This window comes from Podarcis raffonei, chromosome 13 (assembly GCF_027172205.1).
Source record: "Podarcis raffonei isolate rPodRaf1 chromosome 13, rPodRaf1.pri, whole genome shotgun sequence".
Taxonomy (NCBI): Eukaryota; Metazoa; Chordata; class Lepidosauria; order Squamata; family Lacertidae; genus Podarcis; species Podarcis raffonei.
The window spans coordinates 25,624,902-25,681,917 of record NC_070614.1 but is presented as its reverse complement, the minus strand read 5'-3'; the positions used below and the strand labels follow the sequence as shown (position 1 = coordinate 25,681,917).

The 57,016-nt window shown below is 44.9% G+C and overlaps 3 protein-coding genes across 3 annotated transcripts; all 3 read right to left on the bottom strand.

Annotated features, from left to right (window-relative positions):
• Positions 1 to 4,701: 4,701 nt before the first annotated feature.
• LOC128399503 (keratin, type I cytoskeletal 19-like) lies at positions 4,702 to 13,004 on the bottom strand. The gene is made up of 8 exons (XM_053361036.1): positions 12,452 to 13,004; positions 11,046 to 11,128; positions 10,692 to 10,848; positions 10,381 to 10,542; positions 8,513 to 8,638; positions 7,669 to 7,895; positions 5,893 to 6,017; positions 4,702 to 4,994 (listed from the first exon to the last, which is right to left on the bottom strand). Exons 1-8 carry the CDS (start codon positions 12,941 to 12,943, stop codon positions 4,981 to 4,983), a joined length of 1,386 nt encoding a protein of 461 aa, XP_053217011.1. The 5' UTR covers positions 12,944 to 13,004; the 3' UTR covers positions 4,702 to 4,980.
• Positions 13,005 to 25,677: 12,673 nt separating this feature from the next.
• Positions 25,678 to 33,058, bottom strand: LOC128399675 (keratin, type I cytoskeletal 17-like). The gene is made up of 6 exons (XM_053361334.1): positions 32,882 to 33,058; positions 31,599 to 31,681; positions 28,771 to 28,927; positions 28,113 to 28,274; positions 27,411 to 27,536; positions 25,678 to 26,334 (listed from the first exon to the last, which is right to left on the bottom strand). The coding sequence occupies exons 1-6, from the start codon at positions 33,053 to 33,055 to the stop codon at positions 26,095 to 26,097; spliced, it is 942 nt and encodes a 313-aa protein (XP_053217309.1). The 5' UTR covers positions 33,056 to 33,058; the 3' UTR covers positions 25,678 to 26,094.
• An 8,076-nt stretch (positions 33,059 to 41,134) lies between these two features.
• LOC128400070 (keratin, type I cytoskeletal 19-like) lies at positions 41,135 to 51,774 on the bottom strand. Its single transcript, XM_053362049.1, has 8 exons — positions 50,972 to 51,774; positions 49,727 to 49,809; positions 48,904 to 49,060; positions 48,073 to 48,234; positions 47,182 to 47,307; positions 44,931 to 45,157; positions 42,508 to 42,660; positions 41,135 to 41,413 (listed from the first exon to the last, which is right to left on the bottom strand). Exons 1-7 carry the CDS (start codon positions 51,710 to 51,712, stop codon positions 42,531 to 42,533), a joined length of 1,626 nt encoding a protein of 541 aa, XP_053218024.1. The 5' UTR covers positions 51,713 to 51,774; the 3' UTR covers positions 41,135 to 41,413; positions 42,508 to 42,530.
• Positions 51,775 to 57,016: the final 5,242 nt, after the last annotated feature.

Genomic DNA, 57,016 nt, shown 5'->3' with positions numbered 1-57,016 from the left:
ACCAAAAGCCTAAATCAGGGACGTCTCACTCCCAATCTGAGGGCCTGATCTTTACCCCCAAGTAATTTTTTTGTGGACCCCCAAAACGTTGGAGGAGGCAGCACAGAGGCAGGGAGAAATAAAGTGCACATGGTGCTGTGGTTGTTGGAGGCACTTGAATACCTTTGCCCAGGACAGAGCCCTGAGGGGGATGTGAATTCTGCACTTCCTGCTCATCAGATCTGCACAGATCAGCTGTGGGGGGCTCTGTCTGTGCAGGTGGGTGCACATGGGAGAGTGTTGGGTGATCAGTAGCATTGAGGGAGAAGTTCAGATTTGTTGCTGTTGTTTAGTCGTTTAGTCGTGTCCGACTCTTCGTGACCCCATGGACCAGAGCACGCCAGGCACTCCTGTCTTCCACTGCCTCCACAGTTTGGTCAAACTCATGTTCGTAGCTTCAAGAACACTATCCAACCATCTCATCCTCTGTCGTCCTCTTCTCTTTGTGCCCTCCATCTTTCCCAACATCAGGGTCTTTTCCAGGGAGTCTTCTCTTCTCATGAGGTGGCCAAAGTATTGGAGCCTCAGCTTCAGGATCTGTCCTTCCAGTGAGCACTCAGGGCTGATTTCCTTCAGAATGGAGAGGTTTGATCTTCTTGCAGTCCATGGGACTCTCAAGAGTCTCCTCCAGCACCATAATTCAAAGGCATCAATTCTTCGGCGATCTGGGAAAACCATAGCTTTTACTATACAGACCTTTGTTGGCAATGTGATGTCTCTACTTTTTAAGATGCTGTCTAGGTTTGTCATCGCCTTTCTCCCAAGGAGCAGGCGTCTTTTAATTTCGTGACTGCTGTCACCATCTGCAGTGATCATGGAGCCCAAGAATGTAAAATCTCTCACTGCCTCCATTTCTTCCCCTTCTATTTGCCAGGAGGTGATGGTTCAGATTAGTTCACACTTAAAGCTGAACCTGCTTCGTTTGCACTTTCTGAAACAATACATGATCCAAAACACAGCCACCTTTCAAAACTCAAACTTCCCTGAATTTTGCAATGCAGTTGTCTGAGCCAAAAAAATTGCTTTAAATAAGTCAGAAATTAAATCATTTTAACAAATGGGAAAAACCACCATTGAAAATCACAAAGAACTTTTTTTTTTGCTCTCCAGCACCATCTGGTGTTGCATGTTTAAAAAGCATTCAAAACGATGTTTTTTTGACTAATGTAGCTGAGTCCCAAATAATGTTTACAAAATTTCATGTGCCATGCTGAACTTGCATATAAAGTAAATATGAGTGAAAATAGCATACTAAAATGCATTATATCAGAGGAAGATGCTTTTAAAAAAAATTACTGTATTTATTCAGATCTAATGTGCACCTTTTTCGGCCAAATCACATTGTGAAAATTAAGGTGCTATTAAGATCTGACGGCACATTTACATTCACCAGCAAATTCTCTTTTTTTGTTTCAAGGTTCTGAAAATTGGGGTGTGCATTAGATTCCATGGTGCATTAGACTTGAGTACATACAATATATTAGGCCAGACTGCATGTCCAAATGTGAAAACTGGGAGAAATTCACACTAAAATGTGTTTATATATTGTGATTTTATGTTGTAACCTCCCTGAGGCCTGTGGGTATAGGGCTATATACTGAATGAATGAGTGAATGAGTGAATGCTCATGGGATTTTTCTTCTTCTTAATTGCAAACTGATTTGGAAATGTGGAGAATGGAACTGGAAAAATGAGAAAGTGATAGAAAATGTATTTGACGGGTTCACTCATCCCTGGTGGCCACACCCACTTTTGGCCACACCCACCACTGGCATCCCAGAGGACTGGGCAAGGGCAAACCAGGTGAAAGGAAGCTTAGCCACTTCTCTTCTATATAAATAACAACAACAACACAAGCAGCAGCAACAGCAATGGAAAGGGTTGCGCATGTCTTTACAACAACCTACGACCAAGGTTAGGGACACGGGTGGCGCTGTGGGTTAAACCACAGAGCCTAGGACTTGCTGATCAGAAGGTCGGCAGTTCGAATCCCTGCAATGGGGTGAGCTCCCATTGCTCAGTCCCTGCTCCTGCCCACCTAGCAGTTCGAAAGCACGTCAAAATGCAAGTAGATAAATAGGTACCGCTCCAGCAGGAAGGTAAACGGCGTTTCCGTGCACTGCTCTGGTTTGCCAGAAGCGGCTTAGTCATGCTGGCCACATGACCCGGAAGCTGTACGCCAGCTCCCTCAGCCAATAAAGTGAGATGAGCACCGCAACCCCAGAGTCGGCCACGACTGGACCTAATGGGCAGGGGTCCCTTTACCTTTACCTTATGACCAAGGTTACAACCACCTCTTTATAGAAATAACCATTTAAGTGAAAAGGTTACAAGAGATGCCCTCCTGCAGTGCTGTAATACTGAACTGGATTCCCTCCACACAAACACACACACACACAAAATAGAGAATGCAAATAATATGCTAAACCCACATTCAGGCATATTTATAATTGAGCACATTTTTGCCAGGCAGCCAAAGATTACTTAATCCCCTAATTAGCAAAGCAAAACACACTAAAAAGCAAACACATGTTTTGGAACATGGCTTGAAGCCTCTAGAAAAATGAAATAAGAGACACCCTTTCAAGGCTGGCAGCAGAGCGCCCTCTAAAGGGGAAACGGAGAATGGCCAGTCAGTGCCAGCGTATGAATCTTGTGTCGTTAAAATAACTTCCTGGAAGATTACATCTTCCACCCTTGTTGCGCATGAAGCCTTCGAGTATAAAGGTGGAAGAAACATCACAAAGTCAGAGGCAGGGAAGAAATGGATCCACTTCTGTGAGGTCTGGCGTATCTGTAAAATGGGGGAACCGTACCTGCATACTTTAAATTATAATTGCAAAGATTGCTGAGATAATACACGTGTGGTACCTTAAATGGTTTAGAGAGAGAGAAATATAATTAGTAAACCTTATTAAAAACTAGGAATTTCTGCCTGGGGTGGAAATAGAAACTATATTTTGCAGGAACCCATGAAAGAAGAGCTACACAGTATAATATTCAGGGAGATGCACAATGGTGTTGCCTAGTGCAATATTTGAAGTATTCTGTAGAACCTCTGCAGAACTTTCTGTAGAAAAGTATTCAGTTATACAGAAGGAAAGGTGTGCACCCAGGGCCATTGCTGACCAGCAGTCTTGTCCAAGCAATGTGGGTTTCAGATGCCTTCATTCATTGGGCTTGCCCATACATCTTTATAAGCAAGGATGCAGTGAGGCTTTAAAGAACAACAGCGGAACAATTAGAACTGAAATATTCTATGTAGCAATATTCCAATTAATGTTCACAGAAATTTAAGGGTGAAATTTGCTTGTTAAACACCCCCTAATTTGATATGGAATATGGAAAATGAGTCACTGGGCTGACTTCTTATGGTTCAGACTGAGACTCTGGCTGATATTTCTCAACTTTGGAAACCTGTCCTCTGAAACCAGCATTGTGTTAAGTGTGCTGCTTTGGCAAGCCTTATCAACATTCACCAGCATTTCTTGCTAAGCCAGTTTGCATATCATTGGTTTAACCACAAAAATCCTAATGATTTAATTCTGTGTTTGCAGTTCTGCTTTCTCTATTAAACTAAATAATCTGCTAAAAATGGAGTTTGTGTGTGTGTGTGCATTGCACCTTCCAAACCATATCATATAATAGATTTTTTAAAAAAGAAATCTATACCATTTAAGTGGCTTGGGGTGTTATCTGATATCAGGGGCTTATGCTTCCAAACAGATTTGGCTCCAGGCTTGAGGGGCTCCTTGTCAAATTGTCCCCTGCTGAATTTGTTCCTTTGTCAGTAGACCGCCTTACCTGGCAGCAGAAGTGGGTGAAGGTTGGTCACCATTTTAAACGCCCCCAATGTAGCATCACTCTGGAGCATTGTGGGAAATTTTAAAATAGTGGCTTATCAGCCCAGCCATCCAGTATAGGCAAGATGTCAGTGCCATCACAGTCAGTAGGTCCTGGCACCTACTCAAAGTTCCTGGGTGCTACTGGGCCAGTAACTATTTGGGATGCATAAATCTGTCAAATCCAGGTTCTCTATGCTTCTTGTTTTCTTAATCTTAAATTCAGTTCATCACATTGCCACAGCAATTTGCAAAAATAGCAATTATAATAAATCTTCAAGAAAATTCCTCACCATTTCAGAGTTAATTTCTCCTAATAAACAGGTTTTTGTATGCAGATTTGACTAACATACACATTTTGGAGAAGCAGTTGCCCCAAATATGACACACATGGTCTGCCATTTTCATCAACATATGCATTTATTTGCACGCTTTACACTAGTTAATGCATTCTAGAATCGAATGTTGAACCGAATTTCTCCAGCCCTGCTTTAATGCCACCTTTCGGCAGGAATAAAACAGATAACTAGTGGCAGTTCTTCCAATGTCTAAGGAGCTCAGGTAATGCTTAATATTTACACATTTGAGTGGGTTTTTTGGATGCCTGTCATTACGGGGTCTGCATCTAAAGGAACAACAGAGATAACTCCAAATAGAATCATAGAATCATAGAGTTGGAAGAGACCACAAGGGCCATCGAGTCCACCCCCCTGCCAAGCAGGAAACACCATCAGAGCACTCCTGACATATGGTTGTCAAGACTCTGCTTAAAGACTCTGCTTAAAAAATGATGACACAGAGACACAAAGTTTTTGTTTGCATCAGGCAGAAGCATAGTTTTATTGAAGTCCCACAATGCCCAAGACCAACCCCACAATGCTGGTTAACATTTAGCCATGGTTAATAATATCCCGAAGCTTATAGAAGTGAGTAATATAATGAGCTTGCTGGTCAGCCCACTGGTGGATGGTTGGTATTTATAGTGTTCAGTAGCTAGCGGGGAAAAGATTCCTCTTGCTTGTCAGTAGGAGCCTAGAAAATTTACAGGATAGAATTGCAATAGCTGCATCTACAGAAGATGCTCTTCTCTTTCCAGTTCTTATCTGCTGTACCCTGGAGAGTGGGGGGAAAAGAGAAAAACTTCAGCTATGACCAAAGAAAGAATATTTCACGCTAATGCATGCAGCCTTTTTCTCCTTAACACTGGAGATGGTGAGGATAGCCTGGCAGAAAGGAAGGAGTCTTCCCGAGGCTCCAGAGGACATTTGCTGGGGATTCATATGGTTTTCATATGGCTTTTAAATTAGACTGGAAGTTACAGATTAATATCTGTAAAGTTTATATATATAAATTTTATTAAATTTTCTGTTTTACAATTTAGAATACTCATTTAAACAACCTTAAAATATCAGTGACTTCCCTTCTTCTCTTCCCATGGTTCGTTTTGCATAGCATAAATCCCTGCATGTTTTATATAAACTAAACCATTCAGTGTTCCATTATTACTTCCATCAAAATTTATTTGCACTGTTGAATTTGTCTCAATGCTGCCAACGTTTTCAGGTGTACACAACCCCCCCCCGCCATATATTGAATAAACATTTTCCAATCTTCTCTAAACTTATGTTCTTCTTGTTCTCTTATTCTATATGTTAAGTCTGCAAGCTGAGCATATTCTGTCAACTTAAGTTGCCATTCTTCTTTAGTTGGGACCTCACTCATTTTCCATTTTGGAGCTAACAAAACACAGGCTGCAGTAGCGGCATACATAAATAACCTTTTTTGACACCTGGGAATTTCCATCTGAATTATCCCCAATAAAAGGACTCTGGGGGTTTCTTTGTGGAAAAGTGCTTTTAAACATTTTTTTCAATTCATTATAATTTATTTCCCAATACTCCTTTAACCTTTTACAGGTCTACCACATATGAAAGAAAGTCTGTTCATTCTTGAATACCTCTAAAGTTTCAACACCTGGTGAATGTAGGAGACCCCATCGTTCCCCACTTACCTTTGACATCAGGCTGGCAAGGCTGGCACTGGGAAGAGGAGGCCGTGTACGTGTGGGAAGTTCTAGTCACACCTCCTCCTGACTGCCTGCAGGCTCCGCCTCCTGAACCACCACTGCTCGAACCCCTGGTGCAGAGAGGGGAAGAGGGCCATTGGATGAGATCAAAAGTAGGTGAACAACATTAGAAGCTAACGATACTTGCAATTTTATGTCATGCACCCAGGGCTGGAGTGGGGGGGGTGAGAGGATGTTTCAAGGAGACAACTACCGTCGTACCTTGGAAGTCGAACAGAACCCATTCCTGAAATCTGTTTGACTTCCGAAACGTTTGAAAACCAAAGCACGGTTTCCAATTGGCTGCAGGAAGCTGCAGAAGCCCCATCAGACGTTCGGCTTCCAAAAAAAATGTTCGAAAACCAGAAAAGTCACTTCCAGTTTTCGATCGCTCAGGAGCCAGAACATTCGACTCCCAAGGCATTTGGGGGCCGAGGTATGACTGTATATCAAATCCATGCATGCTTCACCTCCACTATAAAATCATCTAAAGTGTTATTTGAACAGATTTTGCTGCGTTCCAAGTCAGGATGGAAAGGTTTGTCCATTTCATTTCTCACAGTTTTCACATTTTTCCATTTTCACATCCCGTTCTCTGCACTTTTTTTTAACTGTCATGAAAGTTCTTCAGCTGTTTAGTGTATATTTCTCCCAATAAACTCATTTTTGTCTGCAGTTTTAACTATTGTACACTTTTTTTTACCAGCAGTTTCTTCTAATATAATGGCTCTTGTGTGTGTTTTTCAGGAATATATTCATTGTTACCCAATCTATGCATTTTTGTAAACATTGGTTGGTCGGAAAAGTACGTCATAAGATTCAGAGAAGCGCGAATTTTGAGGGGTGGCTGCGCTTCGGTTCTTGTATCACTTCGGAAAGTACAAATTTGATAGATTTGCCTTTTAACATGAACTGAATCATATTGGTATGGTATGTTTTGTGCTTCCCTAAGCCAAAATGGTGGTTTTTTTTTGTAAGTTATGGATTAGAGGACATAGTCATCCGAGGCTGGACTACTTCTTCTAAGCAGACTCTTTTTTTCTGCCGTCTATGCCAATATAAACAGCATATTTGGCAGTGGGGAAGGAGGGAAACAGCAACTGAGGACAGGGCTGGCAGGATACTGGTGCTGGACCCTGATTTGGATTGGATGCACACTCCAGATCAGAACTTGGGAGACCCGAGTTCAAATCCCTGCTGAGGTTCGCTAGATGACCTTGGGCCAGTCACCTTCTCTTAGCCTAACCTACCTTACAGGGTTGTTGTGAAAATAGAATGGGAAAGGGGAGAACTATGGACACCAGCTTGTGCTTCTTGTGGGAAGGCAGGGTATAAATATAATAAATATATATATGAAAACTAGGGATCAAGAGGCCTTTCATTGCAAAGTAGGGTCATCAATACATCAGCCCCACAGCAGGTGGTTAAGCCACACACTGCTCTGGCCACAATTTCTGGAAATCAGTAATGAGGAGAGTGCTTTTGCACTGAGGTCCTGCTTGTGAGCTTTCCAGTAAACATCTGGTTGGCCACTGTGAGAACAGGATGCTGGTCTGAACAGGCTTTGGTTTCATCCAGCAGGGCTTTTCTTAAGAATTAAAAATTTGCCAGTATTCATTTCAGTCTAAGCAAATCTGTTCCACGGAGTGTCTCCCTAGTCACTCATGAACAATAGGGGAAGCACAGGGGAAGCACAGGCCAAGAACTTGATGGTCTACCTACACAAGGTCATTCTGCCCTCCCTCTAGCAGGCAGCGGTAGGTCTGGATCTCCTGTTCCAGGCGGCATTTGACGTCCAGGAGGTCCCTGTATTCTCGGTTCTGGCATTCCATCTCTGCCCTCAACTCTGCCAGCTGCTGCTCCACGCAAGAGATCTGGTTCTGTATTTCGCACAAGTGGCTGTTATATCGACACTCGGTCTCGGCCAAGGATCCTTGCAGCGTGTCCCTCTGGAGAATTAAAAAACGCAAAGGCAAAACTTTTAGCACAAATAAGTTTGGGGGAGGAGAGGAGAGAGAGAGAGAGAGCCAGTTGCTCATAATGCCTGCACATTTTGGTGTGTGAGGAAGCACTCTCTAAAATATTTTGTGGTACTTTAGTAATAATTACAGGCAATTCCACAGAATATGTCTCCTCCTTCTCCTTCCTGCTTTTGCCACAACTCCTGCCTCACTGTGGATTCTTTTTGGCTCAGCCTCTTTTCTTCCTACAGGTCCCCACTTTCCCTCTTAATTCTGTCAGAAGTCGCCTGCCGGTTACAGTTTGTCCCATGCAAGAGGGACCTGAATGTAGAATTGTCCAGACAGCTGAAAGTATATGGAGCCCCCTGTTTACACTAAGCTGGTGTATGTGTGTGCATGCGCACATCTGCCTCAAAGCTACAACCTTCCAGATTCCCATAGCTGTTGAGCAGCTACTGATACTATTACTTTAGGACAGTAATATATACTGTACCTATTGCACAGGTGGCATTGTTAGCTGGACTAATTCAGACAGTTTTGGGAAGCAGATACAAAGGTAAGGTTCATTGGGTCCGAGGTGGAGGGCTGCCCGCATAGACACTTACCAGGCTAAGCTGAGCCTGCAGATCAATTTCCAAGGTCTGCAGCTGGCGCTTCAGGTCAACAACTTGGTTGTTGCAGTCTTCAACCTCTTTGCTGCTGTTACAGACTTCCTGATTCACTTCCTCCATCTGAAAAGGCAGCAAACACAAAATTGGGGTGGTGAGGTTTAGGGCTTATTGGGGGAATTGTTGAGTTGTTTTCATGATGAGTTTCAGCCAAGCAAAAGGATAAAATAATGACAACAGCAAACGATGAAGGTAAGGATGGTCGGGATGTCAAAAGATCCACTAAAATCAAGGACCAATTGGTTGGATATAGAAAATTTGGGTATAGGTTAAATTTTAAGGAAAAAAACTAAAGATATGCCATGAAGATAAAAAACTCTTTCATGAGGATGATTCCAAAGTTTGTAAATTATTATTATTATTATTAGTAGTAGTAGTAGTAGTAGTAGTAGTAGTAGTAGCCCACCCATCTGGCTGGGTTGTCCCCGACACTCTGGGCGGCTTAATTCTAAGGGTTAACTGCCTTCTTCTGTTTTTCAATCACTCTTCCTTGAAGGATCACTTGTGGCCATTGGTTCATGATATTTACTAAACCAAATACTTCTCTTTCAACTGAGCTACCTCTATTTGTACAGCCCTTTCTCAGCATTCTTCTTTCTTAACCTGATGAAGCCAAGATCTTTTAATCTTGCCCAAAAGACAACATTGCTATATTTGTTCTTCACTTCACCACTTCCACCTTGAATTCATCCTTCCTAAACAAGGTAGATACTGTGTTGTAGATGGGCCTTCACTAGTGCTTCCTACTTGGGTACCAAAATCCAGATGAGGTACCATAGCTCAGAAGAAGAGCTGTTGGCTTGAAGCAAAGCCTTGCCAAACCCATGGCAGTTTCACAGAGAACTCTGAGCTCACCCTGCAAAAAAGCAACAACAACAACCCTACAAATAAATAAGAACTTAAGTAAGCCCTGCTGAATCAGGCCAAAGACTGCCCGAACACTGAGGTCTAGTGCCAAGGGCCTTCTGGCAGTTCCCTCACTGCGGGAAGCCAAGCTACAGGGAACCAGGCAGAGGGCCTTCCCGGTAGTGGCACCCGCCCTGTGGAACACCCTCCCACCAGATGTCAAAGAGAAAAACAACTACCAGACTTTTAGAAGACATCTGAAGGCAGCCCTGTTTAGGGAAGCATTTAATGTTTAATAGGCTATTGTATTTTAACATTCTGTTGGAAGCCGCCCAGAGTGGCTGGGGAAACCCAGCCAGATGGGTGGGGTATAAATAAATATATTATTATTATTATTATTATTATTATTATTATTATTATCACCCTTCAAATTCAGCATCCTGTTCTCAGAGTGGCCAACCAGTTGCCTATGGGAAGCCCACAAGCAAGACTTGAATGCAACAATGTCTTCCCACCTGCAATTCCACGCAACTGGTATTTGGCAACAGCGAAAGGAGAGCAGTCATTGTGGTTAGTAGCTATTGGTAGCTATTGGCAGCCTTAATCTCCATGAATCAAGCATGGGACTTACTATACAAGGTACACTACTTTCTCTCGCCAGTAGACTTAATTTTGCTGAATGAACCTTTTGAGGGGGAGAGTGTTGGGACAAACCAGTGGCTGAGGAGAATCTCAGGAGAAAAGAAGGTGTGTCTTTCCTTGCTTATTCTCCTACCACCAGCCTCTTATCTTTGAAGTAACTTCACTTAACATAGAAGGGAGAGAGGTTTGAAACCAGCTCCCCCTAAAGAGTGAGATCTGGCTCAGAGCTGCCTGCTACTACCCCCGACCAAATATGCATGGATGATTTCAAGCTTCTTTTCTTTCAATACCTGGCTGCGTACAGTATATTAACCTACCTTACATTCATACCACTGTTCAACTTCTCTGCGGTTGTTCTCAATCATAGTTTCATACTGGCATCTCATTTCTTCCAAGACCTTCTTCAGGTCTGGGCCTGGGCAGGAGTTGACTTCCACACTCACGTCCCCAGTTGCTTGGTTCCTCAGACCCTTGATTTCCTGAAAAAGAAATTCCAGTTAATTGGATGTGGCTTTTTTGTTGTTGTTGTGTGTTGTTAAATGTGCTTCCCAGTGCCAGAAGCTGACTGTGGGAGAGGGACACCCTTCCCTCCTTCTCTTTGTAAGGGGCTGGTGGGGTCAAGGTTCACCTCTTCATGGTTTTTCTTGAGGCAACACAGCTCTTCTCGGAGGGCTTCCAGCTGAGCCTCCAAGTCAGACCTGCAAAGGGTCAGTTGATCCAGGACTTGACGTAAGCCATTGATGTCAGCTTCCACATTTTGGCAGAGGGCCAGCTCAGTCTCATACCTACAGAACCAAAAAAGAGAGGAAAGGATGGATTGTTTGTCCCTACAGGGGCCAATAGAGAGAGAAAGTGTGTGTGCACTTGGGTGCTAACTCATTATGGGCACTTTGGGGACCACATATTTAGGATTTAAGGGCAACAAAATAAAGGGTTTGCCCCACCCACCCAGAGCCCCTCGTACAACTTAAGAGGGACTCACTTCAGTCTGAAGTCATCTGCAGTCATCCGGTTATTATCAATATCCAGAACAAGCTTGCTATTGTCCACAGTGGCACAGATAATCTGTGGGTTGGGGAATAAAACAGTTTGAGCTTGTCCATCTGTTTCTTCTTGATGCCCACAGCATCATGCATCAAACTGCAGTTTTTGATTTTTCATTCTACTGTCTCAAAGCCTATGATTCATTTACAGGGTTATCCCGAAACCAGAAGGATTGTATTGGACCAACTGACCTTTGGGCTTCTTCCATCCTGTAACTCTCTGCATCCATGAACAGCCCCATCTGCACTATTACATTAAAGCATTATCACACTTCCCCCAAACAATCTTGGGAAATGTAGCTTGTTAAGGGTGCAGAGATTTGTAAGGAGACCCTTATTTCCCTCACACAGCTACAATTCCCTGAGTTCTCTGGGAAGGAGCATTGACTTTTAAACCACTCTGAAAACTATAACTCTGTGAGTGGAATAGAGGTCTCCTGACAGCTCTGAGCTCCCTTAACAAGCTACAGTTCCCAGGATTCTTTGGGAGGAATCATGACTGTGTGAAGTGCTATGATGCTGCTTTGAATGTGTCACACAGATGGGGTCAATGTCTGGCTAAATCTGGACAACCTATAACCTGACATCGCTGTGCCAGGACATCCCTAAGTCTCATTCCATCCTCACATCCTTTTTTTTCTGTCAGTTTTATCACTACAGCAGGAGAAGCACCACTGAGGGCCATGATACCACTCTTGATTTGTTTTATTGATGTGTTTGTGATCTATACATTTGTAGATATAACCATTCTAACAGCGAATAAGCTGCCACTGTTTCTTCTCCTTTCTTTTGCAGTGGTACCTCGGGTTACAGATGCTTCAGGTTACAGACTCTACTAACCCAGAAATAGTACCTCGGGTTAAGAACTTTGCTTCAGGTTGAAAACAGAAATCGTGCGGTGGCAGCAGCGGGAGGCCCCATTAGCAAAAGTGGTACCTCAGGTTAAGAACAGTTTCAGGTTAAGAACGGACCTCCAGAACGAATTAAGTTCTTAACCAAGGTACCACTATAATTGTTTTAGACCATAGTGTTTTCAAAAAAATACATTAATCTAATGATATGGCCTCTAATCATTCTGGGGTGCTATCTAAAGCATGGTTTTTAAAGCCCAACCAGAAACACCATCATTCATTCAACAATATGAAGTTCTGAACATAAAGGGATTTGACAAGAGTCCTTGGAGAATGAATTTTTTTGGACGTTCTTCGTAAGCCAGATTGGAAAGATCTGTTGCCGTAAATAATAACGAATGAATGCTCTGCTGTCAGAGCAAGGAGCCATTTCTCTAGCTCACTTAGTTTGATGCTACATCTGGTTCTAAGCTGCACAGGAAACATAGTCCTACCTGGTTTTTAAGGTCTTCAATTTGTTGGTAGTAACAGCTGTAGTCCTTGGGGTCACAGAGGGCACCTTGGCGGTCATACCACTCCCTGATTTTGCAGTCGAGCTGAGCGTTCTCCTCCTCCAGGCACCGCACTTTGTCCAAGTAAGAGGCCAAGCGGTCGTTGAGGTTCTGCATGGTCATCTTCTCGTCGCAGGAGATCAAGGGCACATCATTGCAAATGCCAAAGCCACCAAAGCGGGCGCCGCCGCCACCAGGAGCACACATGTACCCGCCACCAAAGCCACCATCGATGCAGCTGCCTCCACTCAGGCCCCCTCCGAAACTCACTCCGCTGCAGAAGCTCCTCCCAGACATATCACATCTAACACTACCTACGGCAGGGGCAGCACACCTCCCGGAGACTCCCGAAGAAACCCGGATTCCACCGCAGCTTCCACTGCTGCTTCTGCCTCTCGTGTACATAGTGGATGCCTGTTTGGTGCTGCAGCTCATCGCGAAAGACCTTCAGAAAGAAGCCCAAAGACTAAGCAGAAGCCCCAAAGACACAAAAGCTCGATACGGAAGACAAGACTGCAGATTCTGGCATCCACACAGGTCTCTATTTATACCTTCCACGGCGTGGGTGTAGCCGTGAGGGTGTTGCTTTGTCTTCCTGCTCTTCTTCTTCTACGGGGCTGGCTCACCTGGCTGCCTCTGCCAAGAAAAAATTGTCCCTGGGGCAAACTTGCTTGTGGAAATCTGAGTTGCATGAGGGAGGCATTTCATGGCGTCAGCACCTTGCTTCCAAAAATATCATCCGCAGCAATGTCCTGTGAATCATCAGGCTTTGCCCCATACTGAACACTTCACCGGAGAGCATCATCAAATAAAACAGCCCTAAAATATGAGTGGAGAACAAATAATTACAGCCCATTGCAACAAAGAAACCTTCTGCTGTCATTAGAGATATTTTATTTTGATTTCATTTTAATTTTACTTTGAATTAATGAGCATTGGGGTTTTCTTTAACTAGCAGCAAAGACACAAAGCTGAATGTGGGGGCTTCCCTCGTCATAGGTAAAGGTAAAGGTACCCCTGCCCGTACGGGCCAGTCGTGTCCGACTCTGGGGTTGTGCGCCCATCTCACTTAAGAGGTCAGGGGCCAGCGCTGTCCGGAGACACTTCCGGGTCACGTGGCCAGCGTGACGAAGCTGCTCTGGCGAGCCAGCACCAGTGCAGCACACGGAAACACCGTTTACCTTCCCGCTATAAAGTGGTACCTATTTATCTACTTGCACTTAGGGGTGCTTTCGAACTGCTAGGTGGGCAGGAGCTGGGACCGAAAGACGGGAGCTCACCCCGCCGCAGGGATTCGAACCGCCAACCATGCGATCGGCAAGTCCTAGGCACTGTGGTTTTACCCCCAGCGCCACCCGCGTCCCTTCCCTTGTCATAGAACCATATAATTGTAGAGTTGGAAAGGACTCTTAAGGGTTATCTAGTCTGACCCCCTGCAATGCACAAATCAAAGCTAAAGAATCCCTCACAGATTCTTTTAAACCTCTAAAAACCTCCAAAGAAGGAGAGTCCACCATCTTCTGTTCCACAGTCAAACAGCTCTTACTGCAAAGAAGTTTTTCCTAATGTTTCGTTGGAATCGCCTTCCTTGTACAGCCGTACCTTGGTTGTCTAACGGAATCTGTTCCGGAAGTCCTTTCAACTTCCGAAAACAATCGAAAACCAAGGCGCTGCTTCTCATTGGCTGCAGGAGCTCCCTGCAGCCAATTGGAAGCCGTATAAGCCATGTTGGACGTTTACATTCCAAAAGAACGTTCTCAAACCAGAACACTCACTTCTGGGTTTGCGGCATTCAGAAGCCAAAATGGACGAGTACCAAGGTGTTCAACAACCAAGATACAACTGTAATTTGGATCTGTTGGTTTGGGTCCTATCCTCTGGAGCAGCAGAAAGCAAGCTTGCATCATCTTCCATGTGACAGCCCTTGGGATATGGGAAGATGGCTGTCATAACACCTCTCAGTCAACCCCACTTTGCTTCACCTTGGAACAAGCAGAGAAGCAAATCAAACCACGGATACAAGGCCAAAATCTTTCAGGTACTTGTCCCTAGAAGGATGGCCAGATCCAAAGCATCCCATGGAAAGGAAGCAGGAAGAGGTTCCTCGCTGGGTGGGGAAGAGTTTTGTAATGAAGCATATTATTGGATGTCACAAAGAAACCTTTCCCCTAACTTCTTCTTCTTCTTTGGCGATCACTCGTAGCTGAGTAAGATTGTCTTCCATAAACACAGTTTTAACAATGAGTCTGTAAGTGACTATGGAGGCCAATTCTGGATCCACACATCCTTCCACAGTGGGGACAGTGGGAAGATGATCACGGTGTGGATTTGCCAAGCGTGCCTTCCTCTTAGCATGTTTCTCCCTTGCGTCCTGAGTTTGAGCATCTCCAAAAACCATGACACCTTTGGTAAAGGCTGTTCTCCAACTAGAGCACTGACAGGCCAGTGTTTCCCAGTTGTCGGTGTTTATACTACATTTTTAAAGATTTGCCTTGAGACAGTCTTTGAACCTCTTTTGTTGACCACCAGCATTACGCTTTCCATTTTGAAGTTCGGAATAGAGTAGTTGCTTTGGAAGATGATCATCAGGCCACCTTTCAAATATTACTGGACTACAGTAATATTTGATCAGCTGTAATGCTGGCTGGATCTGATGGGATCTGGCGCCTGACAACATCTGGAGGACTGCAGATTCTGCACTTCTACATTAGACTATTGCCCTTGCTATGTCCTAGAGTTCATTTTGCCTACCTGCTTGCCAGCTGCCTTGGTGTTTCCTGGACCTAAGCCAGATCTGACCCTGCAAAGACTCCCCATAGCCAAGGCTTACTTTGACAAAAGAATGGGGTGTTCAGAGGCAGCTAGTCATAGCATACCTGCCTTCACATTTATATCCTAGTAGCTGTCGACTTGCACAATCCTAAGACTCTATCCTCCCACAGTGTTTAAAACAGATCTCTTGTCCTCATATTTGCAGAGAAAAAGCTGGAAAACAAGTCATTGGTATTTTTGCTGAATGCTTCTGTACTAGAGACACTTTTGGTGGGGCTTTTTACAAGTCAGGGAGTGGAAGTTATTCATGCAGTGAAGATCTCTGCCATGCTAACTCTCTGAATGCCTACATTTCTTTTACAGTCTGAAGGGAAATGACAGCATGAAACAGAAAATCTGCCTCTTCCTTCCCAAGACTCAAAGATATTGTACAAAAATTATCAATCTTTTAAAATTATTCAAAATTATTATTCAAAATTGGGACATGGGTGGCACTGTGGGTTAAACCACAGAACGTAGGACTTGCCGATCAGAAGGTCGGCGGTTTGAATCCCCATGATGGGATGAGCGCCCGTGGTTCGGTCCCTGCTCCTGCCAACCTAGCAGTTTGAAAGCATGTCAAAGTGCAAGTAGATAAATAGGTACCACTCCGGCGGGAAGGTAAACGCCGTTTCCGTGCACTGCTCTGGTTCGCCAGAATTTGTCATGCTTTGTCATGCTGGCCACATGACCCAGAAGCTGTACGCCGGCTCCCTCGGCCAATAAAGCGAGATGAGCGCCGCAACCCCAGAGTCGGTCACGACTGGACCTAATGGTCAGGGGTCCCTTTACCTTTATTATTCAAAATTAGAAGTGGGGAGAGAGAGAGAGAGAGATTGCAAGAAATTGAAACCAAAATCTATAAGAAATTGAAACAGAAACAATGCATAACTACGGTAACTGTGTTTTCCCCCTTGTAATACGAGTTACTCTCTATAAGCATTATGTGTCCTACATATGTGCAGGAAGGTGAAATTATGGGTATAAAGTTGATACTGGTCAAATCTGTGTAACTGGTTTTTCCCAAATAATGTTGGATTTTTGGTAAAAGATTCTCATTTACTTAAATATTTTCAGTTTCCCTTAATATTAATATAGCCCTGAGGAAAATACTACCCCTTCCATTTTCTGTTAACATTGCTGATTTCCCCCCCTCTGTTTGTCCTGCCTTCTCACTTGACCACCTTTCTCTTTCTGTATCTCATAAGTACTTGCTAAATCACAACATCTCTCTAATCCATTATTCTATTTTCTTTAGAAGCCTCTACTTAAAGGTGTTAGCAAAGTCACTGAAATAGTGCAGATGGAATCCAGCAAGGAAATTAATCCTACTAATGCTTTACTGAGGGAACTTAACAAAAACAATGTATAATTTGATGAGAAAGGACCGGAGAGATTTTTGTCTGTCTTAGCTCAGGTTTTCTACATATCAGGAAAACATACAATCAAACTCACAGGGGAAAACTCCCTCAGAACTACACAACCAATCAGAGCACAGACTACCTCAGCAAACATCGTGCCACTCTGCATGGTTGCTAAGCAACACCTCCACCCATCCCCTCTTGGCTAGTTGACTTTAACACTAACAAGATTAACCCTTAAGTTGCACATGAGACAATCTCTGCTGTTGCAATTCCAGCAACAAGCACTCATAAACATTCTTCTTTCTCCTTCTCTTTCTGTCTATCCTTCTGTCTGTGTCTGCATCCTCCACTTTTAAAAAATAAATAAATCTGACAATCCATAACATATCTTGGATATGTCCCATTCTCTCTGCTCCAGGAGGCTGTATTACATAACCAAGCAATGACAGTATGAAAACATCTGGAACTTCTTGAAAGACACATTAATGTAATGCCGTGGGGCGAAATTCTCATTCATATTCAGTTCTTCAGATGTTCAGATAAAGGAAGCTGAAGTTCAGAATCTACATTTCAATTCGCATTTGAAGCTTTCGGGTTTGGTGCCAGCCAGCGTTCAGTATGAGCGATACTCCAGTTTGTCTCGATGTTCCAGTCTGGCTTGGAAGATGTGAACTTCAGCCTTTTTAAAAGCTCTGATTATGAAATGCTAAATTTAGGAAGCCCTGTGGGTTTCGCAGGAATCCGTGCAAAAAGGCCATTTCAGCCTCGGTTCTCCCCTGTCTCCAACCCACAAAAACAAGCATCCACCATCAAACTTTATGTTTATGTTGTTGCTTCAGTGGCAAAAATGAGCCAAGAAGATATATTCCACTGCTAACTTCTAAATCAGGGGTAGGCAACCTAAGGCTCATGGGCCAAATGCGGCCCAATCGCCTTGTCAATCCAGCCCGTGGACGATCCGGGAATCAGTGTGTTTTTACATGAGTAGAATATGTCCTTTTATTTAAAATGCATCTCTGGGTTATTTGTGGGGCATAGGAATTCATTCATATTTTTTTTCCAAAATATAGTCCGGCCCACCACATGGTCTGAGGGACTGTGGACTGGCCCACGGCTGAAAAAGCTTGCTGACCCCTGTTCTAGATGCTTAGTTTCCTTTGCAATGATGATTATCTGTGCTCATGGTGGTATCGGGGCAGTTATATACAATCCCACTTTCAATGCTGTTTCTGCCTGCAAAAGTTTCAGAGCAGACATACTGCTTCATTTCCATTCTGTGAACGTCCTGTAATGTCCTGCTGGAATCCTGTCACTTTTTATACCACAAATGCTACAGTTTCTTATTCTGTGGCACCACAGTGCAAGAGTCTATATCTCCAAGCAACAATAATGCAATAACAATGGGGAAACACTGCTGAATATCCAATAAAGTGGAATGATGTGTGGACAGTCCAGTATAAATCTACCGCTATTGCACTATGATTGCATCAAGGACGTCTTGCAGAAAACACTCAAAAACCCTCCCATCCAATCCCCACCAAAGTCACTCTGGCTTCCCATGATTGTATAAAAGAAAGTACTTCTCCACTCAGCACATAGTTAAACTATGAAACTCGCTCCCACAGCTACCAATAGCTATGATGGCTATGCTCTACCTCCACAGCTGGAGGCAGAAACTGTGCTGGAAACCACAGAAGGGGACAATGCTCAAATTAAGCTTGTGGGTTTCCCATAGTCATCTGGTTGGCCACTGTGAGAACACGATGCTGGACAAGATGGGCCATTAGCCTGGTCCAGCAGGCTCTGTTTGTGTTTCTGCAACAACAAAAACTTATACAGCGGATTCTCGGGTTGCAGGAGGCACATTCGCAATCTGCAGCGTTCGCAACCAGCAGCACCGCCTCTGCGCATGTGTGGGCCATGATTTGATGCTTTTGCGCATGCGCAAAGCGTGATTTAGTACTTATGCACATGCGCGAGTGCCGAAACCCGGAAGTAACCCGTTCCAGTATTTCTGGTTTCGGCGCAGTGCACAACCCAAAAATGCGCAACCTGAAGCGTCTGTAACCCGAGGTATGACTGTATGTAGATTGCATTCAATCAATTAGCGTGACATCGAATCCTCCCCTCACATGTATTTAGGTGTGCACTTAAAACTTAATAGGTGTCGATCCGGAAAACATAATGTATAAAGCGGGTGTAAGGTTCAGTTGAAAGAAGGAGAATCTGCCTATCCCCATCTCAGCTGGACAGCAATCACCTGAAACATTCATGGAATCTCAGAGATCTGCACCTGCACTCCAGTGACGGCCCAAGGAGGTTTCCAGCACTGAAGGCACGCCCAAAGTGGTGTGAGCTTTGGCTCAAATGTACCCCTTAAAGCATATCTCAGAGCACCTTTTTTCTCCTCCCCAGCACGCAGAAAGGGCACTCTTCCTTTTCCAGTAAGGGCAGAAAGCAGCTATTAACAGTAATTGGCTTTTGAGTTGGGCCTAATGCGCCTACTGAGCCCTTTAGGGGACTTTCTGTTGTACCTCCTTATTACAAACATGGCATCACATGTGGCATCAGGGAAAGGCAAGGGAAAAGCTGTGTTGGCGAAAGAAAACAGGCTGCTGCGAGGCGCTTCTTTCTCATGATGAAGCACCAGCAACTGATCCAGCGGAGGACAAATCCGCAATGCCAGGCAAGAGAATTTAGCAGTTGTCAAGGTGGTATGGGGTCTCCCTTAGGAAGAATGTCCATGGTTGGCAGGAGAAAAGCTTGCCTATCTAGCCAAACTGATAGTCATTCTTGGTTTTGTCATACGGTAGCAGTTCATGAGCCAGTTAATGCGCTCTTTAGATTCAGTGGGGTTTGTCTGAACACTTGAGATATCTGAGAAACCACATTCTCCTGTGTCAACTTGCCCATTCATTCAAGACAGCGGGTGAGGGTCTCCTCTGAATGAGGTGCACAGTGCAAGGCTCCATGGAAGATCCTTTTTGGTGGTGGCTCCACAGCTGTGACTTAGTCTCCCCACTAAAGTGTGCTTTGCCTCTACAACAGAGGCGAGGAACCTGATCACCAGATCCTCCCATCTCCTATTCTTGTAGGCCAAATGTGATAGGTGGGAAATCTGCATGCTGTTTTCAGGAGTGCATTATTTTTTTTAACGTACACTTTCTGCTAATCACCCTTATTGCTCATCTCTATAACCTGGAAAACCATCAAATCCAAGATTGTGTTCTGAGCCCTGATTGCAATCTTGTATAAAGACCAGGCTGTATAAAGACTATGGGCAGCCTCTCTAAGACTCAACACCTTATTCAAAGCAAGACTGGGATAACCCCCAAGGTGAGAAGTGCAAGAGTAGGCAGAGGCAGTGAGGGGAAGATGGGGGACCCTGAACAGAGAGCTCAACCCTCAGTTCGGGAAAGTGTAGTCAGGAGTCATGGCCTCCAGTTGGGTCTGTAACCCAGCACCAGCAAGACCAGCCCGAGACATTTTGGCACCTGAGGCAAACCACAAAATGATTCCCACCCCAGCAGGGAAGAAGAGATGAGTGAAGATCTACATCGGGGGGGAAGGAATATCTACACTTAGTACAATGGGGTGGAATCAAAGCAAACTTAGCCGGCGGTTGACTTGAAAATCAAAGGTCATTGCTGGGGGGAAGAGTCTACTCTGAAACATGCTGGGCAGGTGCAGAACCCAGGAGACCCCACCATTTCCTTCCTAGGGATGGGAGGAGACCAGCAGCTCATTCTATTCCCCACTGTAGAGACAGCATTGTTGAGGACTGCCAAGAAAACAGCAGATCCAGCCTCCAAGCAGTGTGTCACAGCCATTGCTGCCACTATGGCAGTGGCAGTAGCAGTGAGCGATGCTTTCCTTGGAGGCCAGATCGGCTACCCCTGTGAATTCTGCCACCCAAGGCTGTTGCCCCACCTTGCCTCATGGGTGGGCCGGCCCTACTCGACAGGGACAAGTGGTGCAACACAAACCACGTCTGAGCTTGTGGATTTGCTGCCACGAATCCAGCAAAAGGATTAGGTTTCCTCGATTCCTCTTTGACATCTTAGGAGAATACTTAATCCCCATTTAAGTCTTAAGGTTCTTCAACCCCTGTTTTACAAGCTTGGTTGGCAACAGCACCATAAATGATTTGGTGGTTTGAGAGCAGTCCGCCCCGGGGTGTACCGCTGGTCCCTATAGAAACTCAGCTCTGCAGACAGTTCCTCATCCTTCCCCTCAGGACAGCACTCAAGTCAGTCCCCAAGTACAAGCTCAGCAAATATCTCCAAAATTGAAATCATGGGTGAAAACGACCTCTGGGCAAGGAGGGGAGACTCAGGGAATCCTAATTGGTTTAGGGGAGTGGCTTTGCAAGAGGACAGGTGTTAGCATAATGTTTTGTTTTGTTTTGATTGCCCTGTGTTGCATCTGTGATGGAATTGCATAACAAACTGTCTGCAACAAACCACTTCACCTACACAACGCAACCTCTGGGTCCATTTCTGCTCACGCAGTTCTACTCAAGCATCTTCAGTAGAATGAAGTGCCTTCCATCAGCTTCAGTTGGTGGCCCAGTTATGCCCCAATCAGGACAGGGATTGCCCATCTTCTGCTTCTGTGCTCTGGTGACCTCTAGGCAAGATTACTGCAATTCGTTATACATGGGGCTGCCTTTAAAGACAGTTTTGAAGCTGTAACTGGTGCAGAATTCAGTGGCTAGGCTGCTCACCAGGGCAAAACAGCCAGGGCACATAGCACCAATCCTGGCCCAACTGCACTGGCAATAGTGACCAGGCAATCAACACAAGGCTGCTGTAAGAGGTTAGCTTTCTGCATCCATGAACATTTTTGTCTACTTAAGTTGCCAGTCCTCTTTAGTTGGGACCTTGTTCACTTTCCATTTTTGGGCTAACAAAATATGGGCCGCAGTTGTTGCATACATAAATAACCTTCTCTGACACCTGGGAACACATGCCCTTGCATTCTCTGCCATGGACTCACTAACTGTTTTCAGGACTACAGTGGTGCCTCGCAAGACGAAATTAATTCGTTCCGCGAGTCTTTTCGTCTTGCGATGTTTTTCGTCTTGCGAAGCACGGTCCGTCGCAACTGCGCCTCTTCAAGCAGCTTTAGGAAAAAAGCGAACGAACTCACAAGACGTTTTTGTGTTGCGAAGCAAGCCCATAGGCAAAATTGTCTAGTGAAGCAACGCAAAAACCGAAAAACCCTTTCGTCTTGCGCGTTTTTCGTTTTGCGAGGCATTCGTCTTGCGGGGCACCACTGTAATTTCATTCTCAGTGTTCTCTAGCTGCAAAATGGGTTAATGTGTTCTAGAATCTACTAAAGGCTTAATTCCTTAATAATACGCTACACATATACTTATGCCTTGACATGAAATTGCAGCTATGCTCGTCTTGCCTGACTTGTGTTCTGTGTGCACTTTTGATTCCTGCTTTGTGCTTTGACTCTGCTGGTAATTTGTACAGTGGTGCCTCGCAAGACGAAATTAATTTGTTCCGCGAGTCTTTTCGTCTTGCGATGTTTTTCGTCTTGCGATGTTTTTCGTCTTGCGATGTTTTTCGTCTTGCGATGTTTTTCGTCTTGCGAAGCACGGTCCGTCGCAACTGCACCTCTTCAAGCGGCTTTAAGAGAAAACGAAACAAACTCGCAAGACGTTTTCGTCTTGCGAAGCAAGCCCATAGGGAAAATCGTCTTGCGAAGCAACGCAAAAAAGAAAAACCCTTTCGTCTTGCGCGTTTTTCGTCTTGCGAGGCATTCATCTTGGAAGGCACCACTGTATAGGATATGGATTCTGCCTAAGCAAAAAAACACACACCCCACAATCCATGCACAAGAGGGAGATAGCAGCAGATTTGGATGAATCCCAAGGTTTGTGGAAGTTAGAAAAAAGTGGAAAAAGAAACAAGAAGAGGACAAAAGCAGCCTCTGAGAGCTAAGCATGCTCCGTGGCCACAGAAGGCTGGCTAATTGTTGGAGAAAACCAAGGGGGTGTCAAATGGAGTGCAGTCATACCTTGGAAGTCAAACAGAATCCGTTCCGGAAGTCTGTTCGACTTCCAAAATGTTCGAAAACCAAAGCGCAGCTTCTGATTGGCTGCAGGAAGCTCCTGAAGCCAATCAGAAGCCACAGAAGCCCCATCAGACATTTGGCTTCCAAAAGAACGTCCGAAAACTGGAACACACACTTCCAGGTTTCTATCGTTCGGGAGTGAAAACATTCAAGAACTAGGCTGTTCAAAAGCCAAGGTGCAACTGTATCCTAGAAAAGGGCATGCCTGGCTAAACCCCCAGTCCCACCTGGAGAACAGAATATCCAAGAAGTTCTTCCATTCCCTGAGAAATGCTTTGCTTCTACCAGCAACTATGCAAAGCTTTTTTAAAAAAATCTTGTTGCCTGTCATAATGAGCTTGCTCGATTTACATAATGCCTAGCAGGCACCATCTGATGAAGACTTTTCCCGTGTCTTTGATGTACTAGGGAAGTAATGTTGAGGAAGAAATTAACATAGGAAAAATAATGAATGTGGGCTTTTAATTTGTGTTTGCGTGTTAGACACACACAGAGAGGCATTAAATTTTAATTCTATATTACATGTTTACTTAATTCATGTATTCATTACATTTCAGGAGGCGCAGCTACAACCTGGAAAATGTTAGTGCTGCATTTTTTTTCTCTTTTTAATGATGGGGTTGACTTTAATATATATTTGACTGTATTATGTTGGCTGACAGGGTGTCCCTTATTCTAATTCATCCCCTTTTCTTGGTGTCAAAGCGGATTTATTTTTTAAAAATAAAAAAGGCCAGTATCCAAAGGAGACTATCACATGATTAAATTAGTGCTGGATAGACCCAGAACATCTTCATCATCTGAATTATATCCTGACCTTCCTCCTCAAGTAGCAAATGGATACCCAATTTTGAAACAAAAAATCACGGTGAAAACACTCCAAAAGTTTTAAAGCTTTCTAAAAACAGTTACAATGAAAAAATCTAAAAGCAGTTTCAATTTATATATATATTAGCAATTACACCTAAAAGCATTCTTTCATCGGGTTTGTCAGGAATGGTGTTCTTCAGCCACTGAATGTCTGGGTAAATAAGAATGTTTTCACATTCTTCCTGAATGTTAAAGGGGAAAAGTTCCAGAAGAATTTCAAAGGTCTCCTCTCCAGCTGAGAGGCACATTCTGTTATCTCAAAGCATTTGTCTTGGCATTCAAGGCCTCACTCTGCCTGTTCCACAGAGTCCCAGCCCTTCCCCACCTCCTTGAACATTCCACATTCTTCAGTGGACTTTTAAAGGTTAGAATTTTGCAAGTGAAAGAAAGGTAGGTGAGGAGGATAGAAGTCAATATTTCAATCTGTGTGCCTCACTCAATCTGTGACATTTAAATGTGAGTGAAGGGGGTTCGAAATTTAGAGGACCCTGCCCATCCCAGGGAGTGTTTCTGCTTCTTCTCTTTGCTTCCGATTCTCCGTGAGTGAAGCAATATACCTTACCATCTAAAAAGTGTGTGTGTGTGTGTGTAAGGGCTCCTTCCAATGTCCTTTTGAATTGTGTATCAATTATTTGTGGTCATTATGGTATTGAGGTAGACAGTTCTATTTTTCTAAAAAAAGAGGTGCCAGAACTCACCCTTGCTCTCTTATAAAGGTAAAAAGGTAAAGGACCCCTGGACAGTTAAGTGCAGTCAAATGTGACTATCGGGTTGCAGCGCTCATCTCGCTTTCAGGCCAAGGGAGCCGGCATTTGTCCACAGCCAGCTTTCCAGGTCATGCAGCTAGCATGACTAAACCACTTCAGGGACAGCAGAACATCGTGACGGAAACCAGAACGCCGTTTACCTTCCTGCCACAGTGGTACTTATTTATCTACTTGCACAGGAGTGCTTTTGAACTGCTAGGTTGGCAGGAGCTGGGACAGAGCAGTGGGAGCTCACCCTGTTGCATGGATTTGAACCGCTGACCTTCCGATCAGCAAGCCCAAGAGGCTCAGTCATTTAGACCCCAGTGCCACCTGTGTCCCTTGCTCTCTTATAAGGACAATGGCGCCCACATGAGAGGTGCCAGAATGGAGTTCCTGTGAGTTCTGGCTGAAAAATAGCACTGGGGGTAGTTATAAAACAATTCCTAGTTCAATACTGTTTGCATCTGCAGAATAAAGGAAAACACCAGTCTCAGGCAGACGTAAGACCATTAAGTCCAGAGTCTAAGTGTACTTCTGACCCTTTAAGCTATTGACAATATTGTGGGCTGCCTTGTTACTTAATACTTAAAACAAGGAACCAGAAATCATGTGTGTGTGCATGTCTAGTGTGTTGCTGTCAAATAACTAAGATTCCCTTAGACTCACAAGCCTTACCAAACCAAGCTCACGTTTACCCCAGCCATAAATGCTGAATGTATATTACAGAAAAACACTCTTGCTCTCCACCCCTGGAGTGGAAAGTCAAACATCTCCAGAATTGTGATAGTTCTACACTGCTGTGTAGACTTAGCTCAGAGGTGGGGTTGAATGTGGTTGCTGGGGTCTCAAGGCCATCAGCTGCCTGTTAGGTAGTGAAGGGGACTTGGAAGCCATGCCTGCAGGTGGGTCTACCTGGTGCACAGCAGGTCTGTTTGGAAGTACCATGGCATAGAAAGAAGCTGGGATGGTTATGAGTTTAGTGTTGACTTGGTAGTTGATGGAAACTCGCCAAGAACCTGCCTGGCAGATGACAGCAGAGAAGTGAGGCCTAACTCATCTGCACCTGTTGTCCTTCTCAAAGACCATCTGTATTATTATCATCATTAACCGTAATGGTTTGTTATTCATGAGAATGACACGTTGAAACTAGTCTTGTCTAAGGCAGTTTTATAGGGACATCCGAAGTGTAGGGTGAACGCAACCTGTCATTTTGTGATGCCTCTTAAATGTGGTTTCTCATATGACTGTCACCATCACACAGTCAGAATTGACGAAGCTGCTGTTCAGGTTCAGTTGCAACTGGCAAAGCCTTTATTAGCCTTTATTAGAAACAGGTGGGTTGATTCAACAGCAAAATGAGCAAGTTGTGTGGATTAGCAGAATAGGTGCCAGAAGCAAAAAAATGCAGAAAGATGATCACTTCAACAGAAGGCTGACACAGAGCAATGCTTCCTGAACACTTTCTCCCCCTTTCACTGCAGTCCCCTGCAGGTTACCAAAAGGAGTTTTTCCATGTTTGCAAAAATCTCCCTCTCTTTCAGCTCAGCCTTATTCAGAAGTAGAAATGACCAGAAGCCATTAAAAACTGAAACCAAGAATTAAGATGCAGGTATTTCAACATAGTTGGCCTTTGCTGGAAATTAACCTTAGTCCCAATCTAGTCATGCAACGGAAATGGTAGGGGATAAGAAATTAGGCTGTTCCTTCATGGTGTGGCATGTACTTCGCCTGGCACATTTTCTAGCAGGCTGCAGTATGTCTGGATCTCTTGCTCCAACCAGTTCTTAACATCCAGGAGCTCTTTGTATTCCCGCTCCTGGCCCTCCATTTCCAAGCGTTGCTCTGCCAGCTGTTGCTCCATGCAGGAGATGCGATCCTGTATTTCGGCTAGTTGAGCATTGTAGCGATGTTCTCCTTCAGCCAAGGACACTTGCAGTGTGTCTCTCTAAAGGGGTGAGGAGGGAACAAGAGGTAGCATCCTAAGTGCCTTAAATGTGTGGGCATGAGCGAAAAGCTTTTGGAACCAGAAGCTATGCAGAAACCAGAGAGAAAGTACATAGGTGAACATAAATCAAATCAGCCTGTCAATGGCTACTAACCATGATGTCTGTATACTACCCCCAGGATCAAGGTGCTGTTCCTCTGAATGCCAGTTGCTGAGGAACAGACTGCCAATGATACTCAACGTGGCCTACAACATGTGGGGGGTGGCGCTGTGGTCTAAACCACCAAGCCTCTTGGGCTTGCTGATCAGAAGGTCGGCGGTTCGAACCCCTGCAACGGGGTGAGCTCCTGTTGCTCTGTCCAAGCTCCTGCCAACCTAGCAGTTCAAAAACACACCAGTGCAACTAGATAAATAGATACCGTTGTGGCAGAAAGCTAAATGGTGTTTCTGTGCGCTCTGGTTTCCATCACGGTGCTCCATTGCACCAGAAGTGGTTTAGTCATGCTGGCCACACGACCTGGAAAGCTGTCTGTGGACAAACACCGGCTCCTTCAGCCTGAAAGCGAGATGAGCAGCACAACCCCATAGTCGCCTTTGACTGGACTTAACTGTCCAGGGGTCCTTTACCTTTACCCTTTTTCCCCCCTCATGTGACACCTTTGCTGAAGCCTCATCTAGTATCAAGCCAGGTTCAAAGTCTCTTCCATTAATCTACAAAGCCCTGAACAACCTAGGGTAGTTTAGGGACTATCTGAACCCTTATATCCCAGCTCGATCACTGAGATAATTATTTTATGTATTGATTGCAACCGTGTTCCAATGCCACTCTGCTTCATCCTGCCCCACCAACCACTACTGGACCTAAGTTAACTGAGCGCTCTCACCTTGTGCAGCCAAGCATCTGTACCCACTGAATGTCTGAAGAGGACCCCATGGCATGGCATGATTGAAACTAAGGGATTTGTGGACCTGATTAGTCCCAGGATGGAAGACCCACCGTGACTCCACCATGTGAGTTGCTCTGAGCCGCAAAAAGGATAGAGCAATAAGATGCACCCCACACTCGCTCTCCTTACCAGATTGCGCTGGGCTTGGAGATCGAGCTCTAAGGCCTGCAGCTGACGTTTCAGCTCAGTGGCCTTATGGTTGCCATCCTCAGCTTCCTTGCTAGTGGTGCAGATTTCCTGGTTCACTTCCTCCAGCTGAAACACAGATTGACTGAAACATCAGCATTTTCAGAGGTTTTATGTACTATTCGGTATGCGGGGCGGGGGAGCGGAACATTGGCTTTGGCAGAACAAAAGAAAAGAGCACGTTCTTTTCTATTTTAGAGATGCTGAGCCAGGATTGTATATGCTTTGACACACACACCCCTCTTTTTTTAGAGGCTCTAGTTATTGCAACCTGAATAACATTGCACTTTTGGATATACTGCTGCACGGTTCTTTGATTAGCCAAAGGGAAGAGCAGTGGCGAGACCTGGGTTCCAATCTCCATGCAAAGTCATGAAGCTTGCTGGCTTACCTTGAATCAGTCACCATCTCCCAGCCTAACCTACCTTACAGGCTTGTTGTGAGAATGAGATGGAGGAGGTGAGAGGAACCACACTCGCTCTTTGGGGGAAGGTGTGAGTGTAAAAGTAGTGAATAACAAAACAGCGCAGAGCATCGTACCACCAGCATCACCCTGGAGACTCCTGCAGCCCCTGCCCTTTTCCCATCAGGCTTCTTCTTCTTCTTTTAAAGTTTTGCTTCCTTACAGGGGCTGGATTTATTTACCTTGCCTTCATACCACTCTGCAACCTCCTTGCGGTTTGAGTCAATCGTCGCTTCGTACTTGCATCTTATCTCCTCCAGGATTTTCTTCAGATCTCGACTGGGGCAGGCACTGATTTCCATGTTGACATCACTTGAACAAAGTTTTTGCAAAGAGATTAATTCCTGCAAAGAGAACTTTGATGAGAACCATGCCTTATTATATGTCGTATTATATACATGCCGTATTATGAAAGGGCTGGCTGCGCACAGCATCAACTGTTCAACCTTTCCTGCGGAACGACATAAAAAGAGCCTGCCATTGGTCCATCTAGTCCAGCATCCTGTTCTCACAGTGGCCAATCAGATGGCTGGACCAGGGCACAAGAGAATTCTCCTCTCCTGCAGTTTCCAGCAACTGGTATTCAGAAGCATAGCTTCCTACATGGAGAAAGAGAATAGACCTTGTGGCTAGTTACCATGGATAGCCCTTTCCTCTATGAATTTGCCCAATCCTCTTTGAATTTGTGTGCGTGTGTTTGAATTCATGAATGTAATCTGTTTGGGGGCACTTGGTGTCAAAAAGTGGCTTGTGCCAATTTTTTGTATAAAGTACGCAATTCATGCATGCATTGTTTTTATGAAAATGAGGGGCTCTTATTTTGTTGAGCCAACCATGTACCTCTTTGTGGTTCTTTTTGAGACCAGACAGTTCTTCTTGCAGTGACTTCAGTTCAGCTTCCATGTCAGTCTTACAGCTAGCCATTTGATCCAAAACGGGGTATAAGCCATTAATGTCAGCCTCCACGTTCTCACAAAGGCCACACTCAGTATCAAGCCTATGTTGACAAAAAAAGGAAAGGGCTCTGAGACTTAGCTGCAATCTATTTATTTGGTAACCATGCTTATTTCTGCAGGGCCAGTGCAGCCGCTAAAAATTAAACTCAAGACACTTTCCCCATTTTAACACTCCTGAGTATGAGCATGCTCAGATGCTACAACTGAATCAGAGGCTAGACATCAGGTAAAGGTACCCCTGACCATTAGGTCCAGTCGCGGACAACTCTGGGATTGCGGCACTCATCTCGCTCTATAGGCCAAGGGAGCCGGCGTTTGTCCACAGACAGCTTCCAGGTCATGTGGCCAGCATGACTAAGCCGCTTCTGGTGAACCAGAGCAGCGCACGGAAACACCGTTTACCTTCCCGCCAGAGCAGTACCTATTTATCTACTTGCACTTTGACGTGCTTTCAAACTGCCAGGTGGGCAGGAGCAGGGACCAAGCAAAGGGAGCTCACCCCATCGTGGGGATTCAAACCGCCGACCTTCTGATTGGCAAGCCCTAGGCTCTGTGGTTTAAACCATAGCGCCACCCACGTCCCAAGTAGACATCGGGGGGAACAGTAATTTTATAAAAAATGTGTTGGTTTCTTATTTGTTATTTGCATTTCCACCAAACGATGCTCAAGGGGGCTAACAACAATAACAACACAGATGATAAAATATTATGAAAACACAATAAAACACCAAAGTAAGGCCAGTAAAATGACAATTCAACACAAGACCTGGCTGAATAAAAACTCACACGTCTTCTGGTGGAAAATTATGAGAGATGGGGTTAGCTGGGCCTTCTTAGCAAGCTGGGGTTGTTTTTACAGGCCTTCAAAATCTGTGCACCTGACAGAAGTACTTCAGGTAAACTCACAGAAACACTCCACTGCTTTCTGCTGGAGCTATCTGTTTAATGAGACACAGTAAGAACAAAAGAGCTCTTGCTGGATCAGGCCAGTGGCCCATCTAAGTCCAGCATCCTGTTCTCACAGTGGCCCACCAGTTGCCCATGAGGAACCTGTGTGCAGAGCATGGGAGAAACTAAATTCTGAACACAATTGAAAGTGTTCATGCTGACCTTTAACTCCCTAAACAGCCTCAACCCTGTATACCTGAAAGAGCATCTCCACCCCCATCACTCAGCCCGGACACTAAGGTCCCGCTCCGAGGGCCTTCTGGTGGTTCCCTCACTGCAAGAAGTGAGGTTACAGGGAACCAGGCAGAGGGCCTTCTTGGTAGTGGCGCCCACCCTGTGGAACGCTCTCCCATCAGACGTCAAGAAGTAACTATACAGGCTTTAGAAGACATCTGAAGGCAGCCCTGTATAGGAAGGTTTTTAATGTTTGATGTTTTATTATGTTTCTGTATATGCTGGAAGCTGCCCAGAGTGGCTGAGGCAACACAGTCAGATGGGCAGGGTACAAATAAAATTATTATTATTATTATTATTCTTGGGAAAAGATTTCCATCCTAGAATGAACAAATGAGCTTTATGCATTTCATGATAAGCGCATACCTGATTCATTTGTGGCATGCTAAAATTGGTAGGTGTTTGCCATAAACGGAAATGACTAAAGGCTGGCTTTAGTATGATTTGAGCGATAAAAGCAATTTGGGATCCTTATGTTCTGTCCCAGCTAGTGCTCCTCCTCTGAGTTTCTTAACATAAAATTAAATTAAATGAGACATTGCAAAAGAACCGTGGCTACTGACAAAGTTAGCAGGCCAGGGTCTCTTCTTTAGGAAGGGCCAAACTACATGCAACTCTAATTGCATTAATTGAATTTACATGCATTTCTTATTAAATAAATAACAGTGTGGTGGTGGGTGAACCCAAGCAGCCTCGGGACGGGGGGGTGGAGGAGGAGAGGAAGTTCGCATCTTTCTGCCGCTGCCCCAATCCCAATAAAAACCCCTCTCCAGAGCAGGGATGGGAGAGAAGATTAACTCGTTGCTCATTTAAAGCGAGCTTGCACCATCGGCACTTTCTAAAACAAGACAGAGATTCCATTGAGCACATGGATTGATAATATGGACAGATTAGCTACATACTAACAAATTGCATGTCGACGCAAAATAAGAATGGATAAATATGAAGAAATCTGGAACAAATATTTAAGCGGTAAGGCGGATAGTGGTGAGAAGTAGGGGAAGGCGAGAGAGGTGGGAAATTTTTGTTTAAAAAGGTGTAGTCATAGGTATATCAGTGTATTCAAATCTGAATTGTCAAATTGTGTTGTGTTATTATTGTTATTATGGTTTTTGTTGTATGTGTTTTTTGCAGTTGTTGTTTGTATCAAAAATGATTAAATAAATTTAAAAAAAAACAAGACAGGGATTGGAACACAGTGGCCCTTCAAAATTTGCACATTCAGAAGCAATACATGAACCAAAACACAGCAATCCTTCAAAGGTCACACTTCTCTTAATTTTGCAGCACAGTTCTCCAACCGAGGAGGTTGTACAAAAATGCATGTGACAGGGTAAAGTGTGCACAGAAGTACATAAATTAGTGTGATGTCTATAGTCTTAGAGACATCTGCACACCTCCCCTGTTTATGTACCCATTCCAGCTGTCTTCCCCAACCTAATCCAAGTTTTCTGCAAATATGAATTTAACAGTGACACAAAGATTTCAGGCTCAAAAGGCAAGAGACGTTCAGAGCGATGCGTAACTCACTTGTGCTTCATGTCTTCAACGTTCAGGTGATTGTTGTCAATCTTGATAATTATGCTGTTGTTCTCCACCGTTGTACATACAATCTGGGGTGGGATGGGAGAAAGAAATGGAATCTGTTAATTTCTCCTGATCTATACAAAGACCAAAGAATGAAGCCCAGAGCTGAATGATAAAAAAGCTGGTTTGGGTAGATGGCTTTCTTTGCCTACAACACAAAAACTACAATGCACACACTGGCCTGGTTCACACAACGGGGTAAGCCAAACAATGGCTCACCGGGATAGCAAGAAGGGGTGGGCTCCCCCAGAGCAGCTAACAACCATTTTGTTCCTCCCCAGTCCTTTTTGCTCTCATGCCATACTGGGCTAAGCCATGGTTTGGCTTAGCCTTCAATCCAGACCAGTATTCATGGTTAAGAACTGTCCTCACCAACCACAAGCTGTAGCCAAGAATAAATCTTTGGGGCAGCAAGTTGATTAGGTTGCCTTTTTAAGCCAAGGCTACCTCATTTCCGCTTTCTGAAACAGCACAAGGACCAAAGCACAGTTGTCCTTCAAAAATTGCAGCTCTCTGAACTTTGCAGTGCAGTTCTCCAGCCAAGTGATGGGTCTTAAAATGCATTCACTGGGGTCAAGTGTCCACAGAAATGCATATATTGCTAAAAATAACATACTGGAATGCATTATTTTCAGAGAAATTGCTTTACATAAATGTGTGTATTTGACAGAATAACATACACAAACGTGTATATTGGGAGAAATTCACGTTAAATGCTGCTCGGTTTTCACAAGGGCATTTTATTTATTTATTTAAATCACAGACTGACATGGAACTGTGAAGAACTGAAATTAAGACTGGGAAAATGAGCAACAGAGAGAAACTGAACTTGACAGATTTGGCCATCCCTGGTGAGGACGGAGCTTAGCCACAAGTCCTTGTTTGTACGACATGCTAAGTCAGGCATAGGCAAACTCCAGCCTTCCAGATGTTTGGGACTACAACTCTCATCATCCCTAGCTAACAGGACCAGTGGTCAGGGATGATGGGAATTTTAGTACCAAACATCTGGAGGGCTGGAGTTAGCCTGTGCCTGTGCTAAGTCAATCCTTGGCTTAGCTCAGCACAGCACAAAAAATGACTGTGGAGAAGCAAAGAGGCTCCAAGTCCCTCTCTAGGCATCCACACATCCACATGACCCTAGCAAACCATCGTTGGGCTTATCATGTCATGTAAACCAGGCCACCAGGAATGCTTTGAGTGTTCCTGAGAGATGACATTCCTACCTGGTTTTGAAGCTCCTCAATCTGCTGGTAATAGAGGCTGTAGTCCTTCGCTTCACCAGCCAACTTGTTCTTGGCATGGAAATCACTGATCTTGGACTGAAGCTCAGCATTTTCAGCCTCCAGGCATCGCACTTGGTCTATATAACTGGCCAAGCGATCATTGAGGTCCTGCATGACCACCTTTCCATCAGTAGAAGAAAAGACAACGCTGCAAGCTTCAGGATCACTGCCCGTCCCGCCAACTCCATTGCCAGCTCCATCGGACCTGACTTCAGCTAGCCCATCCCCATATCCAAATGGAGGATAACCGCCATGGTTACCACTGGGGCAGCTACCTGTGCTCATTCTCCTCCTATGGCCACCCCTGATAAATGCACCACTACAACCGCTTTTCAGAAGGTTGCTGTGGCCAATTCCATAGTCATAGGTGGAACAACCTTCAAAGCGGGAGGAATTGCCTCTGGCACTACCGAGCCCACAAGAGGTGTGATAGCTGGAAGAGACAGAGGAAAACCTGGACCTCCCATTCGAGGCAACACTTGCGCTATTTCTTCCCACGATTACTGGACTGTGCATGGTGCTGCTTCTCATAGCGAGAGCGACTTGGAGATCCAACCCAAAGCAGAAGGCAGCGCTCAAGGTTTGACACTCAGTAAGAGTGTTCCGCGTTTATCCTGCAGGTCTCGATTTATACCTTTTGCTAAGGGTGTCACCATTGGGAAGGAGGGTTGATTTGTCTTCTTGCAGGTTTGCTACTGGCTTCTCCTTCGTCCCACTGGCAATTTGCCTCCAGATACCCCACCAAATAGGCAGTTTCTTCACACATCAACTGCTCGTTTTAAACAAGGTTACCACACCAGATGTTATTAAAGTTGTACAGAATCATCAAATGTTTGCCTTGTTTTTCTTAAGGAGAGGAAACTGCAGTTCCTTGAAGCAACTGGGGGGAAAACCCTTTTGTTGTCCATATTATGAGTCAGAATCGATGCTGGCCAGACATTTCTCTACCTTGGGGGTACTGCTGGATCCATTGCTAGCACTAATAATAAATTATTATTATTATTATTATTATTATTATTATTATTATTATTATTATTATTATTTATTACTTATACCCCGCCCATCTGGCTGGGCCTCCCCAGCTACTCTGGGCGGGTCCCAACAGAATATTAAAAACACGATAAAACATCAAGCATTAAAAACTTCCCTAAACAGAGCTGCCTTCAGATATTTTCTAAAAGTCAGGTAGTTGAGGCTCACATGGTCTGGCTGTTTCAGAGTGCTTTCCATCAGCTTCAGCTGGTGGCACAGCTGTGCCCCTATTTGGTCAGGGACAAAAAAAAATTTCAAATATCTTTAATACGGTCAGTGACCAGAAAGCAATTTATAAAAAATGACATTAAAAGTAGTATTGTGCTACAAATAACAGTAGAAATATGGCCAATTCACAGAATTGGTGCTTATATTTATGACCAGGTTTCGACTTTTAATGTTTTAAAAATTCAATTCAGGTGTCACTACTGTTTATTATCGTTCCTTCGATGTTTACAATTTGAACTCCGTTGTTGACATCATTGCTCGTCTTATTCTTGTTGCAATGTAACAGTACTTTGCCACGGACCTGTTAATTTCGGGCTCTTTGTCAGGGACAGCTTATGTTGTCTATGCTCTGCTAACCTCTAGGCTAGATTACTGCAGTGTGTTATACATGGGGCTACCTTTAAAGATGTTTCAGAAACTTCAGCTAGTGCAAAATTCAGCAGCCAGGTTGCTCACCAGGACAAGATGGTTTGAACAGACAACACCAATCTTGGCTCAACTGCACTGGCTGCCAATCAGTTTCTGGGCCCAATTCAAATGGCTGGTTTTGACCTATAAAGCCTTAAATGGCTCAGGATCACAATACCTCAAGGACCCATCTCTCCCCATATGAACCATTCTGGACCCTGTGACCATAATCAGAGACACTTTTGGTGTGCCCTGTCAACGGAAGGTCCAGAGGGTGGGAACATGAGAACAGGGCCTTTTCTGCAGTGGCTTCCCACTTGTGGAATGCTCTCCCCAGAGAGGCTTGCCTTCATTACTTATCTTTAGGTGCCATGCAAAAACATGCCTCTTCTTCCAGGGCTTTGGCTAATTAAACAATATATGACCTTTTAAACTGGGGGAGGTGTATTGTTTTGCTTGTTATTGTGTGTTTTTATTATTTTTCTATAGTAAACTACCTTGTGATTTTCAAGTGAAAGGCAGTGTAGAAGATAAATAAGTAAAGGCGCTTCCACCAACCTTGCTCAGGCCAAAACCTTAAAATGTCTTGCTTTACCATTAAGGATTGGAAAGTACATTAATTTCAGTTTCTCATTTTCCCAATCTCAAGTTCAGTTCTCCACATTTGGCATGCCAATTTGTAACACAATTATTTAAGCCCTTGTGAAAATTCATCAGGATTTTAGTGCAAATTTCTCCCAATAAGCATGTTTTTGCAAAGCAGTTTTTGCCCAATACAATGCACCTTTGCATATTATTGTCACTGATACAGTGGTACCTCAGGTTACATACGCTTCAGCTTACATATGCTTCAGACTCCGCTAACCCAGAATAATGCTTCAGGTTAAGAACTTTGCTTCAGGATGAGAATAGAAATCATGCTCCGGCGGCATGGCAGCAGCAGGAGGCCCCATTAGCTAAAGTGGTGCTTCAGGTTAAGAACAGTTTCAGGTTAAGTACGGGCCTCCGGAACGAACTAAGTACTTAACCCGAGGTACCACTGTATATGCATTTTGCCACAGTGTGTCTATTTTCATACGCATCACTCGGCTGAGGGATTCACTGCAAAATTCAGAGAAGCGTGAATTTCAAAGGATGACTATGTTTCAGTTTGTGTATTGTTTCAGAAAGTGTGGAACTGGTGAGCTGGTCTTCAGATGCAAACTGAATTACATTTCTCCCACACCCCTATGCACCCTGGGGATTACACCCTGATTATGTGATGAGACGGACAAAAGGGGAAGCAGCAATGTTCTCCAATGGGATTGTGGGTGGGGAGGGAGAGACAGTTCTGGGAACAGACTCAACTCTGTGGGACGGGGAATGTTGCACTGCTCAAGGCCACACACCAGTTCTTCAGTTCTTCTTGCAATTCTTGTTCCTTATTCCATGCTATCTTGAAATACAAATGAGAGAGCCCAGTTCTACCCCCATCTCCTTGCCTTGCCCTACTAAACAACGCAACTTCCCCAACGGGAAAACAGCATCCCAACTTCTCCCTAAATGCAAGTCAGCAAAGACTCAAAGACCCAGTTCAAAAGCCCCTCTGGGCAAGGAGGCAGACCTATTACTTTAATTGCAGCTTATGCGAAATGCTTGTTTTCTTTAAAAAAATAAGATAATATTATTCATCATGGGATTTTACTCACACTTTTCCTTCAGGACACTTGTACAACTTTTATTTCAAGGTAGGGATGGGGGGGGGAGTTCACTTTTAAAGGCAAACCTGACAATTCCACGCTTTCCAAAGCATTATGTGAACCAAAACACAGCCATCCTTTGAAATTCCCACTTCTCTGAATTTTGCAATGCAGTTCTCCAGCGAAGTAATGTGTACAAATGTGCATGTACAGTACTAGGGTAAAGAGGGCATAAAAATGCATATATATTTGTGAAAATATCATTAAAAATTTGTTACATTAGGGCAGGCATAGCCAAACTTGGCCCTCCAGATGTTTTGGGACTACAACTCCCATCATCCCTAGCTAACAGGACCAGTGGTCAGGGATGATGGAGATTGTAGTCCCAAAACATCTGGAAGGCCTGCGTTAGGGGAAATTGTTTGCAAAAATGTGTACCTTGGGCTAAATTGCACAGAAAAATGTGTTCATTCGGAGAAATTTGCACTAAAATGCTGGTGAATTTTCATGGGGATTTTGTTTTAGAAAAATCATAAATGGTTGCAGAAATGTGGAGGACTGAATTTAAGACTGGAAAAAGGAGAAACCAAGAGAACTGAAATTGACAGATCCCTCCCTCCTTACTGAAGGAGGCCTGTGACTTCCAGAAACATCCAGTTGGCCACTACGGCACACAAGACCAAAAGCTCTGATGGACTTTGAGACCAGCCTTTCCCACATTGTGGCAAACGCATCTCCAGCTTGAGATCATATGCTGCAGAGTACAGAAAGAGCAGGCGCAGGGAAATCTTCCAACAAATAAGATGGCTTCATTTGCTGATCACATCGTCTTCACTGGCTTCACTGCCTCAGGAACCATGAGTCACATTCCTTATCCTTGTCACAAAAGTCCGATCTTTGGGGGAAGTGTGTTTGTGGCACAAGACCAACCAATCCACTATGGTTGGGCAACCTGAACTGATCAGTATGTGACTGAATCACACCTGAAAACACCGACCATCTGGCACTGTCCTTTGTCTCTCTCCCACCCACCCCTTTTTACATTCACATATTCACACTTTCCTCCTGTTCATTGACACATTCTTCTGGAGTGCTTAAGAATTCAAAATTGCATGAATCACTTGGCTGTCACAATCGGAATATGTCCCACAAATTGTGTGGTTTGCATCCTTGATTCTGGGCACAAGGTTTTGACAGTCCCTGGTGCAGAATTTGGACAGGGAAGCACATTCTCCTGCATAACCATCAATTGAAGCTTTGCTGTTTCCACATGTGGGGCCATCTCAACTAATGGCTAGAGGATACATTTGTCCTGGAGAGGACAACCAGCTACCCAATGCCTTTGCTTTGGGGCAAAAAGAGAGAGAGAAAGGCAGCCCAGTCATAAGATATGGACCTCATCTCAGGTCCTCTGAAGCCCAAAAATTGTGCTCTCTGCTGAGATCTCCCCCACCTTTCTTTGCCAAGCTGAGGTGGCAGTCATGGTAGGTAAAGGTAAAGGGAACCCTGACCATTAGGTCAAGTCATGGCCGACTCTGGGGTTGCAGCGCTCATCTCGCTTTATTGGCCGAGGGAGCCGGTGTACAGCTTCCGGGTCATGTGGCCAGTATGACTAAGCCGCTTCTGGCGAACCAGAGCTGCACACGGAAACACCGTTTACCTTCCCGCCAGAGCGGTACCTATTTATCTACTTGCACTTTGATGTGCTTTCGAACTGCTAGGTTGGCAGGAGCAGGGATGTTTAGCTATTCTTCCCATTATATATATATATATAAGCAATCAGCCAAGCCCAGCGAAATATCCTTGTTGCACGTGTGAACATCTCCACGTTGTATGTTTGTTAGCATTGCTTTTGACCAAGATGCTAATGAGAACATCTTTGGGGGAAGTGCGCTAATTCTGCACTTATTGGCAACCAAGCTGATTCCTCCAGGAATAGGAGTGATGGTTATCTGATGTAAGCGAACTTGTGGTGAGTGCATCACACAGTGCTGGATTGTAATCCTTTAAGAGTATCAGACATTCTTAGTATAAATACCTGCATCGTCCAACTGGCATTCCTCCAATCCAAGCAGTCACGGCAGACTCACCCTACTGTTATATAATCTCCATGACAGAATAGAAAAGTCTCGTGGTAGCAGAGGGGCGGTAAAGTGGAGGTTCTTTAGAGAAATGCAGGGCTGAGGTATGAGAGGATTCCACAGTTTACAAATGTCTGTTTATAGCAAGGGTGGGTAACTTCAGACCTGGGGGTCAAATGAGGCCTTCTAGGCCTGATCCCAGGCTGCACACCCTTCTCCAGCCCTGCTTCACCAAACCCTCCTTTAGATCTTTCCTCTGCCTGGCCTATGTCCTTCAGCTGTCCTAAGGCCTCTTGCTCGCCTGCATGGAGAGATTCAAGTGTAGAAACCTCTGGCTTCCATGTGGTGGCTGGCTCACGGCCCACTGTACAGAGATAAGGGCTGTGTACACATTATACCTTCAAAGCACATTTCTCCCTTTAAAGAATTCTGGCCACTGTTGTATGTTTTTGGTTCCTGGGAACAGTAACTCTGTGAGTTGTAAACTACAATGCCTAGAATTACTGAGGTTTAAAGATATGGTGCTTATCCCTCAACTGTCCCAGTAAAACCTGGACATCTTGGTTTGTTTTTTCCCTCACAAGAGCATGGCAGCCATTTTGGGCACCATGATCTCGCACGATTTTGTGCCCCTGAAATAAGTGCTTTTCTTCAGGGCTGCTATCTTTGCACGGTACTCCCCAAGTGCCCGTTTTTGGGCACCTTGCCAAAAATGCTTTTTCTGGGGCTGTGGTCTCATCCAGGTCACGTGACTTTCATGGGAGTGGGGTCCTGGAAGAGGGTGTCCATGTTTTTCGTCACAGCTTGTTGGAGGGTATGGTAGTGTGTAAGCAGCCAATAATTAAATGAGCCCACTGCTTGCCTCTGGCCAATGCCATCCCTGGGCAGACAGCCCCTTGAAGACTGTCTCTGACACAATGTGGACCCTGGAGAAGGTTCTCCGTTCTTGGTGTATAAGTATCATAAATGGATATGATGGAGATGTGGCAACAACAAAAAAGAAATCTGGTTACTTGGCATTTCAAGAGATCACTTTTGATGAGCTCTTCCTTAAACGTAACCTGGATGCTAGCAACATGCTTCTCTTAGGGCTACTGAGAGTTAGTCCACATGACAGTATTTATCACATGGTAGGGTGAGGGCTCTTCCAGAGTATTCATAAACTAGCCATTGCTCAGTTATTGTGAAGGATTGAGTATCTTACATCTGAGTAGCGCTGTTGACACATTTTGCAAAGATATCTGAGAGCTCACATGACTAAGACAGAGCTTGAACTATCAATCTGGAAGCCCCTTCTAATCAAATCATTGTTGTGCACATGCTGGACTAGATGTCTGAGATCCAGCCAGGCTCTTCTGGAGAATAAATTGAAGGATTTCCTTGGAAGAAAAGGAACATCTCAATCTGAGTGCCTGATACTTGTATGAGAAGAAGCACTCATGGGAGCTTGGAAAATTCATAAGCTTCTCAGTGAGGAATGAGACAATTAGTCACTATCTCTTAGAAATTCTGAAGTCTGCCTGATCTGTTTTGGGAGGTCTATCTTGCTTCCAGCTGGAAGCCAAACCAGCTAATGTAGGGGTAGCATGTTGTTGTAGCAAACCTAAACTCAGGGACGGACATACACATGCCTGTGCAGTCATACACACATGCTTCCATTAACGCACAAACATGCTTATTTATACACATTCAAAAACACACACTTGACTTTGTACCCTTTGAGACAGCAATAACTTTAGTCCAAGTGATGAATGGTAAGAATATGGTGACTTAATGTGACGGCTGCCTGCATATGTTGTCTAAGAATGTAAGAAGAGCATTGCTGGATCAGACCAAAGGCTATCTCAGGTGTGGAGAACCTTCCCCCCTGATGTTGCTGAACTACAAATCCCAAAAGCCCCAGCCAACAAGGCCAATGGGTAGGGATGATGGGAGTTGTAGTTCAGCAACATCTGAATGACCACAAGTTCACCACACCTTACCTATCTAGTTCAGCATTCTGTTCTTGCAGTGATCAACCAGATGACTCTGGGAAGCCCACAAGGAGGACATGAGCACAGTAGCCTCTCCCCACTCTTTCCCCCAACACTGTATTCAGCAGCACCCTGCCTCCCATAGTGGAAATAACATATACCCATCATGACTCATAGCTAGGCATGGTCTTATCTTCCATGAATTTGTCTAATCCCCATATAAATTCATCCAAGCTGGAGGCCATCAGTAACATTCTGTGGTGGCAACTTCTGAAGCTTTTATGAACTGTGTGAAGAACGTGCTTTTGTGTGTCCTGAATCTCCCACCAGACAGCAATTTCCACATTAGCTGTGCTAGTCTCTTCCCATAATGATTTCGTTGTTTCCCCTACCATTCAGCTTCACCTTTCACTGTCATGAGGAAGAGAGAAAACCTCCCCATCCACTTTCTCCACTCCATGGATAATTTAATACAGTGGTACCTCGGGTTAAGTACTTAATTTGTTCCGGAGGTCCATACTTAACCTGAAACTGTTCTTAACCTGAAGCACCACTTTAGCTAATGGGGCCTCCTGCTGCTGCCGCGCCGCCGGAGCACGATTTCTGTTCTCATCCTGAAGCAAAGTTTTTAACCTGAAGCACTTTTTCTGGGTTAGCGGAGTCTGTAACCTGAAGCATATGTAACCTGAGGTACCACTGTATATTGGCGGGGAGGGCTCAGCATTCTCCATATGATTTTTTAAAACGTTTGGATAAAGAAACAACAACAATTTTGTACGCAGAGGCCTTGGGTGGCATCAAGAGAAAAGCAAGGGGTTTATTTATTTTTTGGGGCTTCTTTTGTTTTCAGTGGTCAGCAGGTTGCCAACCACGGCACTGATGCATGATGGGTGAGAAACAAGAGTCTGGGCAAATGGCATGCTGCAAAATAATGGGGAAGTAGCATGGGAGACAGTGAAGTAGGGCATCTGATCAACTTTGAAAGATACCGCTGGGCAGATGGACCAACAACAGCTTGGATGAACTACTTATTGCGGGTAGCATGCTCTCTGCCCATTCTCTGGCAGTTTTCTAGAAAATATAAGGAAAAGATGGAATTACTATGGCAAAAAATAGCGTCAATGGTGCTGTCCATTACCATTCCATTCAACAGAAAACATTTTAAGTTCATCTACACACAATACAGTTTAGATGACTGCATCATTCAGCAAATCAGAGATCCATTACTATCCAGTTGTAGGTATTGTAAAATAGTTCATAGCATGCTGATCTGTGACCAGGCAGATTACCCATGTGGTCCTTGCTATGCCCCCATCACCACTATCTCTAAGGCACACATAACTATCTCAGAAAATAAAATAACTGCACAGATTTGCAATGAGCTCAAGATGTAGTTGTGCGAGTTCGAATAATTTTCTTCTCCTACTCCCTTATTCTCAAAGACGGCTCTGCTCCATAAAGCCCAGAAACTCAAAAACTCTCGAAACAATGATTGGCCCATTTAGAGATAGTGTCTTTTTATAGCTCTGAATGCAAATGGGAAAAAATGCATATGGAAACTAGATTTTAGAACAGCAGATCCTAGACATTATCCAGTGGACCAGGAATTGTATGTCAGCTCCTAGGTTTCTATAACTGCATATGTGAGATTGGGACTCCAGGGCCCCCTTCACCAGCTTTGTTAAGAGACCAGTGCCTGAATTTGCTTATCTTCCTCTTTCCTTCCCATCCATTTTTCCTTCCTTGACATACTTTTTTAATTGCAAGCCCATAGGCAGGGCTTAAGACATTTTACTTGCCGTAAATAATAATACATACTCAAGACATCATAGCTCTGCTCTTCGGCCTGTTCTTACACCACCATCTGCTTGAGCCTCAGTCAGTATTTCAACTCAATCCAGCCTTGATTCAAGAATCAATGGTATTCCAGATGTTGTTGGACTCCAACCCCCATTGGCCCCCAGCGTGGCCAATAATCAACATCTGGAGGGCCACAGGTTCCCCACTCCTGATTTAAGTGCTCTTGGAGGACCTGGTTCTACCCCAGGCACCACCTTTGTGCCAGCACATGACACAGGGACCTATGCTGCAAGGTTCCCCCACCCCCATTTCCTTATAGGAGTTGGGAATGCAAAGGCTAGAACAGAGTGGGGAACATCTCTTACCTTATGCGTTCCGTTCCTGCGATCTAGTGGTGTAAATGGCCCCCGTGGCAGGCATGACCTGCGGAATGGGTCACGTAAGTGTGGGATGACCGGACTTCGCCAGATCTTCCACCTGATGTGCTGCTGGCTCTAGCCGCTCCTCCCCCTCCACCACTGCAGAAAAAGAAGAAGAGTCTTGATCAGCGAGGCTACAAATCAATTCTGACAAAATACAGCAGCAGGGAGGCCCCAGCCCTGTGCATTGGTCATCAGCTGCTGTTCTATCTAAGCTGAATATTTCCTTATAAGCTGGAGAAGATTGTGTAGATGTAAGAATCACTTGCACCTGCACTTAGTCACAGAATTGTAAAATCGGAAGGGACCCTGAGAGTCATCTAGTCCAACCTCCTGCAATGCCAGAATCACCACTAAAGCATCCATGACAGTTCTCAACATCCACTTCTCAACATCTGATGGGAGATCTGATGCTTAGGGCACAGCTTATTTGTCTTTTTTTATTAACTTGCTTACATGTATTTTCCGCCTTTTCCCCCATTGTGGAATCCAAGGCAGTATGCGTGTATCTCCTCAGGGGTCCCCCATCCAGGCATTGACCAGACTCAGACCTGCTTAGCTTTAGCAAGGAGGTGGCAAAGTGTGCCTTAAGACCACAGGCGACACAGTCCTGAAACTATTATGTAAGTCAACTTCCTGGAAACCTGATGCAAAGCACTCTGAGTTTGTCAAGGGGACAGCAGGCAGCAGGCTATCTATGAAACAAATAAGATATTAAATCTAGCATCTGAAGAGTATCCTGGAGAAGGGGCACTCTTGTGTCCTAAAATGAACTGTGCAGCATATGGACTTAATTGCAGCTTATTACCTCCCATTACGTGGATACGATGCTAAATCCTATATTTGATAATAAGGCAGCAACCCTATTTGATACCATGCTGTGTGGTGAAAAACAAGATCCCTTTTTTACTGCGTGGCATGGAAGCATAGCAAACTGCCCACTGAAAAGTGTGTGATCCTTTAATCCCTTCCTCCAAAGGCAGCATGGCAGCTGGACTTAGTCATATTCCCTCTTCCTCACAGCTGAGCTGTACAGTGGTACCTCGGGGTTACATACGCTTCAGGTTACATACATACGCTTCAGGTTACAGACTCCGCTAACCCAGAAATAGTGCTTCAGGTTAAGAACTTTGCTTCAGGATGAGAACAGAAATCGGGCTCCGGCTGTGCAGCAGCAGCAGGAGGCCCCATTAACTAAAGTGGTGCTTCAGGTTAAGAACAGTTTCAGGTTAAGTACGGACCTCCAGAACGAATTAAGTACTTAACCCGAGGTTCCACTGTAATCTGAAAATAATTGGGCAGTGCAGGGGGAGGATTTCCCCCCATGCTATTCATCTTATTATAGATTAAGCTCAGCAGTGGGGAAAGGAAGCCAAGGAAAGTGGGCAAGGCCTGGGGAAAGATTGATGGGCCAAAAGAGGAGGACCTGTGAACTGTTCCACACCCTAGTATGATCCTTCTCATAGAGGTGACATACATGGCCCAAAACTGATCAGGTGGCGAGGATCAACGCTTAACTCTTTGTTAAGTGCTTGCTGTTCCTTCAAGGAGTTTAGGGCAGTGCTTTTGCCTTCAAAGACACAAAAACCAGTGAGTTGGGTTTGCCTTAAGAAGGAACAGCTCACCCAAGATTACCCAAGCTGCTTCAGAGCAGAGCAAGGATTTGACTCTTGAGTTCCCACATCCCAAAGAGCTAGATGCTTTAATAAAAATATCACTTAGTATTTGGTGCATGTGAGAACACACATTTCTATACATATTACTCAGTATACCTGAAGGAGCGTCTCTACCCCCAAAGTTCAGCCCGGACACTGAGGTCCAGCTCTGAGGGCCTTCTGGTGGTTCCCTCACTGCGAGAAGTGAAGTTACAGGGAACCAGGCAGAGGGCCTTCTCGGTAGTGGCGCCCACCCTGTGGAACGCCCTCCCATCAGAAATAAACAACTATCTGACTTTTAGAAGACATCTGAAAAGCTGCCCTGTTTAGAGAAGTTTTTAATGTTTGATGTTTTATCGTGTTTTTAGTATTCTGTTGGGAGCTGCCCAGAGTGGCTGGGTATAAATAATAAATTGTTGTTGTTGTTGTTGTTATTTGACTGAAGAATTGCACTGCAAAATCAGCAAAGTGCAAATTTCGAAAAATGCCTGTGTTTCAGTTTTGAGAAGTGTGAATTGGGTAGGTTTGCCTTTAAGCGCACGCTGGCCTGAATTACTCCCCCATCCTTTAAAAAGTCCCTTTTGGAAAAGTGCATTTGTTAAGCTGCGTTAATCAGCTTCAACTGCACAAAACTACATTTCCAGTAGGCGCTTGAATCCCACCAGCAAAACATTGATGGTCCGGAGGTGACTGATGTCTCTGCATGCTACTTACACTATATCATGCTGCCCGCCCTCCAGCAAGCAGCGGTATGTAGCGATCTCCTGCTCCAGCCGGCTTTTGACATCGAGGAGCTCCGTGTATTCATGGTTCTGGCACTCCATTTCTGAGCGCAACTCTGCCAGCTGCTGCTCCAGGCAGGAGATGCGCTCCTGAAGCTCGCCCAGGTGGTTGTTGTAGCGGTGCTCCGTTTCAGCCAGAGAGGCTTCCAGGGTGTCCCTCTGGGAAACAAAACAGAACCCACTGTTTCTCTTTTATAACAGGAGTACAGTTGTGGAAGATAAGCATAACCGTTGTGTTAATTAATACAAACTAAAAAGGGTTTAATTTCACTCAGCAAGGTTGCTGTGGAGATTAAATGAGGGGCTAACTGTGTACATCATTTTCAGCTCATTGGGGAGAAAGATATACCGTATTTTTCGCTCTATAACACGCAGCCAACCATAACACGCACATAGTTTTTAGAGGAGGAAAACAAAAAAAAATATTCTAAACGAAACAGTGGATGTATGATTTTTGTGGTTCATACTGTGGCCACAGACATGTGATCTGACAGTGAGTTTGGAGTAGCCCAATGCAAAAATCCTGAGGATCCATGTGGATCCATGCTTTGTAACCACGTTTTTGCACCACTGCGGCTCCAGGCAACAGTGGGTGCGTGATTTTTTTGGTGCAAGATGTAGCCATGGACATGCTATGTGATCTGATGGTGAATTTGGGGTGACCCAGGGCAAAAATCCTGAGGATCCATGTGGATCCGTGCTTTGTAACCACGTTTTAAGTGGGGAGGGAAGGAAAAGCACTCAAGGGACAAGGAACACGCGTGGGGTGGGTGGAGAAGGATGCTGTTAATAATGCAGAAGAGGGGTATAAGGGGAGAAGGCTCCTCTCCTCTCCCGCTTTGCTCCTTTAAAGCAAGCAGGCTCTCTGTCCCTCTCTCCTCCCCACTCAGCGGCTCTTCTCCCGCTTTGCTGTTTCAAAGCAAGCCACGGAGGAGGGAAGGAAAGGGAACCATGGATCCTCTGCTCACGACTGCAGCAGATCCCACCCGCCACCCGTAGGCATTCGCTCCATAACACGCACAGACATTTCCCCTTACTTTCTAGGAGGAAAAAAGTGAGTGTTATGGTGCAAAAAATACGGTAAGTGGAATGAATGAATGAATGAATGAATGAATGAATGAATGAATGTCGCTTCTAAGCCCCATCTGCACTATACATTTAAAGCAATATCATAGCTAAGAATCATGGGAAGTGTAGTTTGTTGTGGGTGCTGAGAGTTTCTAAGAGACCCCTAGTCCCCTCCCAGAGCTGCAGTTGCCACAGTGCTTTAACTATTAACCCATCTTCACAGGAGAGGGGAACTATGGGAGGGGAATGGGGAGGGGTGGTCTCCTAACATTTCTCAGAACTCACAATAAACTACAGCTCCCAGAATCCTTTGGGGGAAGCCATGGCTGTTTAAAGTGGAATCATAGTGCTTTAAATGTATGGCATGAATGGGGCTATAGTTGGCAAAAGGGAGGCAGGAGGGAGGGACACAGACTAACATCAGAAATATTTCCTTGTTTGTTTGTTTTTTCATTGGGTTTACACTGTAAGAAAAAATCCATATGTGAGCTGGGCTGTGAACATGGTTTTCCCCAGGCATGGGAAACTGGCTGCCAACCTGTCAATCACCTGATGTCACAGCTGATCACTGGGGCTTGCAAAGCCACATGCACTGCATGTCCCAATGATTAGCATAGTGTTGGGGCTGCACTTCCTTGCACAGAGCGATGCAAGCTTGCATCGGGTTGCCCTGTTCAATCTCAGCCACTAAAGCACAATGGCAAGGAGAGGGGTGGAGGAAGAGCAGGTGAAGCTGGATTAAAGCCTTCTCCAGGAATTCTGAAACTAGAGTCTAGAGCAGCCTTTCTCAACCTGTGGGTCCCCAGATGTGGGAGCCATCACCCCTAGCTAGCAAGGCCAGAGCTCAGGGATGATGGGAGTTGTAGTCCAACAACATCTGGGGACCCACAGGTTGAGAACCGCTGGTCTGGAGTAAAACCCAAGAGGGGAGAGCAGGGATGAGCACACCAGCTCCCCATCATCATTGTTCTCATTGCCCTTCTCCAGTTGTGGCTTGTGCCAGTTCATTGCATGAAGGCATATTGCTGCCTGCTGTAGTTTATCGCTCTCTGCCACCCCAACAGCATGCAGCCAAGGGAATGCATGCCAAGGGAAGTTCTTGCTCTCTCTTTTACCAGGCTGCACTGGGCGTCATAGTCAATCTCCAGGGCTTGCAGTTGGCGTCTCAGTTCCGTGACCTTGTTGTTGCTTTCTTCAATCTCCTGGCTGCTGGTGCAGACATCACGATTCACTTCCTCGATCTGTAATGTGTGGAATTAGGGAAAGGATGCAGCTCAGCTTTGCACGCAAAAGGTCCCATGTTCGATCCCTGACATCTCAAAGCCCGAAGTCTCAGAAGAGCCATTGTCAGTCAGGCTAGACAGCACTAAGCTAGACAGACAGATGGTCTGACTAAGTGTACAGCAGGTTCCTATGTTTCTCCTCACTGAGGGTATTTCCGGGGCTTCCTTCTAAATATGTGACAATGCAAAGGGGAAAGTGCTCATGAAAGTGTCCCAATGAATGGGATCCTTTTTGGCAGCATCAATTGCAGATGCAGAGGTCCTGATGCAGGTTGGGCCCAGAGTAAGGAGAGGTTTTACAACACCCAAACCCCACCCCTGAATTAGACTCCTGATCTGGACAGAGATTCCCATGCTGGCTATTTGTCCAAAAAGCACCTGCCCTTAAGAGTAGACTTGCTTGGCCAACATGATATGGTGGAGCAATCTATAGAGAATGTATAATATCTGTAGTAATATAAGAGATCATGAAAGAAGAGTGCCTCTGAGCATATTCAGAGTGGTTCCCCCCCCCCAATGTGTAACTAAGTAAGCAGCCCGTATGCAACTAGAAATAGGTGTAAATAGTTTCTCCATGTCTAGGAGTGACATCCAAGCAGGCTTGAAATATTTGGAATTAACCACTCACTGTGTTCATTGCCCTTTTCAATTTTACTTGAACTCTTTACAGTCCCCGTTGTACCTCTGCTTTATGTATGATGGACTTGGAGGTGTACAGCTTACCTTGGATCCATACCATGCTTCGACCTCCTTGCGGTTGCCGTCTATCATTGCCTCATACTTGCACCTCATCTCTTCCAGGATCTTCCTCAGATCCGGTCCAGGGCAAGCATTGACTTCCACATTGACATCGCCGGTTGACTGGTTCTTCAGGCAGGTGACTTCCTGCAAAAAAAAAGATTGCAAGCCAAATGAAACCTCTGCCCACCCCCATGGCAGATTCTCACCTCCCATTTTCTACTATCCATTCTACCCCCAATGAACTGTCTAATGAGAACTATCATGATAATAGAAGTCAATGAAGGCTCAAAGCAAGAGATCTCTCTGAAGGAGGCAAGGTGGATCCTCTCTGGACCAACAGTGAATGGCAGTGCCATTCTGGGGCTCTGCAACTTCAAAATGCAGGTGACTAAATATCCCTTAATATAAAGAGGCTCTCTCATTGTAGTGATATGTTTATGCAAGTGAAAGGAAGAGTCCCTAGGCCAGAGGTGGTCAGGCTGTGGCCCTCCAGTTTCCATTGGACTCCAACTCCCATCAGCCCCTGTCATCATGTCCTGATAGCTGGGGATGATAGGAGTTGTAGTCTAACAACAACTGAAGGGTCATAGCTTGCTCAGTCCTGCTCTAGGCAGTTTTGCTAGTGACTGATGCTCTGCCAGTTAATAGATCAAAGTTTCTTCAGTGGCTGAAAATGCACTCAGCTATCCATGTTTTAGATCCAATCTACTCATTTTATAAAGCTGTGACATGTTCAAAAATGCCCTTGGGATCAAGAAAGCATCATTCCACATGTTCCATTTTGACTTCATTAAAGGAGATGGTGTCCCTCACCTCCTCATGGTTCTTCTTCAGGCAACACAGCTCATCCTGCAAGTTCTCACACTGCACTTCCAGGTCAGACCTGCAGGCAGTCAGCTGATCCAGGATTTGATGCAGGCCATTGATGTCAGCCTCCACATTCTGACGGAGGCAGCATTCCGTCTCATACCTAAGCCACAAGGAGCAGAGCAGGAGAATTCCATTATTCGTTGCTGGATTGTTATTTTGGTCCCTCCACAGGGAAGGCCAATTGTGATCATCTCTCTTACAGCCTAGATCTTCAGGAGGGCTGCTAGCTCTGATAGGCTTTCCCACATTGTGGGAAACACATCTGCAACTTGAGATTGTATGCCACGGAGTATAGAAAGAGGAAACACAGGGAAATATCCAACAAACAAGATGATTTTGTTTGCTGATCACATTGTCAAGACTTTGCTGCCCCAGGAAATGTGTCACAGTCCCCCTCATGTGTCTTATAGATGGAAGGGAGAAACTGTGGACTTCCACAAGTTGACGGACTACAACTCCCATCAGTCCCAGCTAGAATAGCTAATAATAAGTGGTAGGGGACCTGTAGCCCAGAAACTTCTGAAGGGCCAAAGGCTCCCCACCCTAGAGCAGAAATGGCCTTCAGTTCTGAGGAACACCATGTATTCCCACAGAATAGACACTTCCAATCCCTGATGGCTGGAAGGACAAAAAACCCCATCTTCAGACAGTCCCAACAGCAGACAACCTGAGCCACTGAGAATATTCCCTCACTCGAACAATGGGACCCCATCTAATGCACACAGATTTGTTCCATATGCCCCCTTGTTTACTGAGAAGTACTCACTTGGTTCTGAAGTCATCAGCAGTCAGCTTGCTGTTATCAATGCACAGCAGGAGTTTGTTGTTCTCCACACTTGTACAAATGAGCTGGGTACAGAAAAAGTTAACAAGAGACCAGTTAACACCCCTGCATGTGAAGATCTAGTATTAAGATTCAGAGTGCATCAATCCACGCTAGATGTTTATCAGCCTTACTCTATCTTCATGCCAGTCTTCAGCCAGTGTGTGCAACTGGTCCATAATAGTTCCATATCTACACACAGGTGAACCACAAGTCAGCAAGCCACCATGATCACAAGTGGGTAGAAATTAATACCTTGTAGCCATTTTATCTTCAGGAGTTGTGTCAGCACTGGATTCTCCCCTCTCCAGCCTTGCACATGTTAAGCATTCCCAGCACTCCACAACCCTCCCTTCTGCTTCCTTTTGGGCTGGGGTGCCAAGAAGCATGGAGACCACTTAAATTCCTACTTGTAGAAGCCATTTCTACATAGTATGCCATTTACGTGCATGCATGGCAGTAGCAGACAACATGGTGAGACAGCAGTGCACACTTGACCTCCCAACAGATGAGTTACTGCTGATTGACAGGAAGGGGAGGGAAAGGAGAGACACGGTAGGGAGGTCACTGTGATGGAAGCCCATCTACAAAGCCAATCCACACTCCTGACAGTGCATCTGTGTCATGCCAGCCTCCCTGGCACATCATCCCACCTCCACTCCTTCCAAATAAGCAGCAGCGACTCCACTTTCAGGAGGACAGGTAAGCACTGATGCTCCACCACAGTCTGCTACTGCACTGTGGGCAAAACGCCATCCATGCAACCACAAACCACCCAAACTATACACAGGCTCCCACGCAGTTGGAATGATAGCAGTAGAAATTGCAGTGGAACATCATAGGTGGTACACCAATATGAAATGAAGATAATCATCTTGTAGGATTTTTTTTTTTTTAAGTCTTGCTGATCACAGTTCTAGTTTTGTACAGTCCACATCACACATCTGAATAAACCTTTCAACGTTGAAAAATAGCAATACCGAGTTTTAAGGAAACAGAGTATCTACTGAATGAGTTTGGGAATTCCAAGAACAAGCTTAAGAGAATTTCAGTCCTTCGTCTTTCATGAATTGACTTCACACCACTGCCATTTCAGATCTGAGCTTAAGCCAACGCCTGCTGTCTGTAGTCAGTTCAAAGGAAAGCGTGCAAGAATGACTAAAAGTTGGCTGTCAACTGGCACCCTACCTGGTTCTTATAATCTTCAATTTGCTGGTGATAATGGCTGTAGTCCTTGGGTTCGCAGAGCGGGCCTTGCTTGGCATAAAATTCCCGGATCCGACACTCGAGCTCAGCATTCTCCTCCTCCAAGCACCGGACTTTGTCCAGGTAACTAGCTAGACGGTCGTTGAGGTTCTGCATGGTCATTTTCCCATCAAGGTTAGAGAACATGCCTCCGCAGAAAGGTTCGCTGACCATTCCGCCAACTACCGCAGGACCACCCATGCCACCAACCATGCCGGCAGGAACACCTCCAACCACGCCACCCATGGCACCAACCATACCGGGATGGGGGCCTCCAACCACACCACCCATGCCACCAACCATGCCAGCAGGAACACCTCCAACCACGCCACCCATGCCACCAACCATGCCAGCATGCCCACCACCAGCGCCACCAACTGCACCGCTCCTTGCAGCAACGCTCCCAGCATGAGAGCCGGCACTTCCCCCAAGATGTCCGCCACCAACAAAGGCCCCGCTGCAACTTCCGCTTGAGAACTGGCTTCTTCCTGCTCCGTAGGCACAAGTGGAGCCTCCTCCGACATGGCTCCGGCCAGAGAAGTTGGCTCTCCCATTGCCTAGCCCGCAGGAAGTGTACCGTCCAGAGGAGACCGAGGAGACCCCCACCCTCCCTCCACCAAGGTTGCAGCTGCCGCTGCTGCTTCTTCCAGCTGTTAAGACGGTGTGCCTTGCGCTACAGCTCATTGTGATGGTGATGGAGGATCTCTAGTGCTAAGCAGGAAGCAAGAGGCACTGCTGGATGTAAAGTAAGACTGCTAGGCTCCGGGCCCCACCAGGTCTCTATTTATACTTTCTGCAGAGGGTGTCGCCAGTACTGGTTGAGCTTCTTTCTTGCTTTGTGTGTGAGGTGGTTCCCCCCCCCCTTTCTTCTAAACTCATAGCATTGGATACTGTAATTATCTGTGCCACAGATCTCCCAAAGGCAAAGATATAATGGGATCTGAAGAAGATGCTGCACGTGTCAGCAGCTCTCTGGGAGGGGGGAAAAACCCAACGAGAAGCAAAATGTTGTGTTGTTTGTGAGACACACTTGGCAAACTGATTGTGGCACAGCAGTGCATAATAGCCTCTTTTGCCTACAGGATGAAACACGGCTTTCCTGAGCCAGCCTAATTTTGTTCCACAGCTGGAATGCAATCTCGTCAATTTAAGGATGAGACAAAACAACTCAGTTTTCGAACTTTGATTGATTGAGTGTTGAAAAGTGCCTCCTTTTCGCCGACAACGTTGACACTTCTTGAGAAATAGCTGCCTGACTTGATCTTGTTTGAAACGGATTTCGTCTGCCCTCAGTGATGTCATCAAGTTGACAAATTTGATTGACTGTGTGGTATTGGTGGTGTCGCTCTATTCATTCCATGATCCCTGATTGGCTGGGCTCACCTATGTCCCATTGTCCTCATTCTCAGCCTCCCTGATTTGCCCCAGTAACTTTATTCAGTAGTCAGATATGATTTGCATATATCACATTGTTGTGTCATTGTATTCATCAAAGGACTCCTGCTTCGCTAGGGGGGTCACTCTTACGACCCATTTAGGAAGGAGAAAGAAGCTGAGACTGGGAGAGGGCGGCTTGTACCAAAGCTCCTATAGCTAAGAAGGAACAATGTCACTGAATGGGGGGAAGGGAAGTAGCACATTTCTGTTTTCCACCAAAAAATCAAAATCTAAGGATATTCCGCACACAACTCTAGTAGAATTGAAACATGACCCATTTTAAGCGTGAAAACAGTTGTGTTTCCCAATTCAATATATAGCTGAAAATTATCGCTCAAATGCTGAATGAATATTCACAAATAATCAAAGGTTGAATGTGAATTTTTTACTCAAAATTTAAGCCAGTGTGGTGGATTGGTTAGAGCAGCCTTCCCTAAACTGATGCCCTCCAGGGTTCTTTTGACTGTAACATCCATCATCCCTGACCATTATCCATGTTGCTTAGGGCTGCTGGGAGATTTAGTCCAAAACCTCTAAAGGTCACTAGTTTGGCTAATGCTGCTCTAACCAGTCAACAACCCTGGCTTAAATTTAGTGTAATAGCTCTGAATTAAGTTTGGCCATATAACATTACAGAGGCTCTACATTTTACAGCCTGAAATTTAATATTGATGCCTGCTATTATAACTGGGGTGGGGAGGTGGGATCATTGCCTTTTGGCAAATACAAATGTCAGTGGAATTTTGAACAATCTGGTGACTTTTCAGTATATATTAAGCATCAATATGTGCAGCAAATAATTTTATGAAGCAAATTCATTTTGCTGGGTTGGGGGGGTGGTATAATAAGTTGCTATGGCATTACCCGGTGTCCTCTCAAAGAAGCCCCCCACCACAATTTGAGTGGGACTGCATTATTTCCTATTTCAGTCCCAGGCTTAGCTTTAGCCTTGCTGGTTCGCTGCGTTTTTCGGTTCTCCATTTTCTCACTCGACAAAATAATTCCCCAGTCAACATTTTTCTTGTGGTACTTCACGAGAAGGGTGTTGCCTGTCCAACAATGTTTGACTTCAGAAGTGTCTCTTATTTATTTGCTTGCTGGATTTGGGGCTAGCTAATTACTCTGGTTATTAAATCTCATTCTCTCTACTGGCATAATAGCCCAAAGGGGCTGCTGATTATACATCTTCTGAGTCCTTTGTGGTACTGACAAATGTTTGCTCTTAATGAAATTGGAGTGTCTGCCATACAGACTTAAGTTTACCACCCGCTTTCTGCACTTCAGGCCCAACACCACTAAGAGTTTAAATAGTGAAAGTTGAGGGCTCCACCAGTCTCACCACCCTCCTCTCACTGCTGCCCATCCACCTGAAAGGCAAAAGTCAAGGAATAAACAGCTATTCCATTCACTTAGAAATATTTTAGAATGGGAGGAAATTAGGGTTCACTGGCGTGGCCTTTATTTTGAGAACTAGATGAAGTTATACACATGGTTTCCCATAGTCCAATGGTACCAGAGCCTTCTAAGCTGAACTGGACATTTTTACGATTTTTGGTAGTTTGGGGGGGGCATTCTGGTAACATTTTCAGTAGAAATAAAACCTAATTTTTGAACAATCCAGTCTTGAGAGATGCTTTTTCTTAGGAAGACGTTTCGGTCTTTTCTCACTTTTTAATGAAGCTGGACAAATATGAACGGGGACAGATTTGATTCAGCCAACAGCAACAACAACACCCAGGAACTTGCTGTATTGTACAAGAGAAATTGTCAGAGAAAATGTTCCGTCATTACTTTTTCATTATATGTGTTAAGTAACAATAGAAAACCACTACAATATTGCCAAGATATAGTAAAGACACTGTTTACACCCATGTTGAGGACGCTGTTGAAAGACACTCCAGCTGGAAAAGGAACAGGAAAGCCTAGCAAATAGCTTGTTGCTTGGAATCACAGGTGGGGAGAATCAGCAGGGGTTTTTAAAGCAGATTTTCCATCTGCCCAAATTCTCTGCCAGACTTTTTAAAAAGCCAGATTAACACAAAGCGTATTTCGCTCCTTGCTTACACCTTCTACCAGTGGTGGCTTGTCCTGTGCTTAGAAAGCATTGATTCAAGAGGTTTTCCTATTTCCCCAGAGGTCCAAGCAGTTTTCCATTTGCCCCACCACTGTTTGTGGGGGGGGGACCTCTTTACTGCTTAATCAGAGCAAATGAAAACTCAATGGACCTTTGCTCTGATTCAGTGGTAACGAACGGGTTTTTCCCAAGGGGAGGCTATGGGGCAAAGAGAAGTGTGGACAAGCCCTCTGTTTATTAGAACTGAGTTCACACCATTGTTTCAGGTGCAACCAACCAGTTTGTTAACCTTTCTTCATTAGGACAACAGTGTCTGTTGGAAACCCCCAAAGCTAGCACACAGGTACTACCCAGGCAGATGGTTTAGCTGGTTGACTCATCTGAGGCTAAAGCTATAGTAAACTGAGTTAATTACCTCAAGCCTTGCTCATAGAAATGGCCCAGAAGCCTGGGGTTTATTTCCAAGTAATGATAAACTTCCATCCCAAATCCCTTTTAATGTACTCCTACCAAGTCTGTCTATCTCTCTACACTTTCCCCCCAGCCGGTGCAGAAGGAAATTAAAACTTAAATGCCAGCTTCAAAGGAACTGGGTGCCTCAGCGAGAAACCCTCAGGTCACATCCTCAACCGGCTGAAACTCTTAACTTCATGGCATTTCCTGGTTTGCAACACATTCCCAGCTTTGGAGGAGACATTTTGGTTGATGAGATGCTCAAAATGTGGGGTTTGCCTTGGCACAAGGGGGAAATGGACAATTGCCAAGGGAAGAACAGCTTCCTCCTGGTTATGCTCCTCCCAGCTGTCCCACAGCCACTTGGCGCTATATGTCCAAGTGAACCCCGCAGCACCTCTAAACCACCACAGATAAGCCTTCACTTGCTCTCATTTGGAAGAAGCTCAATGTTTTCTTTTAAAAAAAAAAATTATTTTCAATGCAAAATTACAACAAAAATTACAAACATTGAATCCAAAATAAAGCAGTACAAACAAGAAAAAAAGCACAAGAGAAAAAAGAACCAAAAAACCCCACATCTACAAATAAAACCATATCATCTTTCTAATCATTACATACATATACACATACTGACTTCCTTCCTTTGTTCTAAGACCTTGAAATTTTTACTCTTTCTGAATTGTTGTGTCTAATGTAGATTACCTCTACCTTTAAACTTTTTGGCCATTTTTCTCTTTCTTTAACCCTGCAAAGCTTCATTCGTTACATACCGATATACTTATTAAAAGAATGGGGATGTGCTAAAGAGTATATGAAAAAACATTGTTCTGGAGTAAGTAGCTCAACGTTTTCATGGAGGAGAGGGCTTTCAGTGGCTACTAGCCATAAAGGCCATGCCCTGCCTCTACAGTTGGAGGCAGCAACGCTTCTGAAAACCAATTTCTGGAAACCTAGGAGAGAGAGAGTGCTCTTGTGCTTAAATCCTGGTTTCAGGTTTCCCACAGGCATCTGGTTGGCTACTGTGAGAACAGGATGCTGGACTAGATAGGCCACTGGCCTGATCTAATGTTCTCTTTGGTTCTCCAGCTTTCAGCACCCTGACCTTCTGCTCTCTGGGAGCCTCCGTGCAGTGGTGTAGGAAGAGGGGTGCGGTGGCCCCAGGTGTCATCACTGAGGGGAGTGACAAAATGGCAAAAATATGTGTTTTTAAAATATATACAGTGGTACCTCAGGTTAAGAACTTAATTCGTTCTGGAGGTCCATTCTTAACCTGAAACTGTTCTTAACCTGAGGTACCACTTTAGCTAATGGGGCCTCCCGCTGCCACCACGCAATTTCTGTTCTCATCCTGAGGTAAAGTTCTTAACCCGAGGTACTATTTCTGGGTTAGCATAGTCTGTAACCTGAAGTGTCTGTAACCCGAGGTGCCACTGTATTTAAAAATGGGTTCACAACACTTTTTTTGAAAAAATAACTCCGGCACCCCCCCTTCCCTTCCTACACCATTGGTAGCTAGGTGAGGCAGGGGGCATTGGGTGCCACACTGCAGGGACTGCAGCATGCCTGAGCCACACGTCTCTCCTGAGGGGGAGGCAGCAGGCAGACTGCCTTCAATCTCTACGCTGCTTTTTTTAGCAGCGCGGGGCTTGTGTCTGGCTGCAGGATGCGCACGCCACACCAGGCACTTGTGCGGATAGCTAAGCCGCTGCCTCCGTGGTGCTCAACTTAAACCCAGAGCCTTTCCGTGTTCATGACTCTTATTTAAGACTGGTGTAAGACTAAAAATTTTCTCAAGGGGAGTAGTAGGAAATAGAGAATTGTACATCAGAGTGGCAGAGAATGGTTTACAAAAAAGCACAAGACACTTCCAGACAACTTGCTGAGCATTGAACCCGATCCGTTTGCAGGGAGTTTGGATGATGTTGACTGTTTATTGAATATTTGTTCTGATTTGTTTGTGGGGAAGTTAGATGCCATTGCGTCAAACAAGTCTCATCCCCCACTTTCCAGTGCATTTCCTG

Coding starts and splice junctions, on each gene's coding strand:
- LOC128399675 (XM_053361334.1), bottom strand. CDS start 33,055: ATGCAGGACCTCAATGATCGCTTGGCCAGTTATATAGACCAAGTGCGA. Junction 31,682..32,881: donor TTGAGGAGCTTCAAAACCAG/GTAGGAATGTCA, acceptor ATCCCACCCCAG/ATTGTATGTACAACGGTGGA. Junction 28,928..31,598: donor GTTGAAGACATGAAGCACAA/GTGAGTTACGCA, acceptor TTGTCAACATAG/GCTTGATACTGAGTGTGGCC.
- LOC128400070 (XM_053362049.1), bottom strand. CDS start 51,712: ATGAGCTGTAGCGCAAGGCACACCGTCTTAACAGCTGGAAGAAGCAGC. Junction 47,308..48,072: donor AAGCATGGTATGGATCCAAG/GTAAGCTGTACA, acceptor CACACATTACAG/ATCGAGGAAGTGAATCGTGA. Junction 45,158..47,181: donor ATGACGCCCAGTGCAGCCTG/GTAAAAGAGAGA, acceptor TTTGTTTCCCAG/AGGGACACCCTGGAAGCCTC.
- LOC128399503 (XM_053361036.1), bottom strand. CDS start 12,943: ATGAGCTGCAGCACCAAACAGGCATCCACTATGTACACGAGAGGCAGA. Junction 7,896..8,512: donor TGCAGGCTCAGCTTAGCCTG/GTAAGTGTCTAT, acceptor TTAATTCTCCAG/AGGGACACGCTGCAAGGATC. Junction 6,018..7,668: donor GGAGGGCAGAATGACCTTGT/GTAGGTAGACCA, acceptor TCTCTGCACCAG/GGGTTCGAGCAGTGGTGGTT.